The sequence below is a fragment of the Brienomyrus brachyistius genome, chromosome 16, assembly GCF_023856365.1.
Source record: "Brienomyrus brachyistius isolate T26 chromosome 16, BBRACH_0.4, whole genome shotgun sequence".
Lineage (NCBI taxonomy): Eukaryota > Metazoa > Chordata > Actinopteri > Osteoglossiformes > Mormyridae > Brienomyrus > Brienomyrus brachyistius.
In genome coordinates this window covers 2,175,013-2,247,101 of record NC_064548.1, presented here as the reverse complement: position 1 = coordinate 2,247,101, position 72,089 = coordinate 2,175,013, and the positions used below count along the sequence as shown (strand labels likewise).

Below are 72,089 nucleotides of genomic sequence, written 5' to 3'. Positions count from 1 at the left end.
GCATCCCGCTGCAGAGCTGAGGGAATCATCAGAGACAGCACTCATCCTGCTTATCACCTGTTGTCCTCTGGCAGGCGCTACAGGGCCATTAGGACCAGGACCAATAGGCTCAGAGACAGTTTTTTCCCCACAATCCATCACTGCACTGAACACACACATACAACACACACCACCTCCACACAAGGACAATGTGCAATAATTTTTATAATACTATACTGTAGTATACTATATACTAATATAGTATAAAACAATACTTAACACTATGTTATTGCATCTACTTACTTTATCTGTTATACTACTGTCTATTGCAGAATGCTGTTTGTATTGCAAATATAATGTCCGTATATGTCTGCACTTTAGAAGTAGCCACTGCAATTTTGTTGTACAAGTGGCATCCATACTCCAGTATAATGACAATAAAGGCTTTCTATTCTATTCTATTCTATTCTATTCTATTCTATTCTATTCTATTCTATTCTATTCTATTCTAATGGTACCAACACACACATTCAAAAATACTAATGGTACACCAGGTCCAGCTTGGGTAGCCTGTGCTAGAAGAAAAATTCAAATGAACATACTTATTAAATGTACAATAAAAGAAATAAAAATGAATCAATGGAGAAGTTGCTGCATCTCCGCCAGGCCAACAGGGCATCACAACAGGGAACTCAAGAGCACAGGTAATGAAAAGCCATTTAGCTGCACAAACATGCTGTACATATGAAAAAGATAACAAATGTTTGATCTGTTGATTGAGGTTTCAGTTACAAAGCTTCTTTTTGTACATCCCATCCTTTCTGAGAGATGAACTTTCAGAAGAGTACCAGGAAAAGCTTTCATCTCTCATCTGGTAATGGATTTCAAAAGAGCCGCTTATATTAGCATTACCCTGGGCCAGACTCTCAGCAGTGGCCTGGGATAACTTCCCCTTATATCATTCTCTCCTGTTCCTCCTTTCATGCTCTTTCTTTTGGTCTCTCTTACTCCATTACTATCCTACTCAATTGCACATCATCCCTGAGTCATACCCCTGTTTCCTCTCACGACTTGCCTTCCTGGAATTTCTAGTCTGCTTTACACAGGGCTCCTGGGAAGTCAGGAAGATGACAACATGGGGTGGCCAGCAAAGGTATGATTACATGAATGGCAGAGAAAGGCAGCAGTGAGAGAACACGTTCAGTCGTGTATGAGATGTTTAGGGATCTGCAACTCTTTGCACATGGAAACACTTAGACCTGAATTTCTTTACAATCTATTTAGTGTGATGGTGTATGCCCACAACAAAAAGACGCATCTTGAGGATGATGCAACATGTACAAGTGGCTCTGTGATCAGAGCCAGATGGCTGAGAGGGGGATATATCTCCCAGCATGTCATCAGAAAGACACTCCAACATAACATTTCACTTGCCAGCCTTGGAGAAGTAGATAGAGCCCAAAAGGGACGGAAAATAAGTACTTTAGCCATGAAGAGTCAGATTCTGGATCACAGGTCCCTTATGGTGCATAGCAAATATAAGCCCACACCATATACACATGGCAGCCAGGCTAGGAAGCAGGCTAGTAGACACATGAGCGCACACACATACACACACACATACATGTTTTATTATATTGTGGGGGACATTTGGTTGCTATAATGTTATATAAACCTAATCTTGTCAGGGTCAGCTCCTGTTGTCTCAGTCTCTGTCCCTTCTCCATTTGGCCAGCAGGCATTGTTGGTCATCCCGTCCCTCATGTTGTCAGTCTTTGTATTTTTCCCTGCTTGCTATCAGCCAAACGGCTCAATTCGTTTTGCATGCATTTGTTTGTGAACACCTCTGTCTTGTGTTTGAATCCTGCCTCCTCCACTTTTATATTTTGTTCCCTAGTGTTTCATTTGTATGAGTTTTCTTGTTCCTGTGTCTTGTGATTTGTATTTGGTTTTGGTTTCCTGTTTTGTGCCCATGCTTGTGTTTTTACTTATCTGTTATTCCCCTAGTGTAGATTCTGTTTCTTAGTTTATTTGTTAGTTTGAGTTCCCTGAGTTTAATTATTAGTTTCAGCTGTTGCCTGTTTTTGTGCCTGCCCTTCTGTGTTTACCTGAATGCTCGTTGCCCTGCCTCCTCCCAGATTGGCTAATTGTCTATATCTCACTCCTGTTGTGTCGTTACCCAGTTTATTTTTTATATTTATGCTCTTGATCCTGTTCTGTTGCCTGTACTACAAAGCTGGTTACTGGCTTATCAGGGTAACTTTGTGAGTAACTTGATGAGGTGTGGTGTAACTTTGTGATTAACCCATACTATGAAAGGTGAGTAGGTTTTACTCGAGGCATGCTGCTATGACAATTTACGCTAAGTCTCAAACCTGCTCCAAGCAGTTTTTGTTCTTGGTTAAGTCGAGGTTTCTGCGTAAACCAGCCCTATATGAGCACTGCCCCTCCAACTACAATTTCTCCAAAGACAATGCCGGCAGACCTGGATGATCCATACGACACTGGCGCCCGAATCGTGAGAGGCTCTCTCCACAGGTGAGGGTTTTTAGAGATTGCCAGTATCCGCTGGCATACCCAGACGATATTCTCCATGAAAGGTAATTCATTGCCTTTGTCAGTTGATTGGTCCAGAGATCTCTAATTCCACTCACTGTAGCAATGCCCTCACTATCGAGCAGACAATATGCTTTGCGCTGCGATATTTTGCCAGTGGCCAATTTATGTATTCCATAGGTGATGCTGAGCATCTGAACAAGAATACTGTTTGTCATGCAGTTTGCAAAGTGGTGCTTGCTCTCTTAACTGTTGGGTGCATTTGTGGTTTTCCCTGGTCATTTAAGTGCTCTGAGGAATAAAGAAGGGTTTCATGCAATCGCAGGTAAATCGCAGCATTAAAATATATTTTCATTGGGAAATTGCTTTTACTGAACACAATTTCTCATAGGATTCCCAAGGGTTATACGAATCATCGATTGCACACACATCCCAATTAGTGCACTCCTGTGAGAGCAAGAGGGCGATTATGTGAATCTCAAATATTTTCACAGCATCACTATAAATTTTTTTTTTTCTCATAATGTGCTTTTAGATCTGATATATGGGCTAGTAACTATACGTTCACCTTCTCTTCACTTATTGGAGTCACATATAGTGGTGATTTCGAATTTAGCTTCTTCTGTAACATTTGTTATGACTGATCTACTATTTTGATAGTATTGCACTTTAAGGAAAAATTTTACAGGTTCACCGTGGTTGTTAGCCTCATATTCAGTTTTCTGGCTGTAATAACTTTTAACGGAAGGTGGGGCGTTTTTTATTACAGAATTGTGACGTCCAGTACACAGACAACAATGCACATTGTTATTTATTAATTATTGTGATTATTTTTGCGCTTCAAACCATTTCGTGATTTGTGCCAAATTGTGTTAATAGCTAATTTAATAGGTCATTTCAGCTGTAATGACATGGTGGTTTAGCATTTTGGGCACGTGGCGAATGTGGCACACCCCTTTGTTTCCCATACAAATTTTTATACATTTTTGAATGTTCGAATGTATCCGTATAATGTGCAATGGGACAATAAATGAATAGGTTAATAACTTTAAAACTAGACAAGACAGGCACATCTAATGAAGTGTGCTGTATAATTTATTATATTGCATCCACTTAAAGTGCAATGCAGCAACACACTAAGGGGTCAATAGCTGTAAATCAAAATGAGGCAGGCATGTCCCATGGCATCAGTGAGCCTCTAAATTTATTAACAGTACAGTATTTCAATTCTTTTCAGACAACACTTCATAGTCTAATACTCGGTCATGAGATATTTTAGACCACATTTTATGACCATGAAAATGTACTTATGCACTTACTCGGTCTGCAATACGTTGCCAACAAGCCTACTTGCTTTTGTTGACTGAAGTGGCCTTGGACTTTCTTTGCAGTGTTGATTTAAACTCCTCATAACCCTGCATGATTAGCATGCAGTCTCTCTCCGTGAAATATGGAGATCGCGCCATGACCCAAACAGTCATGACTTGCGCTGCTGAACTATTTGTGTGAATGTGCACAAACTCCAATGCAGTTAACACCGATGTAACAAACTTCTTAACTGGCATCGTAGTACTGATTAGCAACGATTGAGACAACCCGATTTCAGCATCACTGAACAATTTTTAATTTGGCTCCTAAAGGGAATGCATCATAATCTGGCTGATAATCATACATAATGCTATATGTTAGCTGGGTCACGTAACATAGATCTACTTAACCAGTGAAATAAGTACTGTAGGTCATGGCACAATATTTCACAATAATGTAACTGTAGAAATACTACATCATGAAACTACTTTCAAAAGTTCATTAAGTTGCTGCTGGTTGTTTTAATATTTTAACTAGCCAGCTGAGTTTATCCAAAATGTCATCAGATCTGAGGAAAAGAAAGCTGCTGAGAAGGCACAGCCAGGGAAAGGCATTATTAAGCCTAGTTCATATTCATGGTTTCCTTGTGCACTTCAGGGTGGGGGACAGTAGTCCAGACCAGCAGAGGGCAGATGTCATCTTCTTGATCTTAAAGAAGCTTGCACAAAAGCAGGAAGAGAAGGTTTAAAACGGCAAGTTTCAAGTATTCTTGGGTATTTTAAAACAAAAACCTATATATTTTTGTAAAACTACTTAATAGATGTTGGCTTTGTCTCACAAACAATATAGACAGCAAATCTGTCTAACATTTACTATTCGCCATATTTACAATCACATTTCTCAGTGAAAGTACTATTCGATTCTTGTGATAAAATATGATATTTGGGTAGAAATCAATAATAATCAAGACATAGCTGGAAAATATCATTAATCTTGCACAAATGTAAACAAAACAAGGTTTCCAGAACTACAGTCCCTGACAAAAGTCTTGTCGCTTATCTATTTTGTAGAAACACCTGCTATTAACCTGACTTTTAATTAATCAATTGATGTTACAGATAGCTCATATGAAAAGCTAAAACCCTACCAAATGATGTTTAATGCATTGAAATGAAGTAGTTTCACTGAAAAAAGATTTCTCATTTAATCAAGACAGAAAGGTCAAATTTTGGCAAGACAAAAGTTTTGTCGCCTATACAGAAATTGACCAAATGTACTGCAAATACAAAAATATGTCAGCAAATTAAGTAGTGGTGCTGTGAGATCCAAATTTAATATCTTGTATGACTTCCATGAGCTTGAAGGACTGCATCCATGCGGTTTGGCAAGGATTCATACAATTTATTGATGAAGTCATCAGGAATAGCAAAGAAAGCAGCCTTGCATGCCTCACAGAGTTCATCAATATTCTGAGGTTTCATCTTCCATGCTTCCTCTTTCATCCTACCCCACACATGCTCAATGATGTTCATGTCTGGTGGCTGGGCTGGCCAATCCTGGAGCATCTTGATCTTCTTCGCCTTGAGAAACTTTGATGTGGAGATGGAAGTATGTGATGGAGCACCATCCTGCTGCAGAATTTGGCCTCTTTTATGGTTGGGAATATAAAAGGTAGCTAAGATTTCTTGGTATGTCAGACTATTGATGTTGCCTTCCACCCTGCAGATCTCTCGCACACCCCCATACTGGATGTAACCCCAGACCATGATTTTTCCACCACCAAACTTCACTGTTTTCTGGGTGAATCTCGGATCCATGCGGGCTCCAGTAGGTCTCCTGCAATATCTGTGGTGTAATTCAACAGAAGATTCATCTGAAAAATCCACCTTCTGCCACTTTTCCAGTGTCTATCCTTTTAGCAGGCTGTGGGCCTTGGCAAATGCCACACGGTTTTTCAATTGTCTTTTGTTTAGTGCTGGCTTCTGGGCACTGATTCGACCATGGAGGCCATTTCGAGACAGAATCCGACAAACTGTTCTGGTTGACACAGGGACTTCAGGTGACCAGGTCTCGTGGAGCTCTGCTGCAGTGGAAAATGGGCTGGCCTTGGATTTTCGAACCAACAAACGGTCCTCTCGAGCAGTTGTCTTGCGGGGTCTGCCTGACCAGGGCGTGTCAAAAACGTCTCCAGTCTCTTCAAATCTTTTTTTTATCCTCTGTACTTGATGCTGAGACACATTGAAGGTGTCTGCCACATCAGCAGTGGATCCGGTCTTCAGCCTCTTGATGATCAACACTTTAGTCTCAGGGTGAATCTTAGGCATGTTTGCAGAGGTCTAGTTGCAGTTGATGTGAAGGTCTAGTGTAGTGGGGTTCTTTTTATACACACCTGAGACCTAATTGATCCATTATTAGTCACAGGTGAAGCTCATATGACAAGGCGACAACACTTATGTCTTTGAAAAAATTGACTCAATGGGCTTTACCAAGCTTTGAATATTAGAATACTTTTTGACAGTTTCGTTTTGCACTGAAACATTACTACAAAAGCTGTTGGGAATAAAATGAGCAATTTCTTGTAAAAAAATCTTTCTTAGAAATATATTTCAGCGGCACTTGAGGTCAATTTGTACACAAGCGACAAAACTTTTGTCAGGGACTGTATTTGATATTTACTGTTTTGAACTGAACATATTGGAAGGACAAAGTTAATATACATGCCACCTACTATATATAATGCACGTGTATGGTCGACATGCATAGTTTACGCTAGACATAAAAATTTGGGCTACACGTGTGAGAAGTATATGGCTACAGCCGCCGCTCTCGGGCCCCGGTCTGCTGCTCTCAGGTCCCGCCACTCTCGGGCCCCGGTCTGCTGCTCTCAGGCCCCTTCTGCTTCATGCATGCACAGAGCAATTCGGCTTTCTCAAGTCTCATCACTCTTACGACCCCGCATGTGCAAAACAGAATAAAATAAAAAAATAAGATGATCATCCTGTAATGACACTACTTCAGTACTATTTTAATCCTCATGAAAATATATTTCATGTATCCAGAATGAATAACATAATAATGCGGTAGATGTTTCCAAATCATTTTGTTATAACTAATATAAAGCATGGTTCAGATTTTAAGTGACCAGAAATATCTAGGCACAACTTTGACAACTCCTGATATAAATAAAAATGCTATTTGCATTTTTGTTTTTTTTTTGTTTTTTTTACACAAACAGTAAAACTTTGAATAGGAAAAAATAAAATGAAGATATAAAATTTTTAGATTTGTAGTACTGTCAGGGTCAGCACCTGTTTGTCCCAGTCTTTTGTGTCTTCTCGCCGTTTGGCCAGCAGGTTTCGCTGGCCTTCCTTCCTTTCCCAAAAGATCGTTCCATCGGACAAAATTTCACGCTCTCACTACTCATGTCATGTAATAAATATAATAAAGCCTATAAAAAAATCACGTCTTAGCATTCCAATTAATTCCAAAATAATTAAAATAAAAGCGTACCCATATTACAAAGGCCAAACATGAAGTGCAATGACTGAAATTTAAAAAAAAGTCTGTTCCAATAATATGAATGTCACGATCGGGGTGGTGCAGGCAGGCGATCGTGCGGGTAAGGCGTGCAAGGAGCAAGAGGACAGGCAAATACGGGGCAAAACGAGAGTTTAATTCAAGGACTTCGGACGGGAAACATCAGACGCCAACTTACATCAATGACGGACAAGGGGAACAGGTCAGACCAGGACCTAAATACACAGAGACTAATCAAAGTAAGCAGACAAAGCTGGAGACGATCAGGGAAGCACACGTGGGTAATCAGGGGGCGTGGCACACACGAGGAGCGGACGAGCTGGGCATGACAATGAACAGGAAGATATTTTTTGTTTAGTCACAGTCTACTTTGAAAGTTTATTAGTAAAAAACGGTTATTTGTGCAGAACATTTCACATGGATGCGATTGAACGTATTGAATTGACGTGTGTGCACTAAGTGAGACTACGCAAGTTTATCTTGTTTGATCCTTGATTAATTAAAGCTTAACTGCATTAGTGGAACAACATTATGCTAAGATTAGGAGATTCCAGAGCTACAAAGAACTATGAGGCAGGTCTTTGGTTCTCTGTGGCTGTGACAGAGCGGGAATGTTGTTCACCCAAAGTGTGCCAGGCTACCGTGCACCACAGAAAAGGTTTGCTGGCAAACTTTACAATTAGCTTTTAACTCATCTTCCATAACACTTTCGAGCCATAGATATCAGTCCTCCCACTCATACATGTACTTTTGCAACCACTTATGTTTCAGGGGAAGCCATTGATGTTTATTACTGATTTTCCACCCTCCACTAAGAGACTCGCCTGCCTCTGCTGGCAGAACACTTGGGAAAGGTCCAATGGTCCTTTATTGGGGTAAACCAGAGAGAAGACCAAACAACAAGTACGGTCACAACCAATATCCGTCCGAGCTGTAACGCCAAAGCCAAAGAGAAAACCGTAATCGTTGTCAGGTCAGGAGCCGTAAGGTTGAAGATCCAGGAGGTCTGTCCGAGGACGCAGACAGGGAGCAAACACGAGGGAAGACCAGGGCTAGGGTGGACGGGAGCGGGAAGGGTCCGAAGGTGCAGGAAGCGGGAGCAGGAAGAGTCGGGCAGATCGGAGCTGGAACAGAGACACAGGAAAGAGTTGCTTGGAGATTGCATTCTAACAGTACCTCACACGGAGTAATAGCCATGCGAGGTTTAAATAGTGAAGGGGGCCGTGGCTCCGATTGCTCGCAGCTTCCGGTGTGATATTGTGGATGGGATGATACTACGTTCATCACAACTCAGAGATATGGGACAATCCACATCCTGTATTGATTAAAAATGGGACGCACAATGTAATTGTCAGATACAGGACAATTTTGTATTTTAAGGGACCCTAATTGTAAACCCTAATTGTATGTTAGCATTATGGACTAACCCTGTGGGTTACTTCTCTGAGTTAGCAGAGTATGTTAGCATTCTGAACTGGCCCTCTGGGTTAGCTGTTCGAGTTAGCATGGTATATCAGCATTTTTGGCTGGCCCAGTGGGTTACTTCTCTGAGTTAGCAGTGCATGTTAGCATTCTGGACTACCATTCGGCACTTTGGGCTAGTGCCCTGAGTTAGCTGTGTACTGTATGCTAGCATTCTGGACTGACTGGACTGGATTTCACAAGTTTGTTGCTTTAGTGTTTGTAGATCTTTTTGGCTACCAGTCTGTTAGCATTTTGGGGTGGTCCAAATTACTAATTGCCCCCTTTCAGTGCCTGAGGATACGGTGCTCATATTAAAATACGATATAGGCATTTTAAAGAGCCTGGCCAGGCCTCTTCCTTTAGCAATGAAGGGATCATTTGTGTCCCTGTAAGAAATCAGTTTTTGTTTATTCAACCGATTACAGACTTGTGAGACAATTCTTGCAGTGAAATCAAATTGTGTCAATGAAATTTTTTTTCCTGTTAGTTCAGTGACAAGCATTATTTTGGAATTACCCCAAGCTAGACTCCTGAGAGTACAGTGATATTTCAGTTAATTAGGTATATTTCCGGTGTTTCAGGCAATCAGATTAATTCCATCCATCCATTTAGAATTTGAATGTTGCAGTTTTATTTCTACATACTGGGCATTTTTAAGAACAGTTCACTTACTGTGAATGGTAGTGTGATTCGTAGTCAGTTAATGCAATGTATTAAGCACTAAGCTTACTTTCTACTGCAAAGCATTGATTACATCATGGCGGTTCATGGAAGATCATGGCAGTTTTACTGTGCCCCAGGCTACTGTGCATGTGTGCTACATTAAATCTGCAATCTGGCTCCACTTGCTGGTATAAAACAGCTAGGAAGTCTCTCTTAAGTTAGACATTTTTCTCTTACATTTTTCCACATCTATGACTTCCTGCCTTTGTGGATAAAGTTAATTTGTGCGATAATGCCATCAAATCTTAGCTGAACACATTTATTTAACAGCTGTGTATTAAGTTTAGTATAATTATGGATCCCAAATTGTTTGATTCGTGGCATTTCTCATTATAACTGTTCATTACACTAGACAGCAGGGTGGGACTGCTTGCTGTAAATCCTTAGCTGAAAGAAAGGCAGGAGCTCATTCAAGATTTGGCACCCTTTTGCTGGGTCTCTGCATCTACTAAACGGCACTCCAGATCCTGCACATTTCCACACTGAGATAGTAACAGGGATATTGACAATCATGAGAGGGACACTTAAAGGGGTAACCAGAAACATGGCAGGCACAAGTGATCTGTTGGCACAAGACTAAGAGCAAGCAGAAAAAATAGGAAGTGGAGCAGGAAAAGGTGAGAGAACGTTAAAGGAAATGGAGCTGTGAGGTCTAGAGGCAGCAAGAATCTCATACTTTCACCCCAGGCAAGAATTCTCACTCATTGGGCCAAAACTGGCAGCAGATGTCACACAACAATCAAAAGATAAGCAGAGTGAAGACAGAGGCGCGTGAGAAAATGCACCCCCCATGTGGTTTTTATTTAATTACTCATGCGGAACCACACAGCTTATCATGTCCCCAAATAAATACATGTCAGCCTGTCAGCTAACTATTAGTGTTTTTATGGCAATGTCGGCATGCTAAAAACAGCAGAACTGATACGATACTATCAAAAGTGACTTCGTCTGGATTAATCAAATAAATCTAACCAGGCTGGACAAGTACTTAGCCTGTCAGTCGAAAAGACAAGGTTACAACTGCAAGAAACATGGCACAGACCCTGTGCTGGGCTAGTAAGTGTCTAATAGAAATGCATGAAAAATAAAACTGAGGCAAAGCATTTCGCCTCGGTTGAAGGTTAAGCATAAAGTCCTTGAAATTGTGCCGTAGGGGTTGGAACCCAGTGAATTTTGTTGATGATTAAGTGATTTTGGCAGAACACCACCAGGTAAAATGTTGCCTGAGACCAGAGGTGAGAGAGACAGAAACACCTTCCCACACAAATACACATAATAATCATGTAAAAGTACAGTGGGTACACACCCACCTAGACACAGAAGTGTGTGTGTGTGTGTGTGTGTGTGTGTGTGTGTATATATATAAACACACACACACACGGGTGTACACACATATGGGTAGAAATGTGACAAGCAGACATACTGTGCATCTGAATCATCTTAGAGCAGACGAATGGGAGATGGCAGCCCATACAAACGGGGCTATGATAGCAGTTGTAGAATAGAGCTGTCATCTCCCACTGTGGCACAGCTAAAATTAGAATATACCCGGGAAGGAGAATGAGTCTCTTCACTGCTCCAAGTTGCAGGTCTGCAGGTAACCTTTACCTCCCAGAGTGTCTGAGACTACAAGATAAGAACTCAATTCCAGCCATTCCTGCCACCGTGGATAATTGGGGGACCAGGGCATTCGGGGCTGCAGCTCTGAATGAATATGAACAAACTCATAATGATTGGTTTAGCTTAGAGGTTCTAACAACCATGCTCTCAGTTTGAGAGCTCTCAGACAGATTAAGACTCTGGGCTAAACCTTGGATGTCTTAAGATCTTAGTAACTCTGGTCTACAGCATTAAGCATGAACCCTATCCGTCAGATTCTAGTGCTCACTTCAACAGCAGCTGCAAACCTATGTGATGCAGATGGATAATGGACAACATAGAAAGGAGGGGCTGGCAGATTCAGGGGAACCTATATAGGCAGCAGTACTTAATGAGCTTTCAGGACAGGCCATTGCCCAATCAGCAGATCTCAAACACATCAGTTTGAGTATTAAGAGTCATCAGAGTTCCCCATCAGCCCCTGACACAGCTGAGTGATGCTGAAAAACCTTGCTTTAAGCAATCATCTTCCTGTTATGAAATGAAACTGTAAAATGATCAGCTATCTTCCAAGTGCACCAGCAAATACTGTTTACCACACAGGGTATGGGATGCCCTGGATGCGATGCTATTCCACTGCACAATGGACACACACACACACACACACACAGATTAGGTATCTGTATCCTCCTGGGGATTCTCCACCCACCTCTATGGACATAACCCTAATCCCGTCTATGACAACCTTAACCCCTACCCAGCCCTACCTATACCAATACCAGTAACCAAACAGAATACAAAGACTTTTGGCATTTTTAGTTTTTTGATCACAATCATGTTTTTTGAAAAATGTCCTTAAATCTGATAAAACCTTTTATTTTGACCTTGTGGGGACATTTGGCCCTCACAATGTAATATATACATAACCAGCACACACACCAATTGGGATGTAATTTGGTACACATGCAGACCAACGATTGGTATGTAAATGATTAGATTTTCCAGGATCTGGGGCATATAGTTACCAGGCACAGAGGATGCCTCGTAGACACATTAGACGGCATTATTTACAAATTCGCCAATCTAAAGAGCTCTACGAAACGCTTGCATTGATAAGTCAAAGAAAGTCAATACATGATGTATAACACCATGGTACTTACATAAAGCATAAAACAGACAGATACTGATAAACATCACTGACATGTGTATCAGAGTACTTCTGGCACCTTCACTCCAGAGTGACTCTAGTTTAGTGATTGTTTCCTTCTCACTACTATTGAGCTTCAGTTCTGCTGCTTAGGGAACAAACGTACACACACACGTAAATTAACAAGTAATTTACAGATACCAATTCACCAAAATACATGTTTTTGGACTTTGGGAGAAAATAAAGCATCTATTAAATTGCCCACCCCTAGCTTAGTGTGGTTGATAAAAATGAAATAACGCAGTATGAAAATCATACAACCTCCCGCCCCCGTCCCCTCCATGGAGATATGAATCTCTGATGCTCTACTAGCACTGAGTCACATGACAGCTTTGAAGGCTTTAGTGCATGTTGCCATAAAAACAAACTGAGGTAGATGTTGGTTTACAATCATAACCAAATTCTTGGTTCTTAGTCTTAGTTTTCTAGCAGAAGAATTTTCATGTCTAATGATTCCAGGGTTCAACTATGATCGCTATCAGTAATACAAACCTCCTTCCTCCTTTCTCACAGAACGGAGTTGTGCAATATGCTTCCTTATGAGGAAATGTCACCTGACAGTGCTACAGACCATAAATATGAAATAAAAGAAATAATATTGCATGTTTCTTAAGTTAGAAATTAAGAATCAACATCATGGTACCAGATTTCATTAAAAGAAATCAGAGAAAGTCAATACATGATGTATAACACCAAGGTACTTACATAAATCGTAAAACAGACAGATACTGATAAAGCTGTCATGGTGCCCATCACATCACAATTACAGTTTATTACTTTGACATTTTTTTTATGTTAAAAGCATGTTATCAGCTTCAGTGACCCAGTGTAAAATGGATTTTGAGCTGCAAAATAACTTTCATATAACATTTTCAATATGTTTTACTTCAAAAGCAGGACACAATATTATTAATATTCAGTCACAGCTGAATTGAAACCTATCAAATTATTATATGTTTAACAAATATCTATGTATTTTAGGTGTTTGTATTACTTTTTCTGAGAAGGAGAGATGCACAATCCAGGCACAGATACATAAAGGGAAGTAACCATACACCTATGTCCATGTGAGCATTAGCCTATTACTGATCCCTTCTTGGCACTGGGAGTGGTGTATGGCTCTGGCGCTCTGGAGTTCGGTCACTGTGCCCATATCAGAAGCTTGATGGTCCAAATCCCGTGGTTGAGATACTTCTGGGACTGGCTGACCTTGCACTTTTAGGATTGTATTTCACTTTGAATAAAAGCATCTGCTAAAAATATGAAAGGTACATATGAATGTGTATCCCACACATCTCACAAATCCATATTCATAACTGTCATGAGGAAAGATCAGTTACCATTGCTAACACCTAATAGACAAAAATATATTTTTTAGATACTTGTGAAAAATGTTTGCACAGAATTTGCATGTTTTATTCTTGGGAGGATAATTATGTCTGTAATGTGCCATTTGCCTCACTGCTTTGGACAACAACATCTGCTGAATAGAATAATTAAATGGAAATAGCTTTTAAATGTCATATCCAGGAAACTTAACATCAAATGGCAGTCTGCTTTCAAATACATTACCTATGACTGCTCAGACATCACCACAGTATGCAGTAGTCTTTGTTGCTGCCCTCAGAATCGATAATATTAGGCTTCTTAAGCGATTCATGTTACATGCTGCTCCCGCAAAGATGCATGAGAAGTGCAATGGAGGTCTGTGCATGATCTTAAGGTTTCCTCTTTTTCCAATAACCCTTACTATTGTGCGCTACTCTCGCATCGTCTCATGAATTTCAAAATAAAGCTCTCTGATGATTATGTGGTCACTTACTGTACACTCCCACCAAATCATGTCATGATGCACAAGTTCATCATGGTATATGAGTAGTGAATCAAGATTTCCAGACCGTATTAACACACGGACAGAAATAGCCTTACGTACAAATAAACAATTTTCCCTTAATAGTCAAGACAAACATGCCTGATGTAAGCACTGTTTAGCTGAAATTTATTTACTGTCCTTCAAGGAGTAAGACTAGATTTTCAATTTGGCGTTCGATAATTGAGGGTTTGGATATACAGTCCCCTTTTTCAATCTGTTTCCGGTCCCCTACTTGTATCTTACCTGTAACTCGATGAACTAAACCATCAGTACCTTCTTCAGTTTCTACCACTTGTCTGAGACGCCTTTCGTTCCTAGGGAGCAGGTCATCCTTAATGATAACTATATTATTCACCTTTAGTTTACACCGAGGTACATGCCACTTTTGTGGTAAAGAAATGTTCAGGAGGTATTCCCTTTTCCACCTGCTCCAGAACTGCTCAGCTAGATATTGTACTTTGTGGCAACTTTTTGAAGTATACAAATCTTATCTCACGAAGTTCCCAGGAGGTGGTAAAGCAATTTTGGACTTCATTAGAATGAGGTGGAGTCAAAGGCTCTAGAGCATGTGTATTGTTTATTCTTTTAACATTTAATGGGCGATTGTTCCCAATGGCTATCGCTTCATAGAACAGCATTCTAAGGAAAGCGTCATCTAGTCTTCCAGGGCACTGAGCAATTGTAGCATTCAACATACTCCGGATTGTTCTGATTTGTTGCTCCCAGACACCACCTGCATGACTTGCTGAGGACGCATTGAAAGTGAACTCACATTGCTTATCTGCCAGAAATGTTTCCAGTGCTCTTGTATCACATTGCTTGAGGGCTTCCTTGAGCTCATTTTTTGCATCTACAAAATTTGTGCTCTGGTCACAGCGGAGTTGGCTAACAGCTCCTCTAAGACTGATAAGGCACCTAATGGCATTCATAAGGGTGTCTGTAGACATATCTGCAAGCATTTCGATGTGAACGGCTTGAGAATACAGACATGTGAAAAGAAGTCCATATCACTTACACTCTTTGCAACCCTGCTTGATGATGAATGATGAACAATCCATACCGCAGAAGGTAAAAGGGGCTGAAGCTTGGCAGTGTTCCATAGGGAGTTCAATTATTTTTTGCTGCTCTGTTGGTTGCCTGAGCTTCCGACATTCTATACATTAGTGAACAAACTTGACAATTGTTTTACTCCCACCAATGACACAAAAGCCATTGGTTCACAGTTCCATTAATGTTTGACTTCGTTCTTGGTGACAGATCTGACCATGTTAGTGAGCTATAACCAATTCAGTAATGTGTCCATCTTGGAAGGATGATGGGGTGCTTTTTGAGGGTCAGCCCTTTCAGTCATCCACTAACACAAAATAGTCCTTATCTAGAAAAGGGTCAAGGTGAAGAAGAGCGCTACTTGGGAAACATTTGCCCTTATGACTCATTTGAAGCACCTTTATCTCTTGAGGGAAGCTTTGGTGTTGGACCACCTCACTAGCACTCCTCTGTTCCTTGACAGTCACAATGTTGTCCTGTTGTTGCCTCTCCCTAGATCCAAGTCTCTTAATTATTGCAACTACCTTAGTGAGCTTTGTCCAGGTGGAAAATTAGCTCATACGGCTTAGGAAGTCATCCTCTTCATTGACTTGGGTTGCAAATATTTGAGTTGCCTTTACCTCTGGATCTCCAATAAACAATTCAGTCGGGGGTGTAGGTGGCACAAATACATCTTGTTCCCACAGAAATTTAGGTCCAGACAACCAATTAGATGAAGATATCTCTTCTGCCTTTAGGCCTCTTGAGGCATGGTCAGCCACGTTTTGTGTTATCAACATAGTGCCATTGTTTTGTGTCTGTACTTGTTCTTATTAATTGGATGCGGTTGGCCACAAATGCATGGAACCTTCGTGCTTCATTGCTGATGTAAGTTAGCACAACCCGAGAGTCAGCCCAGAAGAATTCTTCGTCAAATTTCATCTCAAGTTCCATCTTAAGCATTACACTAATCCTCTCTGCAGTGGCAGCAGCAGTAAGTTCCGATCTCAGGATGCTTTGTATCTTTCATGGTACTACTCTGGCCTTTGTCATAAAAAAACTGCAATGGATCTCACCTCTGTCATTTTTGTCCCTTATGTAGGAACATGTGCCATATCCTGTATTACTGGCATCTGAAAAGTGATGCAGTTCAGTCCTAATGATGTTACTAAAATCGTGGGGATGATAACATCTGGCCATAGTGACTTCCTTTAATCTTTGGGGACCATTCTTCCACTCCTCCCACCGTGGCCGCAGGTTTACAGGAATGGGGTCATCCCACCCAATGCCTCGGTGACACAGTTCTTGTAGAATACATTTCCCAATTTGGGTGAAAGGAGACGCACAAGTAGACTATAGAGAGAGGCAACTGCTTACAGAATACCACGGCAAGTTGGGGGGAAGGTCCTTTGCATCAATGATGAATGTGAAGGTGTTGGTTTCCACAGACCACTGGATCCTAAGCACATGTCCTTCCGACATGATGCCTGGGATAATACTGAGAGGTTCGGTAGTTGCTGCTCTTTCTGATGGAGCTACACAGTTAAGGACCTCCCTTTGATTAGAGTTAAACTTACACACGTGGACAAAATTGTTGGTACCCTTCAGTCAATGAAAGAAAAACTCACAATGGTCACAGAAATAACTTTAATCTGACAAAAGTAATAATAAATAAAAATTCTATGAAATTTAACTAATAAAAGTTAGACATTGATTGTAAACCATGCTTCAACAGAATTAATAAAAAAAAAAACTCATGAAACAGGCCTGGACAAAAATGATGGTATCCCTAGAAAAGACTGAAAATAATGTGACCAAAGGGACATGTTAATCCAAGGTGTGTCCACTAATTAGCATCACAGGTGTCTACAATCTTGTAATCAGTCAGGATTCAGGATAATACGAATGGTAACAAAAGAGCCCAGAAAAACTTCTAAAGAGATCCAAGGTGAACTTCAAGCTCAAGGAACATCAGTGTCAGATCGCACCATCCGTCGTTGTTTGAGCCAAAGTGGACTTCATGGGAGACGACCAAGGAGGACACCATTGTTGAAAACAAGTCATAAAAAAGCCAGGCTGGAATTTGCCAAACTACATGTGGACAAGCCACAAAGATTCTGGGAGAATGTCCTATGGACAGATGAGACAAAAATTGAACTTTTTGCCAAGGCACATCAGCTCTATGTTCACAGATGGAAAAATGAAGCATATCAAGAAAAGAACACTGTCCCTTCTGTGAAACATGGAGGAGGCTCTGTTATGTTCTGGGGCTGCTTTGCTGCATCTGGCACAGGGTGTCTTGAATCTGTGCAGGGTACAATGAAATCTCAAGACTATCAAGGGATTCTAGAGAGAAATGTGCTGGCCAGTGTCAGAAAGCTTGGTCTCAGTTGCAGGTCATGGGTCTTGCAACAGGACAATGACCCAAAACACACAGCTAAAAACACCCAAGAATGGCTACGAGGAAAACATTGGACTATTCTAAAGTGGCCTTCTATGAGCCCTGACCACAATCCTATTCAGCATCTTTGGAAAGAGCTGAAACATGCCGTCTGGAAAAGGCACCCTTCAAACCTGAGACAACTGGAGCAGTTTGCTCATGAGGAGTGGGCCAAAATACCTGCTGAGAAGTGCAGAAGTCTCATTGACAGTTACAGGAATCGTTTGATTGCAGTGATTGCCTCAAAAGGTTGTGCAACAAAATATTAAGTTAGGGGTACCATCATTTTTGTCCAGGCCTGTTTCATGAGTTTTTTTTTTTATTAATTCTGTTGAAGCATGGTTGAAAATCAATGTCTGACTTTTATTAGTTAAATTTCGTAGAATTTTTATTTATTATTACTTTTGTCAGATTAAAGTTATTTCTGTGACCATTGTGAGTTTTTCTTTCATTGACTGAAGGGTACCAACAATTTTGTCCACGTGTGTATGTAAGCGCAAGCCTACACTTTTGCAAAGTTGCTGCGTCTCTGTGATTAGCTTTTTAGCCTCTTCCATTGTTGGAACACTGATTAACCCATCGTCCACATAGAAATTCTTTTCTATGAAGGCTGCTGCTGAAGGGTGTTCAGCCTTGTGTTGTTGAGCCAGATATCTGAGTCTGAAATTGGCACATACAGGGGAGGAGGCAGCACCAAAGAGGTGGACTGCCATTCTATACTCTTGGGGTTCTGTTTCTCCTCCCAACAGAGGAACCTCAGGTAGTTACGACATTCAGATGATACACAGAACTGGTGAAACATCCTTTCAATGTCACAGATCATGGCAACAGTTTCCTTCCTAAACCGGAAGAGAACTCCCACCAAAAAGTTGATCAGATCAGAGCCTGTTAATAGAGTCTCAAACCCGTCCAGAAGCAGACAAAGATCTGGCCCCCAGGAGCCCTCTCTGCTCTTCAAGACTGTTTTGAGCGCACTGGCTAGGACATGTTCAGGGAGGCTGCAACCTACGGTGACTCTACTAACCTGGAGGAGTACACAACATCAGTCACTGGTTACATCAGCAATTGCATCGATGATGTCACTGTCTCCAAGAGCATCACCACACGCTCCAACCGGAAGCCCTGGATGACTACGGAGGTGCGCACGCTGCTGAGAACCTGTGACACCGCCTTCAATTCAGGTGACCAGGCTGCCCTGAGAACAGCAAGGGCCAACCTGTCCAGGGCCATTAGAGCAGTGAAGCATGCCCACGCCCAGAAACTACACAGCCACTTCAAAGACACTGGGGATGTTCGGCGCATGTGGCAGGGCATCCAGGGCATCACCAACTACAGGGCATCTCCACCTGCCTGTGACGGTGAGGCCTCCCTTCCAGACGTGCTGAATAGCTTCTATGCACGGTTTGAAGCCCAAAACATCATGGCAGTGAGGAAGTCCATCCCACCTCCCAACGACCAGGTGCTCTGTCTGACCGTGGCTGATGTGAGGAAAACTCTGCTTAGAGTCAACCCGCGGAAAGCTGCTGGACCAGACAACATCCCTGGTTGTGTGCTCAGAGGATGTGCAGAACAGCTGGCGGATGTTCTCACAAACATCTACAACATCTCTCTGAGCACCAACCTCATCCCAACATGCTTAAAAACCACCACCATCATCCCCGTTGCAAAGAAGTCTTCAGTGTCCCGCCTCAATGACTATCGTCTCGTTGCACTCATGCCCATCATCATGAAGTGTTTCGAGAGGCTCGTCATGAGGGCCATCAAGTCTCTACTGCCACCCTCACTAGACCCCCTGCAGTTTGCATACCGTTCCAACCGCTCTACGGACGATGCCATCACCACCACCCTTCATCTGGCCCTCACCCATCTGGATAAAAAGGACACGTTAGAATGCTGTTCATAGACTTCAGTTCAGCATTCAACACCATCATTCTTCAGCATCTGATCGGGAAGCTGAGACTGCTGGGCTTAAACACCTCTCTTTGTAACTGGGTCCTGGACTTCCTGACTGGGAGACCTCAGGCAGTCAGGATCGGGAGCAACATCTCCAGCACAATCACGCTGAACACGGGAGTCCCCCAGGGCTGGGTGCTCAGCCCTCTACTTTTCAAACCACATAATAAAGTTTGCCGATGACACAACTGTGGTGGGTCTGATCAGCAGGAAAGATGAGGAAGCATACAGGGAGGAGGTGCGACGGCTGACGGACTTGTGCAGAGCTAACAATCTTTCCCTGAATGTGGACAAAACAAAGGAGGTGGTTGTCAACTTCAGGAGGGCACAGAGAGATCACTCCCCGCTGAGCATCAGCGGCTCCTCGGTGGAGATCATCCAGAGCACCAAGTTCCTTGGTGTCCACATCACGGAGAACCTCACGTGGACCCTCAACACCAGCTCTATTGCCAAGAAGGCCCAGCAGCATCTCTACTTCCTGCGGAGAAGACCTTCCACCCCCAATCCTCACCATGTTTTATAGAGGGACCATAGAGAGCATTCTCTGTGGCTGTATCACAGCCTGGTACGGGAATTGCAGCGTCTCGGACCGCAAGACCCTACAGAGGATTGTGAGGACAGCTGAGAAGATCATTGGGGTCTCTCTCCCCTCTATTACAGACATCTACACCACATGCAGCATCCGCAAAGCCATCAGCATTGTGGATGACCCCACACACCCCTCACTCACACTCTTCTCCCTCCTCGCGTCTGGCAAAAGGTTCCATAGCATACGGGCCTCCACTGCCAGAATAGGGAACAGCTTCTTCCCTCAGGCCATCAGACTCCTCAACCGGAACTGAACACAATCCCACCCCCACACACACACACACACATACACATCTGTACATCTGTATATACTATTTATTGTTATTTATTGCCTCTTAACTCCTTACTCTTCTATGCCACTGCATTTTTGCACAGCATTTTTGCACAAATAACCTTCGCTGCTACCGTACAGTAACTTAAATACTGTATCCAGACTATTACCACTGTTAATTTGCACTGTATGTTGTCTTATCTTGTCCATTTGTACTGTTATGCTGTCCTGTCTGCACTTATGATGTTGTTCTGTCTTTGTCCTGCTCTGTGTCGCACCATGGTCCTGGAGGAACGTTATCTCATTTGTCTATATACTGTCTGTATGGTTGAAATGACAATAAAACCTACTTGACTTGACTTGACTCATTCAATGAAATTCCATTGATCTTTGCCAAACAGTCAATTCTGAGCTTCCCTGGCTTCTTGGGGTGGTATACCCCATGATGCGGAATGTACCATACAGTCTCTCTCTAAGAAGCTAGTGGGGCTGGTTCGGCATCACCCCTGCCTATTTCCTTCATGACGGTTGGGTAATGGTAATAATACTACTTGTTGGCCCTTATATCCTTTTTAGGTGCTGCACTCGAACATTAACTAGCTTCTTGTTATTTGGAAGGAATGGTGGATCAGTGCACTTGAAGGGGAGCTCCAATTCATAATGTCCATCCTCCTTCTGCCTAATGTTGAAAAGTTTATGCTAAAAAAGGCCAAGGCTGATGGAAGAGATCCTTATCTGTCTCTGTTTAACCTCAGAAGGACCCGCATTGAAGAAATTGGAGCATCACCGGCCGTCCGGCCACATCTCAATCGCTAAAACCTGAGATGGTAAACAGTGCCGTGAAGAAGTACTTAGAACACAAACAAACAAAGCAGAAGGAGTACTTTGACTGAGGATCCAAAGCGATTCCAAAACTAGAGGCTGGTGACAACATCAGAATGTGGCAAGATGAGGTGTGGAATACAGCTCAGGTAACAAAACCTTCTGAGCACTCAAGATCCTACATTGTTCAGACTCTTGATGGTGAAGGAGTTCAGCGGAAACAGAAAGTTTCTACTGCAGTAAAAGGAACAACGCAATGCACCAAAATATACAGACAAGCTAAATGTGACTCCACCAACCCCATGTGACATCTCAAAGGAGAGGCATGAAGTTAATCTTCAAGTCACAACACAGAGAAGGAACGTCAGTCCAACAAATCTGTCAAAGTTTCCTCTCAGAACAGCGAATGGTCGAGTTGTAATCAAACCCAGAAGACTTATTGAGGAGTAGCACTGTGAACTCTGCTAGCACTATTTTTGTGCTTAAACCGTGGACTATAAAAAAAAGAAAATAAATTAGGGAATAATAATAATAATAATAATCCTAACAAAAACAATAAGGTTCCCTAGCACTTCGTGCTTTGGACCCTTAATAATAATAATAATAATAACAATAACAATAATTGTTCAATAATATCCAAGAAAATTATAGATTTTTGTTGTTGTTTTCCAGTTTGACAAAGAATATATTTGTGACCACATCCTTGATGTCCTAGGCAGTGCTGTGCATTAGTTTAATGGTACATGGGTTGTTCCAGGTGTGATTTTATAAAAAAAAACAAAAAAACAATGAGGATGTCATGATATGTAAATAATTAATCTATAGTTATCCTGATGCACAGATGCATGATGGGAGTGATGGGGCGGAACTCAGAATAAAAAAGATGGCTGACTGAAATTACAGTAGCACGCAACGCTCTCGTGTCTGTTCATTAAGCAATATCAAGACACAATCAGGCTTCTTAAGCGATTCACGTTACATTATGCTCCCGCAAAGATGCAGGAGAAGTGCAATGGAGGTCTGTGCGTGATCCTAAGGTTTGCCGTTTTTTCCCATAAACCCTGACTATTGTGTCATCTTGTGAATTTCAAAATAAAGCTGCCTGATGATTATATGGTCAGTCTTAGACTCACAATTGTTTGCAACATTTGTTGTTTGCAGCATAATTATATCAACAACTACATATATTTAAGAAGCCACAATATGTTCCACATAGGACTGGCTGATTAATTGTGATAAGATGATATTAATGCGACTGTTGTTTAAATGAGTCTTGGCATGATGTTATTGTGTTATAATACATTCGCCCACCATGTAAAGGATTATGTCACGCCCAGCTCGCCTGATCCTCGTGTGTGCCATGCCCCCTCATCATCCACGTGTGCTTCCTTGTGCCCAGCTGTTCCCTGTTATTTCGGCTTGTATGAAGTATATCCTGTATTCTGCCTACCTGTCTCGTCCTTCGCCACTGCCTGCCTGCCCGTTCACTGCAATCATAACAAATTTCTGGTGATTTTTTCTGAATTAGCATCCACAGTGGGGTGTCCTCTGATGATGTGTTTGTCTGGGATCGGGTGCAGGACCCCTAAAACACTATACTGAAAAAGCAGTTGAAATATGGATGGTGTCACGGGCGTGCAGGACGGAAGATCGCTCAGGGAGTGCGAACGATCAAGAACGAGCATGCAGGCAAGAATCGGGGAAAACGAGGGTTTACACAGGAGGAGCGGACGAGCCGGGCATGACAGAACCCCCCCCCCCCAAAGGCGCGCTTCACCGGGCGCGCCAAGGAAGGGGGCGACGGACGGGACGAGGTAAACCAGGACCTGAAAAACAAAAACAGAATCCATCAACACGGGACCGGGAACAAGACAGAGACACAGAACAAAGCCAGGAACAAGACGTAAGACAGAAGCCGACAAAGGGACGGGAAGGCAGAGAGACAGATCAGGAAGGGAGAAACAGAGGGAACAGGAGGAACAAAAAGAGCGGGAGTGACAGGAGGGAACGACGGGAAACCAGGAACACGAAAGGGCGGAACAGACCGGCGAGGAACAAAAGCAGGCGGGACAGAGACAGGAGGGACAAAGGCAGGGGCACAGGGCGAGAAGGAGGGGGAGTAAAGGGTCATCCGAGGGAGCCACTGCGGGCGACGGGAGGTAGCCGGAGGGGCCGCAGGCGGCCGGGAGGCCGGAGCCGGAGGGGACCCCGGAGGGGCCAAGGAGACAGGGCGAGGGACCGAAGCAGGGACGAAGGAGGGAGACGGAGGGGGAACCAGGGAAGGGGACGAGGGAGCCGGAAGGGACCTGGGCGAGGGCAAGGAGAGGGGGGGAGCCGCCGTAGGCAGGGACATCCTCCTACGCGCAGGAGGCGGGGGACCAGCAGGCAACCAAGGAGCCGCCTCAGGGGCACCCGCAGGTGACCGGCGAGGACCCGGCGGAGGGAGTGAGTCTGGGCGACGAGGGCGAGGAGGGGAAGCCGCAGGCGACCGCCGACCCGGAGGGCCAGGACCCGCTCGCCAACCGAGCCCTAGTGCAGGCGAGGGAGGGCGAGCCGGGGGGCAGGGCGGGTGGGACCCCAGTCCGACGTCTGTGTCCCCTCCCCTTGCGGGACACAGACATAACGACCCTCAATCGGGGTCGAGGTCGCTGGGGCGAGGGCAGAGTTACTGGGGGCAAAGTCACAAAGGCAGGCGGCTGCAGAGGTGGCGCCGGCCCGGGAGCTGCAGGGTGCTGCAGAGGGGGCGCCGGCCCGGGAGCTGCAGGCAGGAGTGGCTGCGCTGGGGCCAGCGGAGGTGGCTGCACGGGCTCTGGGGTCACGTGCGTTGTCGGTTGCATGTGCGTGCAACCCGCAGGCAGAGGAAGCTGCGCAGATTTGGCGGACAGCAGCAATGGCTGCTCTGGCTGCGCAGGTTGCAGAGGCGTTAGCTGCGCTGCTAGCGCAGGCGGCAGTAATGGCGACTGCTCGGGAGCGGGGTCCGCCGGCAGAGGCGGTGGCTCTGGTGCGGGTTCCGCCGGCAGAGGCGGTGGCTCCAGCGCGGGGTCCACCGGCAGAGGCGGTGGGAGCGCCTCTAAGGAGACTGCCGCTGAAGCCGGGACTGGCAAGTCCCGGGAAGGGGAGATGGGCGCGGTCCTCTTCTGGACCCGGGGCACTCAAGGGATCGAGTCCCTTACAGCCCTAAAACCTCCCCAATTTCTCAGTCGTGCGGACCGGTAGTGGTACCGGTCAAGGGGCGGTAGCTGCTCCGGGGGGATAGGCTCCAGCACAGGGAACGCGAAGGGCTCATCCTCCTCGTCGTCGCTGGGAGCCCAGAGCCTCGCTAGGGAGCAGGCTCCCATACGGAGCGGTTCTGGGTCGAAGCCCAGGACGAGCTCCTCTCTCTCGCCCTCCGCGAGAGGCCAGGGGTTGGCGAGGGAGCAGGTGCCCAGACTGATCGGCTCCTCAGGAAGCTTCCTTCTCCTCTGCTTCCTCTTTTTCTTTGAATGGTCTGTCATTCTGTCACGGGCGTGCAGGACGGAAGATCGCTCAGTGCGAGCGATCAAGAACGAGCATGCAGGCAAGAATCGGGGCAAACGAGGGTTTAATAAGGATAACGGGGGTCTCACGCGAACAAACATCAATGACAGACAAGGAAAACTGGGGAGACCAGGACTTAAATACACAAGACTGATTGAAAGCAAACGGACACAGCTGGGTACGATCCGGGAAACACACGTGGGTAAGCAGGGGGGCGTGGCACACAGGAGGAGCAGACGAGCCGGGCATGACAGATGGATAGAAAAAACATTCTCAGAATAAATTCACCAGCCTTAATGTATTCATCATTTATGCTTTAAAAAGCCATAATTATATTTTTGTAATGGGGAGATTAACATCTGTAAATTAACAAAAATAAGAATGTAATATAGTTATCATGTTCATATAAACATCTGATATTGTGGTATGAAATAGATGGCTATAGTAGATAGTACAGTATATTCTGGACCTTGTGTGATAAGACCCGAAACTCCAGGGCCTCATCCTCTTGCCTTCATTTATTAGGAAAATAGTTTTCCATGATTTAGTACATGCAAGCACACAGCCAAATGCACACATAAATACACAAACCAAAGGGCCAAAACTGCTGGTCTCCACTCTTAAAAAAGTACAATGCATTCACAATATGATAAGCTAATTCCCTCCTGCAATATTTATGGAAAACAGTATTGATTTGAATTCATATTGACTGCCTTGTAGTAATAGTAATAATAATAATAAGTAATAATCATATTTTAATGATCCCCATATTCTCTTTATACTTCCCCCAACTTGCACTCTGTAGAGAAGAGCAAGCTGGCTGTGAAGGGCAGCGGAGCGAGCTGATTCAGTGGAGTGTACTGTTCACCTCCCCTCGCAGATATGCGTGTCACCACGGAGCGTGCTATGTCAGCTCAGGTTAGGGATGTGCCATGTCATACCATCTATTATCGCACTAGTATTAATTTTTCCGTGATAAAAAAGCGTCATCTTGTGATATCACAATGCATTTAGGGTTGCCACTAATGACTATTTTTCTATAGATTCATTTATCAACTACTTTACTGATTACAGTGCATTGCCACACCCACCACACCTCAGGGATGAGATCCGAAATGCAGCCATGTGACAGGTGATACCTCAGCACCACACTGAATGGATGAGTGTGAGGTTTTTTTGGTGGCTGGAGTGCCAATCCTACCACCAACCCCCAAGTTGGAGGATTTCCTTATAGGGCTGGATGTAGATTAATTTCGTACCCAAGACAAAGCAATTGCAGGTTAGGGCTCAAGTACCCAATAGAGCAGAATTACTCTGGGCATTAACGGGATTTGAACCAGCAACCTTCCAATTCCTGAGACAGATACCTAATCTCAGAGCCACCACTCCATCCTAGTGCATGTTCCTCACGTCGCTCTCTTTACCGGTGATTTGATTAATCTATGCAATTAATTTTCCTCCAGAACACCAAACTGCATCTCATTTAAGTTATTTTATTTTCACAATCACATACTGTACGTCATTGTAGGGCTTTAGATAATGCACACCACATTTGCGGCACTATACAGATGTTTACTTTTGTCCACAAACTGATAAGCCTAAAATATTATTAATGAGATATATTGTATTGCCCAAAAGTTAGTAATTTGTATAAATTTGGCATATATATATGTTTATTAAATTCAGTTAGAAGAGCAAGCCACATGTGACTGTTGTTGGTCCACGATCAAATTTCCCAGTCCCAATCCTAGAATTAACCTTGGGTATGCAAATGCTTAGCCCAAAACTAGCGAACTCAACCAATTGATGAAGCCAAACCATCCATCCATCAATCTTCCAAACCGCTTATCCTACTGGGTCGCGGGGTGTCTGGAGCCTATCCCGGAAGCAATGTGCATGAGGCAGGGAACAACGCAGGGTGGGGGGCCAGCCCATCGCAGGGCACACTCACAAACCATTCACTCACACATGCACTCCTACGGGCAATTTAGCAAGTCCAATTAGCCTCCAGGAAACTGGAATACCTGGAGGAAACCCCACGACAACATGGAGAGAACATGCAAACTCCACACACATGTGACCCAGGCGGAGACTCGAACCCGGGTCCCAGAGGTGTGAGGCAACAGTGCTAACCACTGCACCACCATGCCACCCCTGAAGCCAAACCACAGATGCTTAATTTAAAATTCACTGGCACATCCAATCAGATCGGTGTGATAGACATTGATTGACATAAATTGCAGAGTGCATTATGTGTGTCGTAACCATCGGGTGAGCAGGGATCGGAGAATTAGGAGCAGGGACACGGAGAGTCAGGAATGAGGGTTTTATTAAGGGAAACGACACACCGAGGGTCCAAACGGTACAGACTTAAATTCAAGACTGTGGAAACAGACTTGAACGCGGACTTAAATACAGAGGACTTCGTGGAAATAACAAGAAACAGCTAGTAACAATCGACACTTCACATAAGGTTAATGAGGGGGTGTGGCACACAGGAGGATCAAATGAGCAGGGCGTGACAATGTGTTTCATCATAGCGTTAATATAAACCAATACTTGATATAGGGTTGCGACTGAGCTGGCAGGGGGTTGAGAACCACTGTTTTAGCCTTAACATTTTCTCAAACACTTATTCAGTGGAGATTCTAAGGTAGCAGGCAGATGACTTTATGGCTTTAATGATGAGTGTATCTAGCAGCTCGTGCCCATTGCTTCCGGGATAGGCTCCGGACTCCCCTCGACCCAGTAGGATAAGCGGTTTGGAAAATGGATGGATGGATGGATGGTTGTATCTAGCAGCCATAAGGACAAAGCATATTAAAAAGCCTACCTTACTATTGGCAATTTAATAAACACGAATAAACAACATTAAAGGTGGTTTTGCCTTTTCTGGCAGTTCATCATCCAGAATAGTGCCTCTGTGTTTTATTTTCAAGTACTTGTGCACAGCGCTAGTGCCACTGTGGTATTCAATTGAAACTTTGCAAAGTGTACAAAGCACCTTTTTGTTTTGTAATAATTAGAATTACTACATATATATGCATAATTATGTAGTAATATTGAAGGAAAACATTTGTTGTAATGAATTAAAGTTGATGTTCTTGACAAAGAATCTAAAGCTCTCACTATGATGTTTCTGACAGCTGGATTGCCAGATAACTCTTTAAATATTTACTTGTTCAGTTCCAGCACTGACATTCTAACTTATTTCACTTCATGGTATAACATTTTTATGTCTACACAAGAAATTAGGGGCAATGCAACAGTTCCAGCCCTGAAATTCTACCTCATTTGATGGTAATCCAAAAAAGATGCAAGGCAACTGTTAAAGTTTTACCTGTGAGTGTTTACATTTTGACTGAAGGTTTGTTTTTTTGCTGTTTGATTACATTTGTACTTAATATCTGAGGTCAATAGGCTCTATGAGTCAATAGACCAAGAGGGTCTGGCTGCAGTAGATGCACTCTGCCACTTGCATGCTGTGTCTGTTATGTCACGTGCATGATGCGCTACAACGTTTAATGTATCCATGAAATCGCTTCTTGATTACAATATGAAATGATATTCTTAAATGTCAAGATGCGTACAAAATTAAAATGCTGTTAGATATGCTGCACACTGTTGAACAGTTAATAACAGAAACAGAATGTAAAAAAAATTGCAGTGTCGTAAACGCACTATCAGAGTTCGCGGGTGCGGACGGGCAGGCTGGCAGGAAGGAGGCAGGGAAGGATGAGGCAGGGAGGCAAAAGATGGGAAAAACTGGGGATTTAAGGGGAAGATGGCTACAGACAGAATGGGACATCAAGGACATCATCTAGCATTATACTAACATTAATGATGGACATCGGACAGGGTAAGACATGGACTGATATAGATAAAATACAGGGCGAAATACTGTAAGATACAGCTGGGCACACGAGGATCGTACGAGCAGGGCATGACAATATTGTAATGGTTCTGTGGGAGCTCTCATTGGCTGTTGTGGGAGGTGCATCATGGGAACAGGGATTATGCTGGAGTTTTGCTCATTATGTGTGCATGTTCTGGGCTTGCAGGTAAAAGAGCAAGCTGCACATGTTCTTTGTGTTGTGTTGTGTTGTATGAGCAAGCTGATGATGGATGTCCAGACTCACCATGGATGTAACAGGTATGGCAAATGATAACTCGGTGAGTCTGGCCTCTATCATCATGCTAGCTCACAGGTTTATGCTTGTGCGCATCCTAGTCTCTAGGGGATGCACTGGTAACAGGTTGGCCTTTTTAAAGGCTGGTAAAAACAAATAATAAACCTGGCTGGTTCCATTGATGGTTCAAGGAGCATAATTTGTGTGCAAGTGTGTCATTAGCGGCTCTCTCTCTCAAGAGAACTGCTACAATATGATGTGCAGTGTTGGAGTAACGCATTACAAAACTGACGAGTTACAGTAATAGATTACTTTTTCTTGTAATGTAGGACACTACTTATCAGTAATATTTTACTCGGTACATGTTCAGTAACGCGTGTGTTACAAAGCACTTTTAACCAAAAATGCATTTGTTTAAAAACAGCAAGACTGTCACGGGAGATCGCGGGCAGAGTGGCGATCGTGCGGAAGGAATCAGGAGGGCAGGCGTGGAAGGAGCAGGCAGGCAAGCGGGATATGGGAAAACGGGGGTTTATTGGGAGCAATCCAGGGCAGGGAATACAGGACGGCAACAGACATCAATGACGGACCAAGGACTCGGGTAAGACACGGACTAAAATACACAGGACTGAGCAAATGAACTAGATACAGCTGGGTACAATCGGGAGAAAACACGTGGGTAATCAGGGGGCGTGGCACACAGGAGGAGCCGACGAGCAGGGCATGACAGAACCCCCCCCCAAAGGCGCGCTTCACCGGGCGCGCCAGGGAGGAGGCGACAGACGGGACACGGGAACCGGGACCTGGAGCAAAAAAAACAGAACCATCAACGAGAGATGGGAAACAGGACAGAGGCCCAGAACAGAGCGAGGGACAAGACAAAAGACAAAACCTGACAGAGGGTCAGGAAGGCAGACAGGCAAACCAGGAAGGGAGACACAGAAGGAACAGGAGGAACAAAAGGACCAGGAGTGAACGAAGGGAACAGAGGAGGACGAGGAGCAGAGACGGGAGGAACAAAGCGAGGGGGAGCAGAGACAGGCGGGACCAAGAAAGGGGAAGCAAACGAAGGAGGGACCAGGGAGGGAGCAGGAGGGAGCACCGGGGAAGGGGACGAGGGAGCTGGAAGGGGCCAGGGCGAAGGCAAGGCGAGGGGGGGAGCCGCCGTAGGCGGCGACGTCCTCCGACGAGCCGAAGGTGGGGGCCCCGCAGGCGACCGACCAGGCACCGGAGGGGGGAGCGAGGCAGGGCGACGAGGCACCGGAGGGGGACCCGCAGGCGACAGCCGACCCGGAGGGCCAGGACCCGCAGGCGCCAACCGAGCCCCAGCACAGGCGAGGCAGGGCGAGGCAGGGCGAGCCAGGGGGCAGGGTGGGCGGGACCCCAGCCCTGCGTCTGTGTCCCCTCCCTTTACGGGACACAGACATGATGGCCCCAGGTCGGGGTCGAGTTCGCCGGGGCGAGGGAGAAAAATTCACTAGTGCGGTCCCCGAGGGGTCCCATTCAAGCTCCTCCACCTCCGAAGAGGGAGGAGCCAAGATGGAGTCCTCTGGGACCACCTCAAGGACTAGGGCGACAGGAATTGGGGCACGGTCAGGGACCGGAACAGGGTCAGCCGGCTGTGGGGGCGCCGGCCTGGGAGCTGCTGGGGCGCGGTCAGGACTTGGAGCGCGGTCAGGACTTGGAGCGCGGTCAGGACTTGGAGCGCGGTCAGGACTTGGGGGCGCCGGCCCTGGAGCTGAAGGCAGGGGGAGCTGCGCAGGCGGCTGCGCAGGCGGCTGCGAAGGCGGCCGTACGGGAGAGGGATCCGCGGGCGGCGGCTGCACGGGAGCGGGATCCGCGGGCGGCAGGAGCGGAGGGAGCTCCTCGGGTCCGGCCATTGCAGCGAGCAGCGGAGGCGGCTGCTCAAGCTGCTCAGCGGCCCGGCGAGTCCTCCGGACCGGGGAAGCTGCCCGGGGAGGCAGCTTAGCAGCACTGGGGACCCTCGCGGTGATCGGGAAGCGCTCCCGATCACTTTCAGGGAGAGACGCAGGGACGAGGGTGCTCGCCCCCAGGGCGATCGTCGGTCTCTTCCTCCTCCTCCTCTGGCGCACGGCGGTGGCGGGAGGCGGCGCGACGTCCGCAAAGACGGACGGCGAGAGGATCATCCCCGGCTCGCAGGGAGCGACATAGCGCTCGTTCCGGTGCTGGGCTATCCTACGGAGACTCTCGCGCAGCTCCTCAGCTAAGCGCGCGTCCAAGTCGAGAGCTAGCTCGTCGAGAGTCTCTCTGCTCCGGCGGACGAGGTTCCACGAGGGGAGATCCTCTCGAATGCCAGGTCGGGACAGCCAGTACTTCACCTGGTCCCCGAGGCGGAAGTACTCCTCCTCTGTGATGTATTCCGCCTTCTTTGTCTTGGGGTCCGTCATTCTGTCACGGGAGATCGCGGGCAGAGCGGCGATCGTGCGGAAGGAATCAGGAGGGCAGGCGTGGAAGGAGCAGGCAGGCAAGCGGGATACGGGAAAACGGGGGTTTATTGGGAGCAATCCGGGGCAGGGAATACAGGACGGCAACAGACATCAATGACGGACCAAGGACTCGGGTAAGACATGGACTGAAATACACAGGACTGAGCAAATGAACTAGATACAGCTGGGTACAATCGGGAGAAAACACGTGGGTAATCAGGGGGCGTGGCACACAGGAGGAGCCGACGAGCAGGGCATGACAAAGACCGCGAGACCTCATATTAATTACACTAGTATACAGTGATTTTGGTGCCAAAGATGTCTGAATGGTTTTATATTAAGTTTATGGTGCTGATTAAGAATATGACTTCGGTTTTGCCAGATTGGCTGTAGTTTCTGAGACATTTAATAATTAATTAATTAACTCAACACGTTTCAAAAGCATTCAGAATTGCAAGAATATTTTTATTTTAGTTACAACTAGTAAATAAACAGTCTAACATCATACAAAAAAAGAAATAAAAAATATCTAACAGTGACAGGAAAAAGTTATATATGACTTGATTAATTAATACAATATCAATTAGTTAATTGTCAATGCTTCAAAAAACGCTGTTTATGCGATTTCCTCTTATGTGTGTCATCAGGACAATCACGTTGGAGACTCCAACAGTAGTCTGCCATCATGTGTATGTCTCATCTGCCTTGATATCTCTCCTCCATCACCTTCATATCCCGGTGGAACCTCTCGCCTTGTTCTTCGCTGAAGTCTCCAAGGTTATCTGGAAATCTGTTTAAATGGCTATGGAGATGCTCATATCAACTCCCAAATTTCTGATGTTAGCAAACATATCTTGTACCAATTCTTCATAATTGTCTGCTCTGTGATTACCCAAGTAGTTCTTCACAACAGAGACAAAACTCTTCCAGGCTGAAGCCTCAGTGTCATTCAGGCATTTGGTAAATGCAGGCTCTTCTTGATGAAGTCATAATTACATGTATTTATATATTTATTTAAGACAGAACTTTTTGGGTATAAACCAAGACTGGGTTGACAAATGTATACGGTAACCAACCTCTGATAATTCAAAGTTGAATTCTGGCTTCAAAAAGTCGCTTTTACAGCATTGTAGGCCTACAAATTGAAATACAAAATAATTATATGGGATATTTCATTACCTAACTGTTAACTGTTGACACTGTTAAAGAGTCAAAAGACAGACCAAAAGCATTTGTTATCACACACAAGTCGGATTGGAGGAATGCATTATTTTCATGGATGTCCATTATCTCAGAACCAATTCAGCAAAAGTAATGGGATTTTTTTAATTCAGCACCCTCAAAAAACCTTGTGTCAGGATCACGGGTAGCGATGGGCAGACTGGCAGGCAGGAGGCAGTGAAAGACGAGACAGGTAGCTGCACGTCGGGAAAAACGGGGATTTATTGCGGGATGGACAGGACGGAATGACAGCACTGACATCGACTAACATCAATGACGGACAACAGGCGAGGCAAGACGTGGACTCAAATATACCAAACAAGTCAAAATAACCAGGGACAGCTGGGCACAATTGGGAAAGCACATGTGGATAATCAGGGGGCGTGGCACACACGATGATCGTACGAGCCGGGCATGACACCTTGGCACCCGAAAAAAATATTTTTTTTGTAGACCTGTGTTATCTGTGATAAAAAAAAATGCGCGAGAATTGTATTTCCTGTTTGTGGTTAGTTGAGGCCCTTGCACAGTGCATCACATAAGGCTTGCTTCTCTGATGAGATGGCAGAAGACAGTACTTCTGCAAGGTGGACGTTTGCACATTACTTTGAGTTCATCAGGGTTAAGGACAAAAAGAATGTTTTAGTCAAGTGCAATCATTGCCCAAACCCTAAAGAGCTATCGACGTCGAGAAATAGCACTAGCAATTTCAAAAAACACCTCGAGCGTTGTCATGCAAACACTCAGCTGACTGAGAAGAGAAAGAAAAGGGGCGACGAGAGTGATCAGCCAAAGTAACAGATATTAAGTTTCACATGGTCTGCCATCATGCCACTTAAACCTCGAGAAGTCAGAAGACTTGTTGTTGCAGACTATATAGTCGAAGATGTGTTGCCGTTAACGGTGGAATCTCCTGCTTTCAAGAAGCTAGTTAGCAAGATCCCTGTGACCAGCAATGAGAAGGTAAGCTAAAGTTTCCATTAGGCTACTTTCTAGCTATGTTTCTAGTTCATGTAGATTCTTAGATCTTATAGATTTTTACTGGATAAAAATATATAGCCAAAAATGGCATTAACCAAATGTTATCTACTGACCGTTTAAAGGTTGTATCAGCGATTACTGGTGACGTCACTTCTGTTGACACTTGAAACGAGTTCCCAGACAAACAGAGCCAGCTCGCCCCACTTTATGTTTGAGCCTAGAATCGCTGCTACAGCCTTTAATGCATAGGCTACTCTTTGAAACAGACAAATGCAAATGGGCAATTAGCACAGCATGATCATTAAATGGAGTTTAATGTCTATTTTACTTTTTTTTCAGCCTGTATTTCCATGCAGAACAACGTTTGCCAAAGAACTGGATAGAATCTATGCTGCCATGGAAGAAGAGCTCAAGAAAACAATCGATGAATAGACGTATATTTCAACAACTGCTGACATATGGACAGCCCACAACAACAGCTTTTTGGAGGTTACGGTCCATTGGATTGATCCGAAGACGTTGCAGCGAAAGAAGGCTGCGATCGCATGTCGTAGATTCAGAGGCAGACACACATTTGATGCAATTGCATCTGAACTTGAGGATATTTTTTCCCAGTATGGCTTATTTACCGACAAAGTGACAGCATGTGTACCAGACAATGGCAGCAACTTTATTAAAGCCTTCAAAGAATACCAACAAGTGGAATCTTAGGAGGAGGAGGTAGAGGAGTATGATGGGGAGGTGGCCTTTGCTGACCTCCACAGTATCCTAACTGGAGGAGAAGATGAAGATGTCCAGCAAAGCCTGTGTGTGCTGCCTTCACATTATAGGTGTGCAGCCCACACATTCAACCTGATTGCTACCAATGAGATTAACAAGTGGTTGGCTTTAAACCCAAGTTTAAACAGCCAAGTGTTCAACACTTTGGACCAAAGCATTCATCTAAGTGAGCGAAACTTAATTGTGCCCTCAGTAACCCGCTGGAACTCATTTTATGATGCCTGTGTCTGGATTATAGACAGGCCACTAGCTGACATTAATAAGCTTTGTGCACAGTTTCAGGTTAAATGCATGAATGAGAAGGAATACCAGTTCCTCAAAGAATACTGCACCATTTTGAAGCCTTTCACTGTAGCACTGGACATTGTACAGGGTGAGGACACGTTTCTATGGAACTCTTCAGCCCACACTTGAAGTTCTAATGGCAAAAAGTCTAGCTATGCAAACTGGCCTTTCACAGATGACCATAAGGCTGCCCGAAATCATTGTTGGTGCAATCAAAATGCGTTTTGCCACAACATTTGATTCAAAAGAGGCCCTACTGGCCTCTGTTTCATTGCCTAAATTCAAGCTCCGCTGGGTAAAAGAGTAGACAAGAAAGGACCATATTAAGTACCTCCTCACAACAGAGTGCTGCTCCCTTACATTAGAAGACTCTGTGACCCCGATGAATGGTGCCACTCAACCTACTGAAGTAATTTCCCGTGAGGATCACTTTTTTTTTGTTTGATGAACAGTACAGTGCTGTAGCTGATGCGCCAATGTTGGTGTTAACAGTGATAGCATCTTTCAGTGCTGGTCCAGTCATGGAAAGCCTGCAACAGTTTCCATGAATTAAAAAAATTGCACTACGCTATAATACACCAACACCATCCAGTGCACCAGTTGAAAGACTCTTTAGTCTTGGGAGCCTTGTTCTCACCCCAAAACGCAACCGGCTTAGTGATGGGCGTTTTCAGCGCCTTCTTCTGATGTGCTACAACAGATATTTCAGTCAAGTGGGTATAATGGAATAGAGTAGCCCCAACCTTCCATATAAGTATTAGCCAACCTCATTTTTTGTTTGTGTTCAGCTGCATACTACCTCGACTTTACATTTGGCAGAGAACAGAACTTTTCAATTTCCATTTTTCATTAAACTTTTTGAGTTTGGCTTATTGAGGATTGCTGTGACTGCGATCTTATAGGCAGTTTTTTTCCTGTATGACTGACCTTTGAGTTAACTGAGTTTGAAATGATAAGCCATGTTTCTGTAAGGCCTCATAGGCCCAGCACTTTAATTTCAGTTTTGTATCTTTGAAAACATTTTTACCTGACTTTATTAATGATCCTAATTTATTGTGTTTTGTTGTCTATTTTGAAGGCATATGCCTACGGGTCTTTATTTGGCCTGTGTTGTCTTAGCTGTTACAGGCTATGTTCAGCCTATGTTCTTTTTTTTTCAAATTGAAATCACTGTGGCTGAGGAATAGTCGTCCGTATTGTATTGTACTGTACAATGAGAAATCATAAGCTACACCCATCATACATTATGCATGACTTATGTTGTGAATCTCTTGAATTCAAAGACAATAAAGGAATGACAATCATTAGAAAAAATGCATCTTTTCTTGTTATTATAGTAAGCATTAATGTGGGATATAGTTTTGTTTTGTTTAATAATGAACAAGCCTAGACTTAATATTTATTCCACCTCTATTATAATGTTATTCAAATTCTGGTCATTTCTCAATTTGGCTGTTAATGTTTCTTGAATTGTCTTTTAAGCCCTTACATTGCCAGTTATATGACTCATATTGTTTGTAGCCTGGATAGCACATAATCATTATGCTACAAAATATCGCCTTCTACTAGGCATGTGTCACACCCAGACAAGCGGAGCCCGCAGCATGCTCCACGTCAGCCCCGCCCAAGTAGGCGGAGTTCATCAGGTGCTCCGCGTTTCACGTGAGGGCAACGCAGTTATAAGCCCAGAGCACTCAAGATTCAGTGCGAAGTATTGTGCCATGTTAATGAGCCTTGCTGAGCAATTTCTTGTCTTCCGTCTCTCCCTTTCTCCCAACCTGTTCCGTCTGCCCATTGTACTTACCTTGCCTTGTCCTCTTCCTTTCCCCAGACTCGTTCCCGAACCTGACCCACCTTCCCTGCCAAGACCAGCCTCTCCTGTTCCCCTTCCCCTGTGTTCTCGTGTCCTGTGGTTACGTCAGATCTTTCGGCTTTGGACCCCTGCTTACGGACTTCGACCCTTCTTTTGGATTTGCCCCTTTATTACCTCTGCTGTATTGCAGAGAATAAATCCACTGGTTGTGCGCACATCTGGATTCCAGTCTCCTTCTTTGGGCCAGTATCACAGCATGTAATGATCTGCAATATTTTTTCTCATATTAGAATGTCAAGTTGTATCTTCAGTTATTTTGGTGAAAGTAACTGAAAAGTTACAGAAGTCATGTAATGATTACAATTCTGAGACAGTAATATTGTAAGGTAACGGATTATATTTGAATACCAGTAACAAGTAATGTATAGTGTATTAACACTTTGCAAGTAACTTGCACAACACTGATGATGTGTTAGATACTGTACTCTTTATGAATTTACATAAACGGAAACGATCGTTTTTACGTGTTACAAAAAAGGGGCTTACTTTCTCACTTTTCAGTGAAGCACACTTGGCGCTGTTGGATCAAATGTTTGGTTAATTTTGTAAGTCTGTTTTGTTCATTGAGAAGTCTGACAGCTTGTTGCTATATATATGTCATGAAATGTTTGCACTTGAAAAAAGTAAAGCAGTTCTAAGTTTTAAAGCATTTTTATATTGGTATATTTGGTTACAGAGACACATCCATTCTAAATAGCACTTTTAAATCTTTAATGGTTAATAGTCGAATAAGGACTGTCGACTATAATTGATAAAAAAAATCTGAAATGGGTACCCTAGTAAAATGTAATAATTACCAGAGGTAGGGATTTCAGGTCTAGAGAGTACAAATCCAGACCAAGATTTTGTTTCAACCAACCAACTGAGTTCTCTGTGTCTGTGACTCTTTATACTCAGCTGGTTGGTTGAAACAAAATCTTGGCCTGGATTTATACTCTCTGGAACTGAAATCTCCATGTCTTATAATGATCAAGAATACCATTTCATACTGCAATCAGGATGCGATTCCTGTTGTGGCAGAGTGATCATGTGACATCAGAAACAGTGAGCGAAAGTGCAGGTGTTGCAGCCAGACCCTTCTCCAATGGGCTCTATGGGTGAATCTGAATATGCATACTAGACCGTACCTGTGTTCTCGTTTATCCGTTTACATCATCTTCTATTGCCAAAGACCAACTACATGAGGACGGTAAAAAAATCCCCGGATGTTGGTATTGCTCCACCCTGTCAGTGACCTATGCGTGCCGGCTGCACGGTTCCGCGCATGCTCCGCCATATTTTGCTGCACAATTGGTCCCACAAAATACTTTACAGCAGTGAAGTATACCCAAATTTGGGTCGCAACCCATGGGTTGAGAATCACTGGTATAGTCAGAGCAGTAAACCCACTGTAGGCTATAATTATGTTGAAAAGTTAACAGAACATGAGGTGAAGTGCAGTAGCTTTCAGGTGTGCTTTCTTGCTCCGAACAAGAATAAACAAAAATCACAAAAATATAGAGGGGGATATTATTTACAATAACAACAACAATAATAATAATGATAATTATTATTACTGCTGCTACTACAATTGAACATACACTTCTTAACCTTTGTATAAACTAAATGCATTTCCGGACCCGCACATATAGCGAAACTTTAAAACAATATATATTGTAGCCCCAATGAGGCATATGTCCCAGCATGCCCCGCGTGCAGTTGTAATTAGCCGTTGTTGTGTTGTTGTTAATATTAATGGTTACAATTCCTGCACTTGTGTTTACCCATGTCTTGTGTGTACCTGGTCCGATCCTCGTGTGTAATTAGCTTACATAAATCTCCCACCGTGTATGCATATTACAGTTTAGCGTCTGACAACTTTGTGTTTTGTATTTGTAGACCGTGTTCCAAATTATTGTCCAAATGATATTTTTGTCTGATATTTCTAAATAGTCGATGCAAATGACAGTCAGTATACTTTTCGAGTCATCAACCATTAGAGTATGTTTGAATGTTAATGAACAAACCTCCCCATGATAACAGTATGTTTTTCAAAAATAAATGCACTGTTCACAGAGTTTCAAAACATTTTATAGGTTGTAAAGAACTGAAAATGGTCATTTGTTGAATTTGCAGAATTAGGAGGTCATATTTACTGAAATCAAAAGCAAATTTAATAAAAAAACATCTTAATAGATCAAGTTGCATTTTAACATAGGACCCTTTATTTGATAACAGCTTCGCAATTTTTGCATCCATTGAATTCTGCTTGAATTTCTTTGCAGGATGTTAGAATAGCCTCCCAGAGCTGCTGTTTGGATGTAAACTGCCTCCCTCCCTCATAAATCTTTTGCTTGAGGATGCTCCAAAGGTTCTCAATAGGACTGAGGTCAGGGGAGGATGGGGGCCACATCATGAGTTTCTCTCCTTTTATGCCCATAGCCGCCAATGATGCAGAGGTATTCCTTACAGCATGAGATGGTGCATTGTCATGTATGAAGATGATTTTCTTATGGAAAGCACAGTTCTTTTTATACCATGGAAGAAAGTGGTCAGTCAGAAACTCCACATACTTTGCCGAGGTCATTTTCACACCTTCAGGGACCCTAAAGGGACTGACCAGCTCTCTCCCAATGATTCCAGCCCAAAACATGATTCCGCCACCTCCTTGCTGACGTCACAGCCTTGTTTGGACATGGTGGCCGTCCACCAACCATCCACCACTCCATCCATCTGGACCTTCCAGGGTTGCACGGCATTCATCAGTGAACAAGACAGGTTGAAAATCAGTCTTCATGTAGTTCTGGGTCCACTGCAGCCGTTTCTGCTTGTGAGCAGTGATTAGCGGTTTCCGAATAGAAAGTTTATGCATAACTGCAAGCCTCTGGAGGATCCTACACCTTGACGTTCACATTTGCTGCTTTGTATTGGAATTTTAGCAGCTGCTCTCTTAATCCGATGTATTTGTCTGGCAGATAGCTTCCTCATTGTGCCTTTATCTGCACTAACCCGTGTGTGTTCTGACTCAGCCACAAAACTCTTAACAGTACGATGGTCATGCTTAAGTTTTCGTGAAATATCTAAGGTTTTCATACCTTGTCCAAAGCATCGAACTATTTCATGCTTTTCAGCAGCAGAGAGATCCTTTTACTTTCCCATATTGCTTGAAAATGGTGATCTGCTTAATAATGTGGCACGTCCTTCTTCAGTAGTTTTTCCTTTAATTGGGCTCACCTCGCAAACTAATTTTCACAGGTGTCTGAGATTGATTTCAGTAATCCAAAGAGCCCTGAGACTTAATACCATCCATCAGTTTAACTGAAAAACAAAATTTTCAATCTTTATGACACTTAAATACAATTTGCATAATAATTTGGAACATGGTGCACTCGCTCCCCACTCTGGTGCCTTGTCGGTCGCCTGCGGGCTCCCCGGATGCGGTTCCTCCATCGCCTGCGGTTCCCCTCACTCTGGCGCGTCGGAGGACGTCCCCCCTCTCCTTGCCCTCGCCAGGGTCGCCTCCAGCTCCCTCATCCCCTTCCCTGGTGATCCCTCCAGCTCCCTCCTCGGCCCCTCCGTCGGTCCCTCGCCCTGCTTCCTCAGCCCCTCCGAGGTCCCCTCCGGCTCAGGCCTCCCGGCCGCCTGCGGCCCCTCTGGCTGCCACCCGTCGCCCGCTGGGGCTACCTCGGGCTCCCAGTTATTCCCCCGCCTTCTTACTCTCCTGCCTATCTCCCTCCTTCCTTTGCTCCTCCTCCTGGTTTTGTCCCTCCTGTTCCCATTACTAGTCCCTTTGTTCCTCCTCCGTTCACCCCTGGTCCTTTTGTCCTGCCTGTTCCCACGGTGTCCCCTTTCAGGATCTGTCTGTCTGCCTTCCCTGTCCTCTGTCAGGTTTTGTTCTACTTCCTGTCTTTGTGCTTGTTCTGTGTCTCGGTCCTGTTTCCGGTGTCTCGTTCATGGTTTTCTTCTTCTGTTCCAGGTCCTGTTTCCCTCGTCTCGTCCGTCGCCTCCTCTGAGGCGCGCCCGGAGAACGCGCCTTTGGGGGGGGGTTCTGTCATGCCCAGCTCGTACGATCCTCGTGTGTGCCACGCCCCCCTGATTATCCATGTGTGCTTCCCTGATCGTACCCAGCTGTGTCTAGTTATTTTGCTCCGTCCTGTCTATTTCAGTCCGTGTCTTACCTCAGTTCCTCGTCTGTCATTCATGTTAGTCTGCGTCGGATGTACCCTGCCCCTAGTTTCCTTAATAAATCCCCGTTATTTCCCCCTATTCGGCCTGCCTTGTCTGTTTCCTGCCTGCCTGCTTGCCCGAGCGATCCCCCGCTCCCCAGCGTTCGCGGCAAATCGTGACAAGATCAATAAAAAAGGATATTTTAAAAAGAAATGTCAGGCTTCTGAAAAATATGTTCATTCCTATGCACTCCTATCAGTGGAGATTTCTTTAAGACTGCAAAGGAAGCTCAACTTCCCCTATAATGTCACAAAATTAATGGTCAAATTATGTACTATTGTATTAACATTTTATTGACTAAAAATGCGTTAAAAAACGTTAATCTGAAAGACGAGTTCGTTCAAAATCAGTTAGATATAGCAGGTCGGCTGACTTGATTTTCTTCTCATACATTCCCGTAGCGTTACAGTGCATTTCCTCGTTGAAGCCCAGCGTCCATTGACTTCAATGCGGCTGCTTTGAACGTTTTTTTTCAGTGCTTTGAAACTAGACGGTCATTGGATAAACGCTGCGATTATGTCCCGCCCACGGACGCTCAGCATCTCTGGGGGTGAATGAGGAGAAAATGAGGAGTGGGCTGGCCTGGACTCCGAGCTTCTGCGTGATGATTGGAGGGTCTGTCGAAAGATTGCATCTCCTTTTAACTGACAGCGATTTTGTACTATAAGGAATCGCTGAAGCTATTCGCGCTCAGTCCCATCACGGATTTCTCAAGTTCAGTCGAAATAAAAACTGCTGCAACCTATTTCTTTATATTTGCTTGGCGAAATTGCTTGATTTTCATCATACATTTCACACAATTATACACCACATTCCTTGTTTCACTTTTACAGAGTTTAATATTTTTTTTAGATCGTTCATTCATTCATTCATATAGTAGGCTTAGGCTAGGCTAGCGTCGTGGGTGAAACTGCACACGATGGCAGACAATGCTAATATTGTCGACCTGATTTTGGCGAAGCCATTTGAAAGTGTTCCTTACGAGGAAAAACTTAGAATTAAACAGCAGGGCAGATCAACACCTAAGATTGATTTAGTGCAAAAGATAGGGAAAAATAACAGGTCTTTTCAGCTCTCCTGGTATGACAAAGTTAGCTGGCTGACTGGAAGTGCTGTGACAAATAAAATGTACTGCTGGCCATGCCTCTTGATGAAACCATCTCACTGATGTGTTGTTTGGTCAAAGGTGGGGTTTGGAGATCTGTCTAACTTTGACAGGGCATATAAAAGACAAACTGTTCTCATTAGTGGCAACAATTGGAGCTACATCTGCAGGTGTAGAAAGGAGCTTCTCCTGTTTAAAGCGGCTCAAGTCCTACACCCGAAACACAATGGGCCAAGGCCGTTTAAGCAGCCTAGCTCTGCTGGCCATTGAGAGGACACTGGTCAAGTCACTGGAAAAGACGCCTAGTTGGTACGACAGGGTCCACTTTCTTGAAAAGGAACGTAGGGCAGAATTTACTTTTAAATAAATAGACAATTTTATGATGTAGGCCGAAAATGAGCTTCCCCTATTTGACAGACCAGTAGCCGCCACTGACTCCTATGCAATACTTAGTTGGGCCTCCTTTTGCATGAATTACTGCATCAATGCAGCGTGGCATGTACTGTAAGCGATCAGCCTGTGGCACTGCTGAGGTGTAATGGAACATATATACATACACACATGTAAATCTTTGTCCAACTTCAGAATTCTTTCCACTCTCGGGGGCTGCATAAACACGTACATCCTCCCCGGCTTCGAACGCAATAACTCTATGGAATCAGATTTGTGCCAATATTATCAAAGTTAGCTAATGTTAATACTAAAAAAAAAGCTAAATTACATAGCAAAGCTTAACTTTACTTCTAATTCAGCACAATAAAATGTATAGTGCAGCACAAACAACATCAACACTTTATTAATCTTGTCGGATCCAGTAAAAATTACTTAGTGGGCAGTGAATGTAAAGTTCCGTTGTTAAAAATGCCCGTGTCACTGACCTGTCAGTCAAAATCTTATTAGCCAATGGGGATGCGTCCCTGAAAAAACCCGCCCACGCAAAAAGTTTGTGTCAGAATTATAAACAAAAAAGTCAGGCAGCCCAAGTGAGGAAGCTGGCAGCATAACCGCAAAGTCAGGCAACGCAAGCAAAGGCGCACATTATCAAAAGACAATTTGTTTGCAAGTAATACATTTTACTTTTGATATGACATTTCTTTTGCTTCAGGGAGAAGTTTTGCTTGATAATATTGGCACAAATCTGATTCCATATAACTCGCCTTAACAGAAAAGTTAAAGTCTTATACGACAGTCTTTTACGACCTGGTACCTATCAAGCAGCAATATGGCGTTTTTCCGAAACGATCGTGCAGCCGGCACGCATAGGGCACTGACACACCTCAAATATCAAGGATATAGCGGTTGCATCCTCGCCGAACAAGACCAATCCCATGATTCAGTCCGCCCCAAATTTGTTGTTGGAATCTACGTTCGCAAGACTGGTTTTGCCAAGACTACAAGTACGCACGGTTACGTTCTTGGTATTGAGATTCATCCTATGTCTTCCGGATTCTCTTATACCGGCAAATCAACTTCCCGTTTCAATCCGCCTGTCAAGCACCAAACGATACATTTTTTTTTTTTTATCTTTCTGGTTATCTATTTTTAAAAAGGAGTGCCATACTCCTTTGTCAAAGTTAACCCAATACATAATAAAATTGTTTTCTTTTCTCTAACCTCTTATTAAAAGCCTCGATCAGTCCTGGGTGCTTAACTTCTATTTCTACATCCTATAAAAATCTAAACGATGTTAAGAACACATACCACGCCTGATGAAGACCTTTTTAAATCTGTCTGACGCCTAATTCACAGCCATAGAAAATAATTAAAGATATCCTGCTTTAGCTTAAAAGACTCATTCCAATAATTTACAGGTAATATTTCTCGTGCCTTTTGACACAACATACAAAGAAAGAGGAAATACTGTGCGTGAACAGGTTTCCCAATCAGCTCTGAATAAGTTTCTTCTGCATTGCTTCCCTTTTGAAAACCTTACCCTGTCATGTAAAACATTTCCTGTACATTTAATCATTTGTATTACTAATATAACTAAAATAATTTATTGTACAGTATTTTACTAAGGATAATCAGTGTGACCAACTTTGGTAAGCTGGTTAAGCATTTTCAGACCTAAGACCCGTTAATATAGGTTAATTCTAGGATGGAGGCTGGAAAATCTGAATGTGGATCCGCATAGGAGCTTGCTGGTTTTAAAATGCTTACATTTCCAACTCTTCCATGCATCCCTATTAGAACTTGTCGCTACCCAAATTTGGGTCGCAACCCATGGGTTGAGAATCACTGGTATAGTCAGAGCAGTAAACCCACTGTAGGCTATAATTATGTTGAAAAGTTAACAGAACATGAGGTGAAGTGCAGTAGCTTTCAGGTGTGCTTTCTTGCTCCGAACAAGAATAAACAAAAATCAAAAGAATATAGAGGGGAATATTATTTACAATAACAACAACAATAATAATAATGATAATTATTATTACTGCTGCTACTACAATTGAACACACACTTCTTAACCTTTGTATAAACTAAATGCAAATTTATAATGAATTGAAATTAAACATTATGTTATTAATGGCCATTTTCAAAGGTAAAATCAATAACCACGTGGATATGCGCCACAGCCATTCTGGGCTGCACATGCCAAGCAGCCACTGTGTTCGAGGCCTACAATGTGAATGCTCATGATAATGTGAGTCATCCATGTCAAGAAAAGGAAGAGAAATTACATCACCTTGTCATTTTTTTCTCCTATAAACATACATTTCCAAGTCTAAACTGTTGCTGCATGTTTCATTATGCAGATGATAACTGAAGAGAAAGCATGAAGGATACAAAATAAAGATAAAACAAACACAGTACCTTGAGTTCTTGCTGGATACTAAAAATTAAGCTGAGCCACCAGAGGGTGCCATTTATATGAGATGAATGTACTTTAACCAGTTTAGTTTGCTTAGGGCAGAATTGTCCACAAGCTGTTTAGTAATATAATGCAGAAATTATATTAGGTGATTTATGGCTCCATTTATTATTATATGTATGCAGTAACTGGGCTGGATATGAGTTAATGTAATTTGGCTAACAGTTATTTTTATCAGTTGTAACAGCAGTTCTTATTTGCAGCCTTCAAAATACTTTGTTATCACAGTTTCAGGTCTTAACTTCTGCACAGGCAATTACACCTGCCATATTACAACAGCCTGCACATTTTCTTTTGGTGCAAGATGTTTGACAAGAAACCAGTAAACACTTCAGTAAGAGTAAGACAGAAGAATAGAAAAAGAATCACTACCAAGAGGGAGAAGAGAAAGGGGAACCATGGTGGTATACCTGAGGAGAGGAGGAATATTAATAATAAAGGAGAAGAGAGACTGAAGAATGAATGGGAAGATGAATGAGCAGAGCACTGAGAGGAATCCTTCCAAGGAATCTTGATGGCAGAGCCACACATGTTTATAGATGCTATAAACCAGGGATTCTCAAACCATGGGTCACTACCCAAATTTGGGTCGCAGCAAGTTCTGAAAGGGTTTCAAGGCAGAGTTGGAAATGTAAACATTTTAAAACCAGCAAGCTCCTATGCTGACCCACAATCAGATTTCCCAGCCTCAATCCTAGAATTAACCTATATAAACTGGTCTTGGGTCTGCAGCTGCTTAGCGCAAAATTAGTGAACACTCAACCTATCTATGAAGTCAAACCACAGATGCTTATTTTGAAATTTCCCATATGAAGCTGTAAAATACAGAAATTAACTTAAAATGTCTAATAAGTTACTAAAATACAAATAAATCCACAAGAGAAGCTTAACTCTTAACTCTTAAGAGAAGCTAAAATTACACACCACTCTGTCAACACCATAAAAGTGAAAGTGCTTATGGTATTTGGGTATCTGTTCTCTCTGATGTTTGGGTACAAGAACCACCAGGTCACATGCTCAGGGTTTTCCTATGACTCATGTCCTGTCACACCATTCTTCCTTCTGTGGCTGACATATTGCAAAGATGGCATCTTAGCATTTTTAAAGTAGCTGATATACCTGACCAAGTCCACCATGTGTCTTGTTCATGCCTGGGGATAAGATGATCTCGCAAATACTATGTAAAGTTTTCACAAATATTTATTTTTGACAAATTATTCCAGCAGATTATTTAAAGGTTAGTGGCCCATTTTGCTCCCATTCCCCCCTTGACCCAGGGCCCTGGGATAACATGCACATGTGAAAACAATATTTATATCAGAGAATTAAGTCAACACACTTTAAAATAACCATTCTCCATTTATTTTTTGCATTAGCTTCATTTTAACAGCTACTAGAATACAGGTACACAAAGCTGGTATTTTAACTCTCTCTCTCCCTGTGCAGCAATATCAACAGGAAAGTTGTCACATTAAAAAAAAGAAAAAGCAGATGAAATTTTATGTTTCTGTTTTTCTGATGTTTTCCTGAACATTGTCTTCATAAAATAAACAATGTACAAAAACCCCCAAAATACCACGTCATAAAATACTGTCCTGTGCATTTATAAAAAATGCAACATTAAGGGTATCAATACAGTCACACTAGCACATTCAAACACTCAACAAACTCAGTACTTTGATTCTAACAAAGAGAAGTAAAAGTGCTCATGTTGATTAAACTGTTCATGTTTCATTCAATCATGTAACAGTTTGAAATTAGATAAGAAGTTGTACAAGTTCAGTGGCTCTTCAAAAATATAGAAAACAAGGGGTGCATTTCTTTTAATCACACATAGCAAAGCATTAAAATGGGAACTTCATCCAAAGTACTTTTGTAATTTCTCTTTGAACAGAGGTGTCTCTGCTTTTTCCTTAGCATTAGTTGGTTTTCACACTACTGCTGACATTTATCTAGAAGATGCATTCTGTGGTTTGGTTACCAAAGCAGTGAGAAGACCATAGATGTCCTATTTTCTGATGCTGAATATGCTATATGTACAGTTCTATGTACATAAGTTTCACAAATCATTCTTTGTAAAATGTGCATTGAAATTTGAAAAATACTTTTACTTCCATCCATCCATTTTCCAAACTGCTTATCCTACTGGGTCGCGGGGGGTCCGGAGCCTATCCCGGAAGCAATGGGCATGAGGCAGGGAACAACCCAGGATGGGGGGCCAGCCCATCGCAGGGCACACTCACACACCATTCACTCACACATGCACACCTACGGGCAATTTAGTAACTCCAATTAGCCTCAGCATGTTTCTGGGCTGTGGGGGGAAACCAGAGTGCCCAGAAGAAACCCCACGACGACATGGGGAGAACATGCAAACTCCACACACATGTAACCCAGGTGGAGACTTGAACCCGGGTCCCAGAGGTATGAGGCAACAGTGCTAATCACTGCACCACCATGCCACCTCCTACTTTTACTTTAATAGTTAAATTAGACATTCAAGTAGAAAGCATTGTAATATTATTCAGAGTTTATAGTGGATGATTTTCATTGATAGCCCACATTTTAAATATTGATTCATAGTGCAAGACATTAATCAACTAAAACATAACAAAAACATCAAAAACAGAATAAAAAACTCATTGAGCAATCCCTGAGAAATTGCCCTGTGGAGGACAAGACCTGGATGTGTACTGGGGGACAGTTCCGGGTTTACAGCTCTGGCTGTGGCTTCAAGGGTTGGCTCTCAGTCCACAGGGACCCCTTCTTCCTCTTCATTTCAGCGGACTGGCGGTGTAGCATGTGAGACAGGACCACAATCACGATGATCAAGATAACCACAAGGACCCCAAACACAACCAGGAACACTGAAGAGGAGCTGGGGCCAGAGTGCAACTCTTTGGGTTCTAAAAAACAAAGTAAGGGGAGAGATCAGACCTCACAAACTGTTTATGTCTTAAGAGCATGTAATTTATCACTATGTAATCAAATATACAGACTTTTGGGTCAAGATGCCACTAACATATCCTCAAACACATACAGTCAGACATATGGACAGATCCTCCTGGTGCTGGCTGCCATTCCTGCATTTAGCGGTTTTGCTGGTATCTGAACATTCTGCATTAGCGGCTGTCAATGTGAATACTGTGCCTTGTGGTTGAGTGTAGATTACGTCTAGTTTCGTCTGGGTTTAGCAGGTTGAAGCTGCAACTGACATGCATTATGGGATGTGTTGCCCTGTCCCCATCTGCCTCCACCATCATGTCCTCTCTAAGACACATTTGTTTCTTGGCCATGAGGTAACATGGCAGGGCATCATAATAACTGCTCCTTTTTCAAGGATTCAGGTTTTTTTTTTGTCACAATTAAGGTATACAGTCAGACTATAACCTGCAATGAAATGCAAGATGATCAACTTTGCCATATTAAACAGTCAAAACAAAAAAGACATTAAAAGTAACAATATTACAAGTAGTGATTAATTCGGAAAGTTATACAGTAAAAAATAAAAAGACCAGTGCTGTGTAACACAGATCAAATAAAGTGTGGAGTACATAGGTAGGAATTAAAAGTGCCAATGACGTAAAATTATTCTCAAACACAAAGGACAATTTGTTTTGTATATTCTTGAGGTTCTGTACACCAATTTCCTAGCCATAGGAACCTGGAAACACAGCCACAAGTCTCAAAAACTACAGAATGAAATTCGCTGACTCAAAAAAATGGAAGCTTGGCATATGTTTTTCTTAGGGGATGTCCAGTTGTCCTAGTCTTGAAAACCAAATTCTTGTTCATTTCTTCTTCTTTCCTAGCCAGTTGATCTCTGGCCTAATATTCTTTCATTTTTATGCATTTTGTGACTGTCTCCAGTCTGGCACTGGTTACTGGTTATGCCAGCAGCCAACACACGCAAGCCCTGGGTCATGGTCAGACATGGTCCTCGGAACTCTAGGCCGAGAGCTCCTGCATGCCAGTTGGCTGTTGCATTTAGCAACAGGTTCTCCACTCTCGGCAGTTCGTTTGCTGAAGCAGAAAAGGTGACCGTGATTGGAGACTTAATTGTTTGAAATGTTAAAGTTTCTATCAATCGTAAAGCAGTGGTTTCTCTAAAATACCTCCCTGGGGCCAGAGTGAAATTTGAGTCCTTCTCCAGCAATGAAGTCTCCACTTTGGTTGTTCATGCTGGAGCTAATTATATAAAGTCCTGACAATCCGAGGTATTAACGAGGAGCTTCATTTCTATGTGTGCAAAAGCTACTGTAAAACAAAATATCGTACTGTAATTGTCTCTGGTCCCTTATCAATTCTCTATAGAGGGGATGCAACCTGTAATAGGCTACTCCTAAAATCTAAACTGATGGTTAGAGACTTGGGATGAGTTGCCTGAAGCCTTCTTAATGGTAAATCTTTGTAAGTTCTATGTTTAAATAGAGAACTTACAAACGACGTAGCAGTAAGAAGGCTTCAGGAAAATCACCCTTGGTGTGCATCTCAAAACATAGCCTTTATTGATAATTGGGACCTGTTTTGGGAATGGCCTGGCTTTTATAAATGGGATGGTCTTCATCCTAATTGAATTTATATTATCCCAAAACATGGCAAGTAAATTACCTGCCTGACTAAGGCTACGTTCACACTGCCAGCCACATCGTTCAATTCCGATTTTTGCTCAGATTGGATTTGTCTATCTTGACGGTTCACATTCATAACTACAAGTGACCTGTATCTGACTGCAATGCGAACGCAACGGCCCTTCGAAATGTCACGCATGCACACATTGACACATTTTTGCACGGGTCAACTACGTCACCAACAACAAAAAATGTCATATCTGTGGGACGACTCATGGCATTAAAAATGGAGGCGTTAGTAGCTCACGCATGTATCACACTTTGCTTTGGAGGACGACAAACAGTGAATCAGCTGTACATGAGCAGGTCGAAAAGGATTAAAAAAGTCAGGCGGCTAGCTTTTTCTATTTTCACAGTTATTGTTGGAACTGCTGCACCAAGAGATGTGTGGGTACGAGCCTGCCGATGCAGGCTGATGATGTCAGCGCATGCGTATAAGCAAAAAGCTACATGAATTCCGATCTGAACGTTCACATTCAGGTCGCATGGCCGCGAATCGGATACGTATCCAATTTAGTACCACATATGAAAGTGACACAAATCCGATTTGAAAAGATCAGATCTGTGTCGCAAAAAATCTGATTTGAGTTACTTCAGCATAGCAGTGTGAACGTAGCCTAAGAGCACCACCCAGGCCCAATCAAAGGCTGTTTATTCTCCCACCTTTAGATCATGTTCGGCCTTGACCCAGGTGCTCCATCACAGGGCATCCTCTAAATCGAGCAACTATGAAGAAACAGAGTCGAGTGAGCCTAGAAAGAATAAACTAAATATTATTAGACCAAGACTTAGGCCTAAATGTTCCACTGGGGGTTCCTGTGCTTAATATCAATCACGTTCATAAGATTAAATGAGCCACAACACCACCATAAAATGCTCATTATTGGATGTGTGCCCTTTAGCAAACAAATCACTTCCTGTCAGTGACATGGTGCTTGACCTGTGCGGTTCCGTGTTTTTTAATAAAGCCTGGCTCAGACCCACAGGCACTATTCCTTTTGTTGAAACCTGAACTGAAAGCTTTAGTTTTTTCTAGACATGGAGGTAGCCTGGCCGCTATTTTTTAGCTCACTGTTGTAAAGTTTTGTGTTCAAATTCTAACATTTGAAGCAGTACAAATTCAAATGATGTACGACCTGCCCATCTATATTCTTTTAATATACAGACCACCGGGATCATACATGTTGTTACTGACTGAATTCGGGGAACTTCTCTCTAACTTGGTTATTAACTTAGATGATATTTTTGATACTTGGAAATTTCAATATACACGTGGATATAGAGCACTTATAGAGCCTTCAGAAAAAGTTTCCTGTCCCTCCTGCACTCTGTTGAATGTTACCAACATGTATCGGGACCAACGCATGTTCACAATCATACACTAGACTTGATTATCACTCACAGAGTTTATGTTCATCATGTATCTGTTTGTCCATTAAATAAGTCCTTCTCTAACTATTTGCTAACTTAAATCTGAGGTTGGGTTGCGTGGAATGGTGCTGAAGTGCTTTAAATCTTATTTGACTAATAATTATCAATATATTCAAGTGTCAAATGATTGTATTCCTTTGTCTATGTCACTAGTCAAATATGGAATGTCACAGAGATCAGTGTTTGGTCTTTTTTATTTTTTCCCTACATGTAGCCATTAAATAATATAATGAGAAAACATAATATTAACTATCAGTCCCATAGACAATGTTGCTGCTGTACACGCTGTTTTTATACACTATGCTTGTCCATTAATGTGTCAATGCATGTTCTGACCATCCATTCTCTCTGTCTTCCCACATATCCGAATGGTGCATATCAATATATTTTGAGTGGCAGGTGCTTTGTTATTCACCTAAACAAACAGGAAGTGCATATTTTGATTGGCGGCCTATATGAAAAATGATCTGTGTTGTGCTTTTAATGCCATTATGATCAGAAAATAACTTAAAATGAATAGAAACTTTAATATTTACACTAAGGTGGCTTTTTGTGTTTTACATCCTAGGTATCAGCCCATGATCTCTTAGTATTTCAACACATACAATTTATATACATCTTCCTATGATGTTATTTAAAAAGTATGAAAATTTAAATATGAAAAGATGAAGACAAAGCGATGTGCTACCAGCAGCCATCATGTACACTTTAACACTGGTGTTTATGTACAATGATTGATGATTGATGATGACTGATGACACACTAGATTTATACAGCACTTTTCAAAAACCAAAAGACGCTAATATTTGATAACATGGAACACAGAGGGAGAAATAGACACAGAGACAGATAGTTGCAGCCAGGAGAAAGTGATAAGCAATACAGTGATGCAGAAAACATCAAGTAAGAGAAAGCAGAATGGAGGAAACTGGGAAGCTTCCAAGACCAAGATGCTTTGAAGATGAGATTTGGAGACTGGGAGAGCTACAGATATCAGAAGGAAGGGGATTCCAGAGACGAGAAGGCACCCTGGATAAGCTGCGGAGTCGGGAAGGAGGAACAATGAGAAGCCCAGCGGAGGAAGATGTAAGAGCGTGAGGGGGCTGGTGGGGCAGCAGGAGGTCAAACAGACAGGGGAAGGAAGATTATTAAGAACCATATAGGCAAAGAGAAGTTTTGAAATGGATTCTAATGTGTCCATTCAAGGTGAATGACTGTGCAACACCTACTGAATGAATGAACAAAGACATACCTGTTGACTGCACACTGACTCTGGTGACTCCTGACTCATCGGAGGCCTTCAGCAGCAAGGTGCTTTCTGGGCCTAGTTGGTGCTCTTCCACCGAGCAGGAGTAGTTGCCACTGTCATTAACTCTGGCTTTCTGGATGGTCAGCCTGAAGGTGTCGAGGGCTGTTCGATAGAAAGACATCCCTTCTGGTATTACAGTTGCAGGGTCCAGTTCACCTCGAGGTCCAAATTTTGCTAGCTCCAATCTGGCTGAAGAGTTGACTTCATTGAAGTACCAGGTGATGGAATAGTGATACAAGGATGTGGTACTGCCAGAACCCAGGGTGCAGTTGATAGTCACAGGGTGGTTTTCTGTTACTGAGATCTCAATGTTGTTTTTCATCAGTCTGAATTCACTTGCTGATGGAGGAAAGGAATGTTTTAGAGTAAGTAGTTAGAAATCAGCAAAGAGAACAGGTGATTCTGAGTGTGAAATTAATTACTCTGACACAGAAAAAAGACATTTGCTATTCTTTAAAAAATGGGAAGACCTAACAAGTAACTTGGACCAATCCATTTAACAGGCATAAGACCTTAAAATCAGCTTGAGTGTTGCAAGATTGATTTACTGCCGGCTGCTTATAACCTCAACAATAAGTATGTATTTATTACTTCTGGCACTTAGGTTAAGGTCAAAGTTTATTTCTATAGCACATTTAAAACAATCGAAGAAGACCTGAACAGTGTTGAACAGTCAGAAATTAAACATTAATAGATAGAGCAATCTGAATTTTCATGAAATGCAGAAATAAAATGTATTAAATCAAATTAAATAAAAAAATCTGATTAAATAAATAAATGAATAAACTTGTAGACAGACTAATTAATTAAAGAATTAACTCTCCATTAGGAAAGTCAAAGATATCACGCTTCACTTACAGCAAATGCCACTACAAATAAATGAGACTTCAGCAAGGAGTTGAAAGTTTCTATAGTCTGGCCAGTTTTGATATGTAAAGGCAAACTCTTCCAAAGGGTAAGAGCCACCACTGCAACAGCACAATCATCTCTACTCTTATACCTAGATCTATGTTCTGATTGGGGTATGGAGGTGCAGAATTTTTGTCAGATATGTTGGTGCCTGACCATTTAAGGCTTTAAAAACAAACAGTAATATTTTAAAATCAATCCTGAAATGAATGGAAAGCAAATGGAGGGAGACTAAAACTGGTGATTATATAGTCCTTGTTTTTCTATCATATAAGCTAGGACTGGGCGATATGGACCAAAAATCACATCTCGATATTTTTAGCTGAACCGCGATATATGATATATATCTCAATATTGTTTTCCCATAAAGTAGTAACAGATAGACAGTTTCAAGTCAGAGTCAAATGTCCTCAATGTCACACGAGCACTTTTATATGTACAGTAGACAGCTGTACATGTACATGAAAAAATGACTAAAAAATGTCGATTTGTTGGATTTACGGTAATCTGGGCTAAATAGATTATATAATCGTCCACTTTAATGTAGCTCAGACTACCTTAAATCTGACAAATTATGTGGCTAAGCAAGAAATCCTACTTCGTGAAATACCCCCCAGCTCCTGTTCGCTAGCTTTACTCGTGTCTGTGCCTGTCTGCATGTTGTCGCTGCATGAAGGACTTGTGAGTGAGTAAGTGGGAGGGGTGGGTTGTGTTCAGAGAGGGAGAGGGGCGGGACAGGGCACAGTTTTGTAAGAGACAGACAGGGTGAGGAGAAATAGGCAAAGTGGCGGCGCTATGAATATAATGAATATTGTATAATTTTAAAGCAACAAACTATATCAATATAAAGAATATTGTCTCATCATATATCTTGTATGAAAATATATCGATATATCGTAAAAACCCGATATATCGTCCAGCCCTAATATAAGCTGGGAGCATGTCTGAGACCCTGGACCTGATCAAAAAACAACTTGACCATATTTCACCCAGTCTTTCAAAGAGTCTTTAGAGAATAATACTGGTTAAGGTTTAAGGAAACAGGAGTAACTAGCTAATACTGCAAGCAGACATCATAGCTTAAGGTTTGAATTTAATATGAAATAAAATCCAATAAATAAAATTGCTAAATAGAATACAGACAATAGACGTCATGGAACTAAATTATTTAAAATGTAATTGAGAAATATGTCCCATGAGAATTTCCAGTTTTCTTTTTCTAAGAGCTACATTTTTCTGACTTCTAGTTAAATTACCTTGAGATTTTGTGGTAAAACACATTTATTTTACAGTCATGTATAACAAAGCTTATTGAACTAAAGTACAAGATGTACCGGCAAATGTTTAAATGAAACCTCATCTGCAGCACAGAAGACATTAAAAAGACTCTCATGCTTGTATGATTGGAGATGTGATGGTTTATTATAGTCTCTCGCTGTTTGCTGGGATACTTGCTAATGGGATTAAAATGTCTGTAGTCTTCTCTCACAAACATAAATATGGCACTACCCTGAGTTATCATATGTAACTGTAATGTTAAGATCATCTTTTTATTTTTAAATTGTTTTTAAATTGTTTAAAAAGTTTAATTGTAAACTTTTCTATTTATAGGTAGCTGGTTATCCAAATGTACAATACTCATAGCATTACTAAAGGATATATAACTAGGAGAATTATACGATTATTAGTGGTTATTAAATGAAACATGCTATCTCCTGTCCTTTGGGAACAATGCAACACTGGCTGACACAACAAAGCGCAATATCATTTTTTTGTTTAGAAAATTTTTTTATCCGAAACAGGAAACAAGAGAAAAGTGTGTAATAGACTTTAACATACGTTGAAGTGTGACGTTGAGCTCCGCGGAGGCAGATTGCGAGGACAGCGCGTACCAGACCCCTTGTGGGTCCTGCAGCCACTCTGTCACCTGGCAGTAGTGCCGACCGCTATCAGAAGGCTTAGCCTGCCTGACCATCAGTGTGTACAGCTGGGCTTCACTCCTCATTAGGCTGAACCTTTTCTCTCCTTGGATCCCGGAGGTGACAGTGTCTTGATCCATACTGAGTATGCGTTGTTTCTCTCCCTCCCTTTGGACAAGCCAGGAGACAGCAAAGCGGCTGGAGTTGACTGTAGACTTGAGGATGCGACACTCCATCAGAACATCCGAGTTTGCATTATACTTCAGGGGAGATGAAGGTCCCATCGTGATGGACAAGGTGCTCACTAAGGGAGTGATGACGGCACAAAGAGAATTGAATAAGCAAATGGACTGTTTTGGATGTAATTTAAATATTGAAACAACCAAAAAAGGCACAGAGAGGCCTATTAGATGTGCACAAATGTATGCAAAAATTTTTTTTTTTTTTCATTTACCTGGTCGTGTAACAATCACCTGTAAATGGTTGGAGGAATTCAATGACACTTGCACTTGTCTTAAAAATGTCTCAATGACACATCGGTAGACGCCAGCCTCTGAGATGCTGGCCCTGTATATTTTCAGTGTGAAGCTGGTTTCTTCCTCCTGAACTTCTGCCTTTAGCTGATAAGTATGGCTTTCTTTAAACCACCTTATATCACCAGTATGCAGGAGTGACACTATTTCTTCTTCAGACGTTGCATTGTCATACTTAAACTTCCATGTCACTGATAAAGGTATCTTGGGCCTCTTCACTTTACAGATGAGTTCTAATGTGTCGTTTTCCTTCGCTTCCTGAACTTTGCGGCCACTTAAAGATGCACGTATGAGGGATGCTATAGAACAACAGGTGTTAGGTCAGAACATGTCACCACTCATTTGAAGTTATTACTTTAGAACAGTGTTTAGACAGTGCACATTTTCACTCTCTCCCAGCTCCCAACACACCTATACTAGGAATTTGGTATTCATGGCTGTTGATTGTTTGGTTTAGGTGTGTGCAGAGCTGGGACGGAACAAAACTGTAGACTACCAGACGACCCCCGAGAACTGGGGTTGAGAAACACTGCTTTAGACAATTCTATATTACTCTTTATTATTACTCTTTATCCCTCATTACCTTTAGAAACACCCAGAGTAAAAGTACCCTTCACAACTTGAAAAATCTTTATGTTAAAAGTGCAGGTACTTAATTTCTATTCTACTTTCTACAAACAGTACTTATGTAAACATGCTCTTACTCATAGGCCGCACAGTAGCTTCGAGATCCAGGGACTTGGTGTCAGCCTTTTTCAGATTCCCATTGCTATCGGTTACCCAGTCAGATGCCATGCATTTATAAGTCCCTGAGTCTGTGGGCTGTGCATTGGCTATCTCGAGCGTGAAGGAGCTGGCTGACACACGACGGACCTGTACGTCCCCCATTTCCATCCTGTGCTGGAATCGCGGACCGGGATCCATTATTCCGTTTTGGTTCAGGGTGATGACATCACTGATGGGTCCCTGGGCTTCCCTGTGCTGCCAGGTAACAGACACCTGTCCCTTAGCTCCTGTCACTTTGCAGGAGACCTGCAGCACACTGCCGTGGATGGCAGTCACCGTCAGGCTTGATGAAGATACCATCAAGTTGCTTTCTGTGGACAGAAGTATGCAGTAAATGTGAGTCCATGATCAGCCTGTAGCACTTGTCCTCAATTATATAACAGGAGATCATGCCTTTTGAAATTGAGGGTATTTTGTGACAATATTCAATAAATAAAAACGTCATTTAAATGATTATTTAAATTGCTATTTAAATTATACCAACAACCTTTAAAATTATCTGTCAAACAGAAACTCAGTGAGCAGACTCTAAACGAAAGCAACAAAAGATCGATTTCACCTAGTTGATTGAGTTATCATTTGTAACCTATTTTTGCCTCTCCTGGAGCCAACACCTTATCATGGTGGAGGGGTTTGTGTGTTCCAATCCCAGGAGCTAAGTTGCCTGGGGTTTTCTGCCCCTGGTAGGGTCACCCAAGGCAAACAGGTCTTGGGTGAGGAACCAGACGAAGTGAGGCTCAAAAGACCCCTTATGAAGAGAAACCTAATGGATCCATGATTTCCCTTGCCCAGACGTGGATCACTGGAGCCCCCTCCTGGAGCCAAGCCTGGGGCTCGGTGGCGAGCGCCTGGTGGCCAGGCCAGCACCCATGGGGCCTGATGAGGCACAGCCCAAAGAAGGCATGTGGGCTCCCCACGTATAATTTTTTCATTGCTCTATCATTTCTTAAGATTTAAATGGCAATTAGGTAATACATCAGAATACCTTGCTGAAACCATCCATCCATTTTCTGAAGCCACTTATCTTATTCAGGGTCACAAGGGGTCTGGAGTCTATCCCAGAGGCAATGGGTGCAAGGGAGACAACAACCTAGGATGGGGCACCAACCCATCACAGGATGCAGACACATACACACACACGGGCAACTTGGTAACTCCAATCAGCCTTAGTATGATTTTGGACTGTTGGTGGAAACTGGAGTACCCAGGGGAAACCCCGTGACAACACGGGGAGAACATGCAAACTCCACAAACATGGAACCCTTGCAGAGGCCTCAGAAGTGTGAGGCGCTAATGTTAACCACTGCACCACTAGGCCGCCCACTGAAATCATTTAAATTGTAATTAAAAAAATCGTTTGTCCACCTGAAACTTTTGTGTAGCCAGTACACCCCAGCCATCACTTCCACTATCCAGTAGGGCATAAACCTTATGATTTTATCAATTATTGCACTGTGTAAATTCACTACCAATGACTATAAGCAAGTGGCAGGTTTGCATCCGAAAATATGAGCATTTAAATTTTATTGCACAGGTCCCTTCAGGAGATTAGTATAAATGACATATATAATAAATAAATGGCAATTTAAACTATAATTATAATAATCATTTAAATCACATAGTTATTTACTGCATATTGTCACAAAATTATATTGAATCTATCTGAAAGATACAAAATGAAACATCTTAAAGAAGTTTTATGTAGACAGTGCAGCTCTGGACTGCATTGTGAATGCAGTTTTGTGAAATGAACACTGGTGGCGAAGTTGCATATCTCTAAAGCAAAACTAGACTCGTTCACCTGTAACATGGGAACTACACCTATGAAAGAGTATGATTCTTCATTGTTAATTAACTGTATGTTTGTGATGGATATAAATGTAAGTTACTGATTTAGTGTCATGCAGAATAACTGAGCATCAAATGCTTTTCTCTAATGGCCCATCCACCTTGATGATTAATGAGAAATATTTATGTCTATTGTTCGGTCTCATTTTTCAGAATGAGCAGTTTCCCCACTGATGCTCTACTTGCCAGCAGAGCTCATACACACCTGTGACAGTGATCTGCACGTCCTCCACTTTGGACTCTTTGCTCGGCCCCTGAATGAAGGCTCCCCCTTTACCCTTGTCTACCCTCCAGATCTTGCACTTATACTCCCCCTGGTCCTGCTGTCTGACAGGCCTGAAGGACAGCATGTAATCCTTGTCACTCTTCTTCACCACGCTGACCTCTCCTTCTTGCTCCCTGCGTTCATAATCCTGGGTGACAGAGGGCACTCCTGTGGGGCCAACACGGGCCACCTCCTTGCCAAGTCGCAGCCAAGCCACAGTGAAATATCGATCTGGAAGATTCTGTGCCTCCACTGTGCACTTCATCTTCAGAAGTTCACCCTCCCGGATACCCTCCTTAGGGGTTTCCAAGCGCACAGAAAAGAAGTCTGGATCAGCAGCTGTGACAGGGGCAGAGGGGTTACATGCCAATCGAAGAGCTCTGAAGAGGTTCTACCACTGTACAGTATAATGTATCATCATGTACATACAAGTAGTTCATAAACTAAGATAATACAGTGAATTTAAGAATGTAACCTGTTTAACTGCAAGTGTTGTTTAAACCCAATACCAAGCCACCATGAGGTTAATGTTATCTAAACTTATACACTGACAATGAGTTCTGTACTTATCTTAAAAAGTAACAAGTAAATGGAGTAGTCAAGAAATAACATGATACTTGAAATGATTGATAGACTTGTAAATAGGAAGGTTGCATAGCGTGAAACATTAGGAACCACAATTGTAAGTTGACCATATATTTTGTTTAGAATTTTCATGTTTTCACAAGGCCAATCACCACATTTTTAGTTTGTGCGTATGTGTAATCATTCAAAGTTAATTTAGATGTGCATAACCTTCACTGCTTCTGCAGTAGAATCTCGTTTTTCATATTTTTAAGTATTTTATATGTGAATGTTTCATGCAGATGATCAGTGTTTATGATCTGTAACAGAGCTCTATAACTCAGACTTACTCATTGGCTGGATCTGGAGGCTTGTTCCGTTGGTTCTTTTGTAGGCCAGTCTGTACCATGAGAGGTCAGGATCCTGGATCCACTCACTGCCCTCACAAAAGATGGTGCCTTGGTCGTTCACCTGTACCTTAGACAGAGCCAGCCGATAGGTGGTCCCACCCACCTTATTGAAGCTGAGCAGGCCGGTGTGGTACCGGTCCTCAAAGCCTTCCCCTGGCTTCAGGGTAAAATCCCAGTCTAGGTGGATAATGGGGTGGGCCTGGCTGTCCCCAGCCACCTGCAGGTACCAGGTGACGGACAGGTGGGTGTGCTGGAAGCTTTGGGTAGACACCTCGCAGTCCAGCGTGAGTGACTCTCCCTCCATCTTGGACAGGACAGTGTCATCAGATGAGGCACTCAGAGTGTCCTGAATGACTGTGGAATAAGGGTTAGGGTTAGGGATATCGTTAAGAGAGAGCTACAGAACCAGAGCACAGGCAAGCATTAGCATTGCTTTCATGGGTACTGTTTAACAGGGAAAATGATCCAGTGTCCATGTCAAACATATAGTTCAGGGTATACAGTAACATCTCTTACACATCCTGTATACATTTCCTGCATGTATAATTATTTAAACACATATGCATGATTTTAACTTACTGTTTATCTTGGTCTTTTCAGCATAACTGCCGAAATATGAGCTATCTAGATTGGGGGTGGAGCACTCATATTCGCCTGCATCCGAATCGTCCGTGCTTTTTATGTGAAGTACAACAGAGAATTCACTCTTCCGCTCAATCTCGATGTCTTTGGTTCTCACTCTTGTAGAATATTTGGCATAGGCGAAGCTGGGGTCTTTGGTGCTGATGATGTTGATTGGTTGGTTGGGCTGGGCCGGCTTATAGATGGAGAACTGAAAGTGCTGTCGAGTGTAGCTTGGCACGTTGCTGACTTTGCAGAAGATTTCCAGCGGGTAGCCAGCTGCGCGATACAGAGGGCCTTTATTTATGTCGATGACTCTCTGGCTTTCACACACATCTGTGGGACAGAGTAAATGCAGGAAAAGAGCCTATTAAAGAGGCAAACAGGAGCTCTTTTCCAGCCATCCATCCATTCATTCATTCATCCATCCATCCATCCATCAATCCATTCCGTCACAGAAAGCATACACATTACACATGCAAACACACACACACACAATTGTATTCATATCCTTGTGGGGACTGTCCATGCACGTATATGAGAAAAACCCTAATCCCAACAATGGCAACCTTAACCCCTACCCTTATGTCAACCATAAGTAACCAAACAAAATACAATGGAAACCACTTATATTGACATGGTTATAGTGATCAGCTGCTTATATGGATCAAATAGCTTGGGACAGAATCAGCCCTGTACAAATGTTGTTTACTGCCACAAACGTGGGCAGTGGTGGCTTAATAGTTAAGGAAGCGCACTCGTGATTGAAAGATTGCAGGTTCGAATCCCTGACCAGCAAGGCGTCACTGAGGTACCCTGAGCAAGGTACTGCCCCCAAGCACTGCTCCCCAGGCACTGAATTAGCTGGCCCCTGCTATGTCACATTGTCACATATGGGTTAAATGCAGAGGACACATTTCATTGTTGTGCACTGTGTGCTGTTGTGTGTCAACAATGACAATTATTCATTAAATTAAATAATTCACTTATTGTAATCATGTAGTCCCTTTACAAAGACCCAAAATAAATACTATAAACATGACAACATATGGAAAAAATTCACTTCGCTTTGATCCTCCTACTTTGACTTGCCCTTCTGTTTCAGGCTAACTACCTAAGGCTATGCGCCATGCGCTGAAAACATGACGGGAAAATGAAAGTCATTTTCTCTCAGTGACAAATATAGACTTATCAAAACTTATGATAAACCGCCAAAATCGAGCCACAAGGTGCAGCAGCGAAACAAAAATAAGCTATATTTTACATACAGTACTATATTATAGTGCATTTCAATTATGCACAGTTCAGTAACTTAATTTGTACAGTACTGTAATTTGAAAAGCATTTGAAATGGTTGTACTGTTTTATTACCTTATGTTCATGTAATAAATATACAAATCTCAATTAGATGGTAATCTGCCTGAGACATAAAGAATAAGAAAAAAATCAGTTATTATGATCATCCTCTTATAGTGATCAGTTTAACCCAGACAGATGTATTCACTATAAGTGGTTTCCACTGACTTTCGGCATTTTCAATTTTTTTATTGTGCAATCACATTTTTTATTTTTTTTTTATAAAATAGAGTTTCTCCTCAAAGGTGGTCTCCATAAAGTCAAAATAATAGGTTTTTATCACATTGTGAGGATATTTGATCCATATAATGTAATGTATATATTACCCTCAGATACACACATATACACACAATGTACCTTTAAAACTGCCATCCTGTTTTAGAGAGATCACATTAGATTGGCCAATGCGAATTATGTAAGGCAACAAAACAGAGCCAAAAATGTGAAGATGTAGGCAACCTGTATTACAATCTGGACTTTCATTCCATTAAATGGCACAGATGTGCCAAACATAGCACACGCTTAACGTGATGGATAAAAGCGGTACTGTCAAATGTACTTTAATCGGACAAATATCAATGTGAATGTACTCAATGCCACTATGTAGATGTTGTTTCTTATAATCACACACAAATTTCTCACATCCTCCCTGCCACAAACTGTTTTTAAAAGACAGAGGACATCTACCACAGGCATTTAATCAACTCCTTCTGTTGTACTTTTAGGCCTGTTGAGACAGAATACACACACGCACCTACACATACACACAGAAAGAGAGAGAGAGCGAGCGAGCGGGGGCAGAATTCAGTGTTAATTCAATACTTGTCATTAGTTTATTTTTATATTAAACAATATTTAAAAAAAACTATTAAAAGTATTTTACTATTGGTTAATATGCTAGAAGAGAAATAAATGGATGGATATATAAATGTACATGTATCCTTTAATTCCTTTTGGAGTTATGTATCAGTAATAAATAACTTTCTCTGAGCCCAAATAGCAGCACTCAGCTACTCACAAATGCAGTGCCTTCCACATTCATGTTGAACTTCCACATGAAGTAAAGACCATAAGCTCTTTTTTATGCTTTGCATCTATATGCTTTGTGTGTGATATCTTGTAAGGACTTCCAAGAACTACATCATTTTTAATTTTTATGATATTTTGTTCTCTGTGAAGCATTCTTCCCTGTATGTAAGGTCACTGTGTGAAATGCAGAAGTCGAGCTCTCAGTTGAGTGCGGTCTTACCCCACTGCACAGCAATGCTCAGGCAGAGTAGAAGCAGGGACACCTGGAGGCGTCGTGAAATTCGCCCCGGCCGCTCAGAAGTTTCCATCTCTCTGTTTCTGTGCGCCTGAATGGATCCGTAGGTGACTGCTGCTGCCTTCTGTATACTTCGCTCTCAAGCAGAAGGAAGGGGAACATCTGTGGTCTTCTTAGATGTCTCATCGAATTGCTGACAGACATCCTGTGACAGACTCATGTAGCAAGGTGACCACAAACCCAGCGTGAGAGCACAGCACACGCTCAGCTTCTAGTACCTCTTTTTTTGTAGTGTCAGATTCGAGGCTGAAACAGGGAAACAGGAGAGCAGCTTAACCGGTCTCTTTGTTCAGGCTGAGCATTTGCCGTTGCTGAAAATGAAAGTAAAAACAAATAACATAAAAAATAATTTGAATCATCCCCCTTTAAAGACTCTCTCTTAACTAACTATGGAAACCAAAACAAACAAACAACAATAGATGAAAAGAAATTCAGTTTTTGCTGGGCCAGTGTGACTATAAGTAGTTCCCTTTTTGGGACTGCAGCGGCCTTTGTGTTTACAGGAGCCCCTCCAGGTAAGCTCTTATTTCTGCCTGTCTACTTGTAGGTGCCTGAGGGCGTGCCTGGCCAACCACACCCTATTCTCTCACAAAAGCCTCTCATTAGCAACCTTACGTAAGCATTGAATCCTTCCAGAAGCAGTTCTCTGCTCAAGGTCGGCCACGCCGTGTTATACTCATACAGCTCCGTCATTGGGAGCGCCACTCCCTTTTGTTCACAAAATCACTCACATTATGTATTTTTGCATAAAGCTTTTTAAAAGCCTTTGAAATTCCCCGCTGATTTATTCTCAGGAAAGTGCTACCAGTTAGTCAGGAAGAGGTATAAAGTTGACATCTTTAAGGTCATAAAATAACTTTTGCTGATTAAAAGTCAATGTTTTGTTATTAGTAATATTCCAGACTGTTTTGCTCCCAGACCTTAGCTGTCATAATTAATAGTTATGTATGTGATTAGGCATTTGTACTGTATCAAGGGGCCCCCAAACCTACTCTTTTTTCATTTGGGATTCCAGAGCTGAACTGGCCATCAGGCATACTGGGTATTTTCCCAATGGGTCGATAGTTATGTGGGCTGGAGAAACGATCGATTTTGTATGTGTGGTGGGCCTGCATGGGCAATAGTCCAGGGCCGATTTATAGTCCCAGTCCAGCCATGCTCCAACCTGTCATGAATGTTGCTGAGGCTGGCTCCACAAAGATGAACTGGCTGCACAAAATGCAATTCATTTGAAATGATTCTAGAACGTTTGTGTACATTACATCACCATGGTGAGAAAATGTACATAATGTACCCAATGCCTGGGTTACTACAGATCAGGGAGAAAACTTGGGACCCAAAATGTTAGTTTTGTTGGCTGGCTTCCCACATAGGCTGTTGATGTGAGATAAATTACACTTGACCTTTCTGTGATTTTCCAATGCCATGATTTGTTAACACCATGGTCACAGAGCATTTCAGTTCAAATCTGAATTGATATCAAACCTTAACATACTAAGCCAAAAAAGTGCAGTAAGTTATCAGTAGTGGGTTACAAATTAGGAATTGTGTGGCTTAGGAATAAAGATTTGCTTCCGGCTTGAGTCCACAGTTGCACCTTAGAACCAAAATGAAAAATTGTTTTGGCTATCTAAATTGATAAATGTGGTCATTTTAGCGTATCTGGGTCCAATGAGGTACAGCATATTCTTCTGTCATGGCTGGATTTTTAAACCCATGCAATATTGTTAGTTATTCTCAATTGTTTTAGATTCTCAAATGACCATTAACATTCGGAAAACAAGTGTAATTCCCACACAAGAATGTCACTTCTGTACAGCAGATCATCATTTGTCATTGCTTCACACATATCCCCAAATGTTTTAGTACATTTAGGATTTTGTTGTTGTCTTCTTGACTGTGGTTCCCTGATTCTGGGATGTTGGTGCTTGTGCTTGCCATGTTTGCCTCCCTGCCTGTTTTCTGTTACCAGTTTCCACCTTGTACTGTAGGTCTCTTAGGTTGTGTTAGTTTACTTCATACCCCTTTTTAGTTTTGACCCCTCATGCTCCGTTTTGTTTTGTAGTGTTCCTAGTGTTCTCATTTTTTGTTAATAAACCCCTGAATTCTGGAGCCGCAAGTGGATCGTCCACCTCTTTGTCCTGCCTGCACCCCTATGGTAGAAATTCCTGAGTCCCTGAGAAAGAGAATATAGACCTTCTCATATCAACATTCCCACTGCCCATATGTGAACTACCAACCCAAGTACCAGCACCATTACTCCACTTGTGCCAATTGTTTTTTAGGCTCCGTTTCCCTCTAGTGTTCACTATATGTAATTACCAACCAGTACAGATGTTTAACAAACCAGATGATGAGTGACCTCAAAATAGATGCACTTCTCCTTTGGATGATAAGGACTCGGCTGAGGTGATTTGGGCATCTCATAAGGATTCCTCAGCTGGCTCAAGGTGCTGTTCCCAGGGGAGCTGCTCTGGGCATGTTCCATTGGCTGCAGGCTCTAGGACACAGAGAAAAATGCTGTAGGTGGTTTGCGATTGCCCAAGGGTCCCAGGGGCTGCTCCTGATAAAAGGTCAAACAGTAAAGAAAAAAATACACCTTATGGCAGCATAACTAATAAACAACAAACAAGAAGTGGAAATATGAATACAATATGAATATAGTGACAGTTTCATTTTAAACACACACCCAGCAGGCATTTAACAGAATATGGTCCTGATCTGAGGCTCACATTTTCTCAGGACTCTAATGTGGGCTCAGAGCAGGATGTGTGCTGTGTAGCCAGACCCTTCAGGGACAGCATGGAGGCTGACTGGCATGCAGGCTCTCCGCATTCTATTTCTAGGCAACTGGGTTTAGTTGGCATGCTTATTCAAATATTTCCTAGGAGCCATCTGTTGACCGTCTGGCGACTATCTGCATGATTATTTACTGACCTGTCTCCTCCTTCAGCACCAAGGGCAGTGGGTCCTCAAACACTGCTGTTACAGTTCAGTAATATCAACGTAGGTTTCTGTGACAGCACCCCTAACCAAGAGCAAAACTGCCTATAGTACCTAGAAGTGCAATTCTAAAAGGAGGTACATTTTACTGAGCAGGGTATTCATTTTACATTATATTCAGTTATATGACCTGTCCCTCTGAGAAATAACTTTCGCTGTGTTTGTACTTACAGTACATAAACTGCAAAAAGACAAACATCAAATTTTTTCTTAAAACACAGTCCCAATTGCACAGAAGTATTGAAATGCTGGAAATCTAACTGTCAGCTCAGCAACGAGTACAAATGATTATATCCCTGGTTTACAAGGTTCTGTTTCCTGTATAACTCTTGGTGTTAAAACTTTGAAAATTTTGCATAATACTAGTCAACAAAGACTTTTTTCATGAAACTACTAAAGGGTGTCTTTCATGTACTTATTAACACTGATTTTAAGAAATGGCTTCAGAATTTTGACTCTCATCCATACTTTTTCAGTGATGACATTTTTAGGTTATTTTGAAAGTATGCAATTTGACCAATGAATTGATCAGTATCACCTAAATGAAAAGTACAATCAAAATAGTTCTAATCATGAGAGCCAAAATGCTTAGATATATTGTCAGTACGTCAGTGTAAGCAGGCTCCTGAGCTCCACAATTCAGAATGATAGTTGGATCCCACTTTCACATTCACCGATCATTCTTCTTTAGCAAACTGATACTTATTCATGTCAAAGACACTCATTTTAACTTTGCTAAACTCCATATTACAGTAAGTACGGCACACTGTTACTCACACTGTTACAGTACACTGTTTCTCAATCGCTTTGGTGCATTTCTTGAAACAATTTGTGTCTGCACAACCACAAAATACAGTGTATTAATTAAATATTTGTGTCAGTGAAACTGGCAGTGCCATCAGAATGAAAAATCCTTGCACCATTGCCTATGAACAGGATGGTCAAAATGCATGAACATGTTTTCAATATAACTGATCTTTATTGAAAATTTTGATAAGGATATTTTCTGTGAGGTATAATAATATCTATACTACAAAGTTTCTAATTATTGTGTTTTCTGTTCAGGGATTGTTTGCAAGAGACTGGATATACTGTAAGTAGGATGTTTGGAATAATGTTTGAAAATGAACAAGTGACTAACATATTTTCAGTATCTTCAGTTTCAATACTACAGTAAAATGTACTAGAAGTAGTTTTGGTAAATTACAAAGTACAACTAGTATTGAGGGGATTTATTACCAGAGACTGGATATGATACAGTATTTTTATACTGTCCTTTACTGTATTGTACAGAAACTTGTCAGAGTAACATAGTTATAAAGAAAAGAATGCCCTTTACAGCAACAAATTGCATGAAGGAAAAAGTGCAAATGAGCAGAGGAGTCACTCCAAAGGACGTAGTAGTGCAGGCATAGCTGCACATTTTTTACACATCCTAATGTTCTTGTCAGTCAGGCCACAGATTTTCATCCACATCGGAGCAGATATTCTCTATAGCGATAAAGCATGGAAAACACCTTCTTGAATGACGGATCCATCCTCTGCAGGAGTCCATATTTATCTGTTCACATGCTGATTTCATGGCATCCAACAAGCTCAACTGGGTATGGTGCTGATGATAATAAACCTTCCACCTCCAAGCGGAAAAATGATCATCCTCATGATAAGTAAACCACTCTCTGATGGTATAAGAGCGATGGAAAAACACACTATATCCAAAATGATGACATATTTTGGGAGATAATTCTGGATTAGACCCCTCTTGTTTTCAGGTATAAGATCTCTGTACAGGGTGTCTAAAAAGCTCAATAGATATGTGGTATATAGGCCTATAAAGGGAATACGAATAAGCACACTGTTGCCAGAGATGGCGGCACACATGGTGATATTCCCTCCCTGCTGGCCTGAAATATCAACAGCAGCTCTGTGACTAATGAGTTTCCTTCAACACCTTCTGCCTTTAGCCAAATTGAATCCTGCCTCATCAACATACATGAAATTATGAAGTGGTTCCCTTGAGGCAAGATCCATTATACTCTACACACCAACAGAAAAAAAGATAATTATAGTACATACTGTACAATAAAATGTTATGCAAAATCCAAAACAAAAGTTTATACAATGTTAGGAAGGCTAACTTTAATGGTATGACACTGAAACTAGAAACTGTAAACTGGATGGAGTTAAATAGCAAAACGGTTGAAGAGGCATGGGAATTTTTTAAAAGCACATTGTTGCAAGTGCAAGAGGACCTCATACCTGTTTCCAGCAAAACTTAATCTAGGAAACTACAACCAAGGTGGTTTACTAAGGAAATTAAGAATAACGTCAGGAGGAAAAGGACTCTCTCTTCCACAAATGGAAATTAAGCAATTATTTAAAAATAAAGAAGGAGTATCTAAGTCTACAGGTTGAGCTAAAAAATAACATTAGGCTCTCCAAGAGGAATGTCTAAAGAAAAATAGCATTTGAGGCTAAAGATGACATTAAAATCTTTTCCCAATATTTTAACTGCAAAAGAGCTCTAAAAGCCAAAATCACTAATTTGCAGGATAGTAAGGGTCTTATAATTGAAAATGATAACTAATATAGTAAATGAGTTTAATGATTATGTTACACGGGTGTTCACAGTAGAGAACACGAGTAACTTACCACCATTTAGTACAAATACAGAGTCGTTTATGACCAATATATGTATAACTGAGGCTGATGTGGTACTAAGCCTAAAACTATGTTACCTACAGTTTTAAAAGAGATGAGAGATATTATTAGCCAACCTTTAACGTTACTATTCCAGAAATCGTTATCTGTGGGTGTGGTACCTTCTGATTGGAAGCATGCAAATATAACACCCATATTCAAAAAAGGGGATAGAAGTAACCCAGCAAATTATAGGCCAATCAGTTTAATTTGCATTACTGGAAAAATAATGGAAGCTATAATCCAAGTGGAAATGGTAGATTACCTGGATGCAAATAACATTCTGATGGATAGCCAACATGGATTTAGAAGAGGTAGATCTTGTTTAATTAATCTACTTGAGCTCTTGGAGGAATCTACAAGAGAAATTGATCACAAAAACACCTACGATGTCATCTACTTAGCTTTCCAGAAGGCCTTTGATGTTGTCCCCCACAAACAGCTCTTGCTTAAGTTCAAAGCTGCAGGGATTTTAGGAACTGTAGCAGCTTGGATCAAAAACTGGTTAACAGACAGGAAGCAGCAGGTAGTTATTAGAGGCACAATGTCACAGTGGGCCTGCATTTATAGTTGGGTACCACAGGGTTCAATTTTAGGACCACTATTGTTCCTAATTTACATTAATAATATTGACACAATACATACAGTAAACTGATTAAATTTGCAAAAGACTCCAAGGTAGATGGTGTAGCAGATACTGATCTAACAGCGGAGAGGCTACAACGGGATCTTTATTTAATTAGCGACTGGGCTGATACATGGCAGATGGAATTTAACGTAGATAAATGTAAAGTAATCCATGCAGGGAGCAAAAATATAAAATACAGATATTTTATGGGTTCCACTGAAATAAAGGTAGCTGATTATGAGAAAGACCTCAGTGTGTATGTTGATGCTTCCTTGTCCCACTCTCACCAGTGTGGGGAAGCAATTAAAAAGGTCAATAGGATGTTGGATTACATCTCTAGGTGCGTGGAGTTTAAGAAAAGCAAAGTGATGCTACGATTATATAATTCCTTGGTAAGACCCCACCTAGAATATTGTGTGCAGGTTTGGTCACCATACTTTAAGAAGGACATTGCTGCCTTGGAACGTAGGGCTACGAGAATGATTCCTGTGGCCAGTACTATGAAGCAGGGTTACTGGCCTATCAGGGTAACTTGTCGGATTTATTTACAAACGAGCGGAGGCCATTCAGCCCACCAAGCTCGTTTGGGGAGAACTTAACTAATAGCTTAGAATTGTTGAAATCTTATTCATTTATTCCACAAATGCTATAATGTGACTGTTACTACGTAACACTGCTGGTGCTATTCTGTTGTTATTGTTGCTGTTGAGTGTGCATTGTTTTCTGTATCACTGTTTGCACTGTAAAGCGTCCTTGAGTGTGAGAAAGGCGCCATAAAAATAAAACTTATTATTATTATTATTGAAGGTACCACAATTCAAGTGGACTTCATATTTGTTCACTTACATTTTGCCCAGACTACCTTAAATCGAACAAGTTACCCCTATAAGCCAGTAAACCCACTTCATAGTACAGGCCACTCATCTTAGAGGAACGTCTTATGAGGAGAGGTTAGATGACCTGAATCTGTTTAGCCTTGAGAAAAAGGAGACTAAGGGAGGGACATGATTCAGGTATAAAAGATTGTAACAGGTCTGGATGCTGTTCAGCCAAATGGCTATTTCAATATTAGTTTAAATACTAGAATTCATAGCCTTAGGTGGAAATTAGTGGGAGAACATTTTAAAATGAATTTGAGGAAGCACTTCTTTACACAGCGTGTAGTTAAAGTATGGAATAGTCTTCCTGTTAGTGTAGCACAAGCTAAAACCCTGGATTCCTTTAAATCAGAGCTAGATAAGAATTTAACATCTCTGAGTTATTAGATAAGTTCTCCCCAAACGAGCTTGATGGGCTGAATGGCCTCCTCTCGTTTGTAAATTTCTTATGTTCTTATGTTTATTTGGACTTCAGCAGGTTAAACAGTTATACTATATTAGGTGAAAAACTTTTAAATAAACACGGAAAGAAACTTAAGGTATTACAAACATACACACATACGCATAACCAATAGACAACCATTAATGTGCAATTATGCAGATGCAAGTACAAGTGCAAATGTGCAAAATATCAAAATGAAATAACCAATAAGTTATTGCATTTTAATAGAAAATATATCTTAAAATTTTAGTAGAAAAATATTTATATAAATTCCATATATATATATATATATATATATATATATATATATATATATATATATACACACACACACACACACACACACACACACACACACACACACTCACTGGCCACTTTATTAGGCACACCAGTCCAGCTGCCCATTCATGCAAATTACTCAGCCAATCACATGGTGGCAACTCAATGCATTTAGGCATGTTGACATGGTCAAGACGAACTGCTGCAGTTCAAACCGAGCTTCAGAATGGGGAAGAAAGGTGATTTAAGTGACTTTGAACGTGGCATGGTTGTTGGTGCCAGGCGGGCTGGTCTGAGTATTGCAGAAATTGCTGATCTTCTGGGATTGTCACGCACAACCATCTCTAGGGTTTACAGAGAATGGTCTGAAAAAGGGAAAACATCCAGTGAGCGGCAGTTCTGTGGGCGAAAATGCCTTGTTGATGCCAGAGGTCAGAGGAGAATGGCCAAAGTGGTTCGAGCTGATAGAAAGGCAACAGTAACTCAAATAACCACTCGTTACAACCAAGGTATGCAGAAGAGCATCTCGGAATGCACAACATGTCGAACCTTGAGGCAGACGGGCTACAGCAGCAGAACACCACACCAGGTGCCACTCCTGTCAGCAAAGAACAGGAAACTGAGGCTACAATTCGCACAGGCTCACCGAAATTGGACAATAGAAGATTGGAAAAATGTTGCCTGGTCTGATGAGTCTCGATTTCTGCTGCTACATTCGGATAGGGTCAGAATTTGGCGTCAACAACATAAAAGCATGGATCCATCCTGCCGTGTATCAATGGTTGAGGCTGGCGGTGGTGGTGTAATGGTGTGAGGGACATTTTCTTGGCACACTTTGGGCCCCTTAGTACTAACTGATCATTGTTGCAACGCCACAGCCTACCTGAGTATTGTTGCTGACCATGTTCATCCCTTTATGACCACAGTGTACCCATCTTCTGATGGCTACTTCCAGCAGGATAATCATGTATGTGCAGCCGACAAATCTGCAGCAACTGCGTGATGCTATCATGTCAATATGGACCAATATCTCTGAGGAATGTTTCCAGTACCTTGTTGAATCTATGTCATGAAGGATTAAGGCAGTTCTGAAGGTAAAAGGGTGTCCAACCTGGTACTAGGAAGGTGTACCTAATAAAGTGGCCGGTGAGTGTGTGTGTGTGTGTGTGTGTGTGTGTATATATATATATATATATATATATATATATATATATATAATATCCAACACAACAAATACCTATCACCAACAACATATGACACCTTTAGCTTGCCCAATATTGTGTAGATTTCACTGTTAAAAAAAATACAAACTGCCGTTTATACTGCAGTTCAGCAAATGTTCTCTCCACATACAAATTAAACAGAACACAGTTCCTAATTATTTACAGCCATTTATGCTAAGCCAATATCAAAGTACTTCCATATTAACAAAGCGCTACAATCACCGACATATATGGACTACACTAATTAAACAGCACACTTACCGATAATGTA

The 72,089-nt window shown here is 42.3% G+C and overlaps 1 protein-coding gene across 3 annotated transcripts; it reads right to left on the bottom strand.

The window, feature by feature from the left end:
- Positions 1-46,098: 46,098 nt before the first annotated feature.
- LOC125709944 (immunoglobulin superfamily member 3-like) lies at positions 46,099-63,199 on the bottom strand. Of its 3 annotated transcripts, none has more exons than XM_048979023.1 (10): positions 62,591-63,199; positions 59,944-60,321; positions 59,305-59,718; positions 58,331-58,729; positions 56,196-56,588; positions 55,413-55,790; positions 54,879-55,262; positions 52,074-52,469; positions 50,054-50,116; positions 47,528-47,665 (listed from the first exon to the last, which is right to left on the bottom strand). In XM_048979023.1, the coding sequence occupies exons 1-9, from the start codon at positions 62,676-62,678 to the stop codon at positions 50,061-50,063; spliced, it is 2,886 nt and encodes a 961-aa protein (XP_048834980.1). In that variant the 5' UTR covers positions 62,679-63,199; the 3' UTR covers positions 47,528-47,665; positions 50,054-50,060. The 3 variants fall into 3 exon arrangements, with proteins under 3 accessions (XP_048834979.1, XP_048834980.1, XP_048834981.1); XM_048979024.1 differs by lacking the exon at positions 47,528-47,665 and adding an exon at positions 48,773-48,782; XM_048979022.1 differs by lacking the exon at positions 50,054-50,116 and having other exon boundaries at positions 46,099-47,665.
- Between the last annotated feature and the right edge of the window lie 8,890 nt (positions 63,200-72,089).

What these genes read in the sequence shown, in the direction of transcription:
- LOC125709944 (XM_048979022.1), bottom strand. Translation starts at nt 62,678, where the DNA reads ATGGAAACTTCTGAGCGGCCGGGGCGAATTTCACGACGCCTCCAGGTG. An exon ending in TGAAAAGACCAAGATAAACA is followed by an intron (nt 59,719 to 59,943) that starts GTAAGTTAAAAT and finishes CTTATTCCACAG; the next exon opens with TCATTCAGGACACTCTGAGT. An exon ending in GCTCAACGTCACACTTCAAC is followed by an intron (nt 52,470 to 54,878) that starts GTATGTTAAAGT and finishes TTCCTCCATCAG; the next exon opens with CAAGTGAATTCAGACTGATG.